The sequence below is a fragment of the Lactuca sativa genome, chromosome 4 (genome assembly GCF_002870075.4).
Source record: "Lactuca sativa cultivar Salinas chromosome 4, Lsat_Salinas_v11, whole genome shotgun sequence".
NCBI lineage: Eukaryota > Viridiplantae > Streptophyta > Magnoliopsida > Asterales > Asteraceae > Lactuca > Lactuca sativa.
In genome coordinates, this window is record NC_056626.2 from 182,771,711 (window position 1) to 182,843,799 (window position 72,089).

General features: G+C 42.4%; 4 protein-coding genes across 5 annotated transcripts; 2 read left to right on the plus strand and 2 right to left on the minus strand.

The window, feature by feature from the left end:
- Window positions 1-14,851: 14,851 nt before the first annotated feature.
- On the plus strand, window positions 14,852-16,113 carry LOC111900817 (photosynthetic NDH subunit of subcomplex B 3, chloroplastic). The gene is made up of 6 exons (XM_023896706.3): window positions 14,852-15,217; window positions 15,300-15,410; window positions 15,503-15,559; window positions 15,632-15,694; window positions 15,781-15,843; window positions 15,917-16,113. Exons 1-6 carry the CDS (start codon window positions 15,005-15,007, stop codon window positions 15,989-15,991), a joined length of 582 nt encoding a protein of 193 aa, XP_023752474.1. The 5' UTR covers window positions 14,852-15,004; the 3' UTR covers window positions 15,992-16,113.
- An 8,320-nt stretch (window positions 16,114-24,433) lies between these two features.
- LOC111900816 (probable 2-oxoglutarate-dependent dioxygenase AOP1) lies at window positions 24,434-25,783 on the plus strand. 2 transcript variants are annotated; one of them, XM_042901237.2, is made up of 3 exons: window positions 24,434-24,872; window positions 24,973-25,283; window positions 25,381-25,518. In XM_042901237.2, exons 1-3 carry the CDS (start codon window positions 24,508-24,510, stop codon window positions 25,473-25,475), a joined length of 771 nt encoding a protein of 256 aa, XP_042757171.1. In that variant the 5' UTR covers window positions 24,434-24,507; the 3' UTR covers window positions 25,476-25,518. The 2 variants fall into 2 exon arrangements, with proteins under 2 accessions (XP_042757171.1, XP_023752473.1); XM_023896705.3 differs by having other exon boundaries at window positions 24,438-24,872; window positions 24,973-25,297; window positions 25,381-25,783.
- Window positions 25,784-48,188: 22,405 nt separating this feature from the next.
- On the minus strand, window positions 48,189-49,892 carry LOC128133558 (uncharacterized). Its single transcript, XM_052771043.1, has 3 exons — window positions 49,209-49,892; window positions 48,624-49,064; window positions 48,189-48,542 (listed from the first exon to the last, which is right to left on the minus strand). Exons 1-3 carry the CDS (start codon window positions 49,890-49,892, stop codon window positions 48,189-48,191), a joined length of 1,479 nt encoding a protein of 492 aa, XP_052627003.1.
- A 1,506-nt stretch (window positions 49,893-51,398) lies between these two features.
- LOC111900826 (uncharacterized) lies at window positions 51,399-51,797 on the minus strand. The gene has a single exon (XM_023896714.1). The coding sequence runs from the start codon at window positions 51,795-51,797 to the stop codon at window positions 51,399-51,401; it is 399 nt and encodes a 132-aa protein (XP_023752482.1).
- Window positions 51,798-72,089: the final 20,292 nt, after the last annotated feature.

Here is a 72,089-nt window from a genome sequence, read left to right on the forward strand (position 1 = left end):
GCATAAAATGAGCATAGTTCGGGGTGAGTGGGTGAATGTTTATGAGGATTGTGAGTATTTGGAATATGGGGGGTTCTTAAGGAAAAATTTTAGACACAAATGCATGCGTTGCGGTCTTGGCGTAATGGCTGGGTTGGATTGGAGTTATTATACATAATTCTAATGTGTTAAAATTCAGTTTTGCTTGAGGGCAAGCAAAAGACAAGTGTGGGGTATTTTGATATGTGCATATTTAGTGTGTATTTAGTATAGTTTTTTATTCATATATTAGCTAAATTGTTGCATATTATGGACAAAAGGTACTTAAAAGTGTTAAATTGTGTTTTTCAGTCCAAAGATGAAGCTCGGAAGCGAAAGGAAGCAAGAGAAGCGGTTGAGAGCTCAAGAGTGGAAAGAAGAAAGAAAACAGCCAAAATAAGGCTTCTACTCGTCGAGTTATCTCTTGACTCGACGAGTCCGGTCGCGGATTCAGAGAGATAAGCATTCGGAAGTCAAGACAGTTATCAGGTTACGACTAATGTGAGAGGGACTCGACGAGTCGCCATATGACTCGACGAGTCGGTACGCATATATAAAGATAACTCTTTAATGCGAAAAAAGGAGAATTCTGGGAAGTTTGAGAGGTGCTAAGCTGCGAATAAGAAGCCAGAAGAACCCTAGAAGTCGACCAAAGAAGCTAGATCCAATTCCGGGAGTAATTAAGGCGTAATTTCATCATTCTACTTAATTCTCTTGTTTTGTCAATATGATTAAGCAACTTGAACTTATTTGTTTGCTGTTATTCACCTTAGTTATGAACTAATTTCTTTATACTTCTGTTTGGGGATACAAAGTTGACAATATGGTTTGATTGATTGGTAGGATTAATTCTAAGTTGGTGATTAATTGTTATTTTAGCTTGCTAAAGAACCTTGTGTATGAATGATAATTTATTTTCTGTTAATAGGAAGATAGTTGATTAGTATGAACATCTGTTAATTATCAACCTCGTATGATAAGTGACCACTAAATCATATGTCTAGGATTAATGAATATGAAACTAGGATTAATAAGTAAATTGAGTAAATTCATGTGCAAGCTTGTAAGATGACTATTGAACAAGAGGTTAATTAAAAATAACAATTTAATTAGCTATTGCAAGTCTAACTTAACCCGAATAATTAATCTAGTAAATATAATTAAGTTAAGCAATTGGCCACTGTTTGAATTAGTTTATTTGCTAAGGATTAGGGTAGTGAACACAACTTAATCACTTGAATCGGTAACCAACGAAAGAATTAATCCATTGCACTATTACCTTAAAAGCAACCATAAAGTTAACCGAGTTGAACTAAACAGAAGTTTCTTTCCCATTATTGAATCTAGTTAATTTGTTCTTTTCTAGCCTTACATTAGTTTTGTTTAATAAGTTTCTAGTCTTGTAAAACTAGAGAAAAACCCTTATTTGCTAAAGTAATTTAGATAGAATTAGTTTTTAATTTAATTTGCCGTTCCCTGTGTTCGATACCCTACTTGCTTGAACTATACCACAATTGATAGGTTCACTGCCTTTTGTGTGTTAATTGATAATTAAAGTAGGATTAAAACTAAGTGAGTTTTACACACATCAACTTTTCTTTAAAAAGTTACTCTAATTTGAAAATAAAGCATAAACAAATCGGTCTTTTCTGACCGAGAAAATGGGGATGTCACATTAATGCCCAAGGAAACCCTAGATAGCATTCTAGCATTCGTTCCCCACCTAGGGAGGTTCTAGAATTACTCAATGTTCAACCATTGAACATTGTCACCTTTAGTCCTTCTACAGGGATATGAGACTGAGTTACTGGTGGCTCTGCATGAAGCAGGATATCGCCTGGTTTCTGGAGAGGTGCTTGACCTGCAGGAAGGTCAAGACCGAACATCAGCGGCCTCATGTCAAGGTTCAGCCGCTACCCATTCATATGTGGAAGTGGGGAGAGATCACCATGGACTTCATCATAAAGTTACCAAGAATAGGGAGGGGTGTGGATGCCATATGGGTCATCGTGGACAAATTGACAAAGAGTGCCCATTTTATTCCGATCTCCGAGAGTATTTATGCTAAGAAATTAGCAGATATCTATGTGCGGGAGGTGGTGGACAGGCACGTAGTGCCAGTATTAGTGGTCTCGGACCGCGATGTTCGATTTACATCCAGGTTTTGGCGGAAATTCCACGAAGAGTTGGGAACGCAGTTACACTTTAGCACTGTATACTACCCCCAGACAGACGGACAAAATGAGCGGACGATCCCACGACATTTGGTATAAGTCCTTGGAGGGTTTCCAAGGCATCCTAGTATGTTTACATGTTTAGCTCGTATGATATTTATTTGGATAGTGAAGACCATGTGGGGGTTCCCATGGCTGGTAGTCAAGACCACATGGGGGTTCCAGTGGCAGTTAGTAAAGACCATGTGGGGGTTCCCATGGCATGTAGTCAAGACCACGTGGGGGTTCCAATGACAGTTAGTAAAGACCATGTGGGGGTTCCCGTGACAGGTAGTTAAGGCCATGTGGGAGTTCCAGTCACACTAGGTATAAGACCTTGGAGGGTTTCCAAATTTAATTTTATTCATGAGTAACCAACAGGTAGAGACTATTGAGACAATTGAGATTATTGAATTTTAAAAGATGTCTACATTATCATATAATTCAAAACAACCAATGTTTATACCAACTTATTATAAGATTTATTATATAATAGCTAAAACAAACGTCATTGATATATTTAAAAAACATATATTTGTAATGATTTCAAATATATTGTTGTATTCCGTGCAACGCGTGGATATTCGCCTAGTAATATAATAATGATATCATCTGCTCTTCAACCCATTAAACCATTGAAATTTTTTTTGCCTAGTCTACTTTACAAAATACCAAATGATACGATTAATAAAAAATGCTATTTTTTTAATAAAACAAAAAGATTGTTATTCTCATTAATAAAAAAACATCCTGGTATCTCCAACCCGGTAACACCCGGAATCCAGGAGGCCAAGTTAGGGAAGGAAAAAACTAAGTCAATGAATCAACTCGTCGAGTCCAAGGAAGAACTTGACGAGTCGGAGCAAGTTCCGTGTCATGGATTAAGTGGCCGACTCGGCGAGTCGGGGGACTGACTCGGCGAGTTTGGTCTGGGTTGGGAAACCCTAATTTCGGGACTTGGTGCCCTATTTAAGCATCATATTCTCATTCCCTCAGCCACATCTTTAGCCCCCATACCCCAAGCCGTCACCTACGAAACCCTAGTGCATCTTGTGAGTGTTTGAGCCACCTTGGTGTGTATTGTGTGCTCTTGAAGAGGAAGAAGAAGAAGAAGAAGAAGGAAGTTGGAGGTTCAAGAAGGAGGAAGTAGATCCAGATGATACACTCCATTTGTTGCATTTCCTGGTAATCAAGTCTTCATCTTGGCTTTTGGTTTATTAGATCTCCTTATAGCCCCCTTTTGGAAGGTTTTTGGTCCAAGAATGGTTGTCTTTGGGTTTTGGACGTCCCCCAAGCATGATCCTTTCAGATCTGGAAGTATTTGGGGGGTGGTTAAGGCATAAAGGTGCAAGCTTTATGCCATTAGGAAGTCTCATGCAAGCTTAAAGAGATTATTATGGCCTCTTGGAGCCCTAAAGGCCATGCAAGGAAGTAAAGTCCAAGACTTTACGTGGTTATTGGATGTCTGGAGTCTAGATCTTGACTTTCCTGTCTTGGTTTGGTGTAATAAGGGTTTTTGGACCATGGGGTTATGTCTTAATGAGCTAGGGTTTTGTCTAAACCCATTAAGAAGGACTTAGGATAGGTAAAGTTGGAAACTTTACCCTTAATAAGTCATTTCCAGAGTGTTTATGAAGTTTGGAGTTCAGATTAGAAGTATAGGGGCTTAATCCTTTAAGATAGTCCAACAGAACGAGGAACTCGGCGAGTCCAAGGAGGGACTCGACGAGTTTAAGTGAGTTGTCCTGTTTTCCGGTTATGGGTGAACTCGGCGAGTCATGGGAATGACTCGGCGAGTTGACTCGGTTTGTCACGAGTCTGGTTAGCTAGGGAACTCGGCGAGTCAGGGGCTGACTCGATGAGTTGGTTCGCGATTGAAGGATTCTAATCTTTTGAACTCGGCTGTAACGTCCCAAAATTCAAGACCAAAAATTTCTTTTTAATAAAACATTACTTTAAACAAAGACATCATTCCAAAACATAATCTGAGTATAAGTTTTCAAAACACTTGTTTATTATCAGAGTAAACATTCCCAGGATGACTAATCTATTGTGTGTGCCATGCGATCACCCCGAGCTCCTCCCTCCGCTACCGGAAGTACCTGAAAACAAAACTGAAAACCGTAAGCACGAAGCTTAGTGAGTTCCCTACCTTACCACATACCATGCATAACCACATACTGCACATACTGGGCCACGCCCGCTATCCGGGGCCTCGCCCCCTACTTCGGGCCTCGCCCGCTACAACGGCCCCGCAGCTCTAGGCCCCGCCTGGCTTCGAGCCCCGCTCAGATATATATCTGTTTCACTCAGGCCTCGCCTGTCATAGGGCCTCGCCCACCAACATATAACAGCACATAAACACATCACATAACATTACATAAACTAAACATATACTAACAACTCTTGCTCTAAGGCCTCGCCTATCTCTGGGCCCCGCCCGTGTCCTGCTACTGGTGAGTCATGGAACCTCGTCCATACTCCTGCTGATAGTGAGATACGGGCCCAACCCACCCTTACTCCTTTCCTAACTTGGGCCTCGCCCCTGCTCTGCTGCTACTGAGATGTGGAACACCATCCACACTCTGCTATTGGTGAGATACGGGACCTTGCCCTCACTCACCTCCCTACCAGGCACATACAAGTATCATACAGACAATAAGTATAAACTATCACATAAACCATTCCTTGGGCACCCGCCCTCTATCATTGGACCTCTTCCGAATATCATACTAGCATACTGTGCCTAGGGCTAACCCCCGGGTCTTCTACTCATAACTACATGGGCCGACATTGTGGCCGTAGACCCATTCATACAAAGGGAAACTCACCTGATACTGCTGAACTGCTGCTGCTAACCCCTTTGACTGCTACCTGACCACTGACTCCGAACTGCTGCTCCGCTAGCTCCCCGAGCTACCAATATCAACATAATACTTAGTCTAACTGACCTTCAAAGGTCAACCAAGTCAACTCTGGTCAAAGTCAACGTCCTGGTCAGAGTCAACCTTCCAGGTCAACCCTACTCGTCGAGTCACCCTACTGACTCGCCGAGTTCATAATTCCAGAGTCCTTCCACTCGCGACTCTACTCGCCGAGTCAGCCCCTGACTCGTCGAGTCTACTGATTCCCGATTCCTGCCCTGTCCAACTCAATGAGTCCTGGCTCGACCCGCTGACTCGAGACTTAACTCGAAGGGTTTGGGACCACGCAACCAAACTCGCCGAGTCTAAGAACAGACTCGCCGAGCACACGGCAATCTTCATCCAACTCGCCGAGTTGTTCATCCAACTCGTCAAGTTCATGCCTATCTTCATTCGACTCGACGAGCTGTTCATCTCACTCGTCGAGTTCCTCCTCATCTTCAAGCTACTCGCCGAGTCCAATAAGATCCACTTACATGCAGAGGACTTCCGAGTCATGCATGAACTCCAAATTGTAGATCTACCCTTCCCAAGCCTATTCCCCACGTAAAGTTGCAAACTTTACGTGTAGAGAGGGAGATCTAGGCAAAATGCACTAATAACTAGGGTTTAAGACCAAGAGGCTCCAAATTCCACCCAATGGTTGATACTTTACGGGATTCTAAACCACAACAAACATGGATCTGAGGTAGCAACCTCAGATCTGGACCTCAAGCTCAAGATTGATCTTAAACATGGCTTAAAAGCCCCAAAACTCAAAACCAAGGAAAATCTGGAGGAGAGAAACGACTTAATACCTTCAAATGCTTTGAAATGCTTCCCAAACTTCGGATCCAAGACCACTCCTTGATGCTTCAAAGATTCCCACTCCTTCTTCTTCCTTAAAACCACTCAAAAATGGCTAAAAGCTTGAATGAACACAATGGAGGCTTAGGGTGCGGCGTTCTGGGTGTGAGAGACAGTAAAGGAGCCCTAGGAAGAAGATTGAGACGTTTAAATAGGCTCCAAGCCCCAGATTTAGGGTTTTCCTCGCACAGACCAGACTCGCCGAGTCCACTTGGCCGACTCGCCGAGTTGGTCACTTACTCCTCAACCCGGATCCCGCTCCGACTCGCCGAGTCCTTCCTTGGACTCGCCGAGTCCCTCTTAAATTTAGGGTTTCCTTTACTTTCTTGGCTTTCAAAATCTTGGGTGTTACAACTCTCCCCCACTTAAACTGAACTTCGTCCTCGAAGTTTACCATGGCCCACCGCCTGCGATCTGCCTCCAATACCCAACACCAGCCGCCTACCTGCGCTGGTCTTCCACCTGGTCATTCTGACTAACATCAACCTCGCGGGTAAACCTCGGGTCAAACCTGACCCTGAACAACTTAGAAACATAACTTACTCAACCGATAATTCTTCTGGTGCTCACCGAGTACTGCACTGAACCCACAGAGGTTCTCCACTTCTTTCCTTACGTAATTTCCTTGCCTTCCCAAGGCAAAACCTCATAACCGACTTTCCCTCTGACACTGTGAAGGTCCTGTCCTTCACTAACTCCATCACCCCTCTATTCCCAGAACGGGTCATCACCGTCAGTACTCACTGACACTCCTTTCTGCTAACACTTGGTGTCGAGCACCCCTCGACTCAACTAACTGAATTCCACCATACACTGCATACTCGCACTACCACCGACTGGCAATTCTATTATTCCTCGTCTGACTCCCTGATAAACTGGGACCGCCCTGGTCCCTACCAGCCTATCAATGACTGGATTACCGGCTCCCACCGGTAGCTAGTCCCAACACCATCACTGGTCGCTCTCAGCGACTTCCAAAGAAACCTCGACCACCTATAACTGCTCAATCAATCCTGCCATCCAGGCACTACCAACCTGGGATCCCTGATCCCCCAACTTGACACTAAGGTCCCTACCAGGTCCCACCTGCGCTGCTAAAACTCACGGGCCTCGCCCACGGGTCCCACCCGCCTCTATCCTTCTAGCCTCACTAGTCTAGTCACTCTCGCTCGGGCCTCGCCCATTGGTCTCACCCAACCATACTACTGAGCAACCCTGCTCCCAGGTCTCACCTGCACTGCTAATCTCATACGGGCCTCGCCCACGGGTCTCACCCAACTATATCCTGGAGTGGCCTCTCCCAAGGTCTCACCTCTCTAGAGCTATACAGGCAACTCCCTATCATTCTCATCCACTACTCAATCTTGATCCCTACCTGATCACTAGGAGATAAGGGCCTCGCCCCAACTCCACTAACGGAGCTACTAAGGAATGCTACGGCTTACCCGTAGTCTTACATCACCAACCATTGCCGACTGCTAGTGAATGCTACGGCTGCCCCATAGTCTTACAACACTTCCTACCACTGACTGCTAATACGAAGGCACCCACGTGCCATCAGCTTCTCAAGATCCTTATTCCGACTCTCGTGAGTCCTTCAGGCGATCCACAACCTGAATTCTCAATCATAACTAACCATTACCATCACACGCGCTAGCTGATGTGGAGTTTCTCAAACTCCCAACCCTGAAATCCTCAATCCATCAAACGCTGAACTACTTCTCTTCCCTCTCGGAGGTCTCGTACTCATTCTGGGTCTGCGTGCTCCTCTCTGGGCAAACCCGGAGGATTCTCCCCCACTTCGATCCTGCTTACCCCCTTGCTGCTCAATACTCAAAGAGATCCCGATCTTTGCTACCATTCCATAACCCATCTACTAAGGAACCCAAGCCCGCCATAGCTAGGGATTTAGCCAATCCATCACAATCACTGCACCACTCTGAACTAGCGAAACGTACCAAATCCCTCCCAAGCATGCTATAGTTACTGCATCCTTCTAAACCTTCTTCAATAGAGCACATCCCCTAACTACCATACAAATATCCAAGGTATGCAGATGGCATATAACTCGATCACAATCAACCAATCAAAATAAAATACTTTCACCGCTAATGATGCAGAACTATAACGATGAAATCATGCACAAATAAAAGAACTGAAAATGGGAAATTGCATACCTGCAATGTCCGGCATTGCTCGCGTCTCCAAGGTCGTCATCTGAAAAGCCCTGCTCCCTGCCGCAGGTGCCTCTACCCGGCCCTGACGGCCATCTGTGATCCTCAAAGTTGCAGGGGCAGGTGCCATCACTCGTCCCGCCGAAGACAAACTGGGGCACTGGGCCTTCTTGTGGCCCCGCTGGTTGCAATGAAAACATATCAAGTCTGATCCCTGCGCGGCGGTAACAGTACAATCCCTGCTGAAATGACCAGCCCGACCGCACTTGAAACAGCCAGACTCACCACCGCTACCACTCCTACACGCGCCCCCGTGCGCCCTGCCACACTTTCCGCACCGACTGCGGTCCTGATGATCCCTCGATCTCGAATCCGATCCCTTGGGCCTTTTGCCCGAACCCGTAGCTACCTGAACCTCATCCGGCTTCCTCTTCCGGATCTGCTCCAAATCAATTTCCCTCTCTCGAGCCCGAGAAATCATATCTTCCAGCGTCTTACAGCTGGACCTGCTCACGAACTCCCTGATGTCATCCCTCAACATCTCATGGTACCGAGCCTTCTTCATCTCCTCATCCGCTACATACTGCGGTACAAGAAGAGCCCTCTCCCTGAACTTGGGGGTGATCTCCGCCACAGTCTCAGTAGTCTGCGTCAAATCCTGAAACTCTCGTGCCAACTGCTGCACTTCAATAATCGGCGAAAACTCCGCCCTGAACCTGGCCGAGAAATCGCTCCAAGTCATCGCGTCCAACGCGGCATCACCCCCCCCCCCCCCCCCAAAGCATGACCAATCTCCTCCCACCAATCCCTCGCTCTGTCCTTCAGAATACAGGAGGCGAGTCTAACCTTGTCCCCCTCGGGACACTTGCTCGTACGAAAAGCGTTGGCAACATCAGCCAACCATCTGCTGCTAGCAATGGGGTCCCTAGCCCCATGATAATCTGGTGCCCCGCAGGCTCTGAACTCTCAAAATGTCAAGGTACACGCTCCCATCAATGCCATCATCTCGGTACGGAAGGCTCCCAACCTCTCATCCAAAATCTACAGTATGCCCTCCTTGACCGTGCCAAAGATCACAGGAGTCTGAGCTAAAATACTGTGCGTCACCTCAGCTGATATCAACTCTCTCATCCGCTCCTCGAGCTGCTCGGTCCCTGAACCCGAGCCTGATCCTTCTCCGGCGCCTGATCCGCCCGCTGGTCTCTCTCGCAATGTCACCATGCTGAAAATATACCACAACCACTATCAGAATACTCATCACTGATGCGAGACCAAACACACCCCTTACTAGGTTCCCGGTCTTGTCTTAGCCCTTCCCGAATCAAGTACGGATCCTCTGCTTTCAGTAGTACGGTCCCATACTACCTTCCACATCTATCCGTACTTTCCTCGGGAATTGCTTTGACTCTACCAGGTCCCTTATCTACTAATACTGCTCCCAACACTATCTCATCCTAGGCTTACCCCTAGGGAAACCTCTGACTCAACTCAAACCAGTCCTCAGCTGTTGAAGGTCTCCTTGTGATGCCAATTAGCCATCACCTAGATACCATCACATGTGACGAGGCTCAGATAATCCTTCAAGTAAAAGACTCGTCCCTACAATGGTTGGACTCAGACAAGAGTTGCGCAATAGGGCCAAATCCAGCACTCTGAGATTATTCAACCCTGATCACATGTGACGTAACGTATCTATCTAATGGCTAACTCCCATCACTCAAAATCCCACAATGCACAAAGCAAGCAGCATTCGGACAAAGGGAAAGTCTAACCACAACATACTCAAGCAATCATATCCACATAGCAAGAATCTGAACTAGCATGCAACACAAACTCATAAACTCAGGCATAACCTAAACAGGCTATCCTACTACTGTTTGATCAGCACTATCATGCAGCTCAAAAGCACAAATAATAGGCACATAAGGCATCATCCCTAGATCCTTAGTCCTATCCTAGCATGCTGTTCCATCAACTGATAATCATAACATAAACTTGTATGGGTATTTTGGGGTACTTACTTGAGCTCGGTTGATTGCATGCACCACACCTCTTTTCTCTTTTCAAAGTTCTTTTCTTTCTGAATTCTTTTTGCTTTTCTAAAACTGTTTTTCGTTCTCAAAATTCTTTTTACAAAACTGTCTTTTCACTTTTGAAAACTTTTTATCCGACCCCTCAGTTTGAGTTCAGGCACACCCGAGAGTATGTCCGAATCCCTCAAACCAAGGCTCTGATACCAACTTGTAACGTCCCAAAATTCAAGACCAAAAATTTCTTTTTAATAAAACATTACTTTAAACAAAGACATCATTCCAAAACATAATCTGAGTATAAGTTTTCAAAACACTTGTTTATTATCAGAGTAAACATTCCCAAGCTGACTAATCTATTGTGTGTGCCATGCGATCACCCCGAGCTCCTCCCTCCGCTACCGGAAGTACCTGAAAACAAAACTGAAAACCGTAAGCACGAAGCTTAGTGAGTTCCCTACCTTACCACATACCATGCATAACCACATACTGCACATACTGGGCCACGCCCGCTATCCGGGGCCTCGCCCCCTACTTCGGGCCTCGCCCGCTACAACGGCCCCGCCGCTCTAGGCCCCGCCTGGCTTCGAGCCCCGCTCGGATACAGATCTGTTTCACTCAGGCCTCGCCTGTCACAGGGCCTCGCCCACCAACATATAACAACACATAAACACATCACATAACATTACATAAACTAAACATATACTAACAACTCTTGCTCTAAGGCCTCGCCTATCTCTGGGCCCCGCCCGTGTCCTGCTACTGGTGAGTCATGGAACCTCGTCCATACTCTTGCTGATAGTGAGATACGGGCCCAGCCCACCCTCACTCCTTTCCTAACTTGGGCCTCGCCCCTGCTCTGCTGCTACTGAGATGTGGAACACCATCCACACTCTGCTATTGGTGAGATACGAGACCTTGCCCTCACTCACCTCCCTACCAGGCACATACAAGTATCATACAGACAACAAGTATAAACTATCACATAAACCATTCCTTGGGCACCCGCCCTCTATCATTGGACCTCGTCCGAATATCATACTAGCATACTGTGTCTAGGGCTAACCCCCGAGTCTTCTACTCATAACTACATGGGCCGGCATTGTGGCCGTAGACCCATTCATACAAAGGGAAACTCACCTGATACTGCTGAACTGCTGCTGCTAACCCCTTTGACTGCTACCTGACCACTGACTCCGAACTGCTGCTCCGCTAGCTCCCCGAGCTACCAATATCAACATAATACTTAGTCTAACTGACCTTCAAAGGTCAACCAAGTCAACTCTGGTCAAAGTCAACGTCCTGGTCAGAGTCAACCTTCCAGGTCAACCCTACTCGTCGAGTCACCCTACTGACTCGTCGAGTTCATAATTCCAGAGTCCTTCCACTCGCGACTCTACTCGCCGAGTCAGCCCCTGACTCGTCGAGTCTACTGATTCTCGATTCCTGCCCTGTCCAACTCACTGAGTCCTGGCTCGACCCGCTGACTCGAGACTTAACTTGAAGGGTTTGGGACCACGCAACCTAACTCGCCGAGTCTAAGAACAGACTCGCCGAGCACACGACAATCTTCATCCAACTCGCCGAGTTGTTCATCCAACTCGCCGAGTTCATGCCTATCTTCATCCGACTCGACGAGCAGTTCATCCCACTCGTCGAGTTCCTCCTCATCTTCAAGCTACTCGCCGAGTCCACTCGAAGGACTCGCCGAGTCCAATAAGATCCACTTACATGCAGAGGACTTCCGAGTCATGCATGAACTCCAAACTATAGATCTACCCTTCCCAAGCCTATTCCCCACGTAAAGTTGCAAACTTTACGTGTAGAGAGGGAGATCTAGGCAAAATGCACTAATAACTAGGGTTTAAGACCAAGAGGCTCCAAATTCCACCCAATGGCTGATACTTTACGGGATTCTAAACCACAACAAACATGGATCTGAGGTAGCAACCTCAGATCTGGACCTCAAGCTCAAGATTGATCTTAAACATGGCTTAAAAGCCCCAAAACTCAAAACCAAGGAAAATCTGGAGGAGAGAAATGACTTAATACCTTCAAATGCTTTGAAATGCTTCCCAAACTTCGGATCCAAGACCACTTCTTGATGCTTCAAAGATTCCCACTCCTTCTTCTTCCTTAAAACCACTCAAAAATGGCTAAAAGCTTGAATGAACACAATGGAGGCTTAGGGTGCGGCGTTCTGGGTGTGAGAGACAGTAAAGGAGCCCTAGGAAGAAGATTGAGACGTTTAAATAGGCTCCAAGCCCCGGATTTAGGGTTTTCCTCGCACAGACCAGACTCGCCGAGTCCACTTGGCCGACTCGCCGAGTTGGTCACTTACTCCTCAACCCGGATCCCGCTCCGACTCGCCGAGTCCTTCCTTGGACTCGCCGAGTCCCTCTTAGATCTTGACTTCCCTGTCTTGGTTTGGTGTAATAAGGGTTTTTGGACCATGGGGTTATGTCTTAATGAGCTAGGGTTTTGTCTAAACCCATTAAGAAGGACTTAGGATAGGTAAAGCTGGAAACTTTACCCTTAATAAGTCATTTCCAGAGTGTTTATGAAGTTTGGAGTTCAGATTAGAAGTATAGGGGCTTAATCCTTTAAGATAGTCCAACAGAACGAGGAACTCGGCGAGTCCAAGGAGGGACTCGATGAGTTTAAGTGAGTTGTCCTGTTTTCCGGTTATGGGTGAACTCGGCGAGTCATGGGAATGACTCGGCGAGTTGACTCGGTTTGTCACGAGTCTGGTTAGCTAGGGAACTCGGCGAGTCAGGGGTTGACTCGATGAGTTGGTTCGCGATTGCAGGATTCTAAGCTTTTGAACTCGGCGAGTTGATGGAGCAACTCCGCGAGTCAAGTTAACTTGGAAGTGTTGACTTTGACCATAGATTATTGACTTTGACTTTGACCAAAGTTAACTTAGTTTGACTTCTTGAGGGCATTTTGGGACTAAGTGTTACGTTGGGATTGGTAGCTCGGGGAGCTAGGGGAGCAGCAGTTCGGGGAATTTTTGGATAGCAGCCGAAGGTTTCAACCAGTCTCCAGTTGTGCGATGTAAGTCTCCTCACTATGTGAATGGGTCTAAGGCCACAATGCCGACCCATGTAGTTTATGAGTAGGAAGAACCGGGGGTTAGCCCTAGGCAATGTATGTTAGTATGTGATTCCGGACTAAGGTCCGATGCCGAGCGAGTGCCCAAGGAATGTCTGTATGTTAGTTATACTTGTTGTCTTTGTGAAACTTGTATGTACCTGGTAGAGAGGTGAGTGTGGGTGAGCTCCTGTATCTCATCACTAGCTGAGTATGGATGGGGTTCCATATCAATATTAGCAGAGTAGGGTGAGGCCCATGATAGGAGAGAAGTGAGTGTGGGCGGGGGCCCGTATCTCACTAACAACAGAAGTGTGGACGGGGTGGGGCCCAAGATAGGCGAGGCCTTAGTACAGGAGTACAATAGAGAATGTTTTCTTTATGCGCTAGTATGTCATTTGATTGCATGTATGTGTATAGCGGGCAAGGCCCAGAGATAGGTGGTGCCTAAGAGAGACAAATCTGTATACCGAACGGGGCTCGATGCCAGGAGGGGCCTGATGCCGGGTAAGGCCTAATGCAGCGGGCAGGGGCCCAGTACGAGGTTATGTGTATATGATTATGCGTCTGTGGCATGCGGTAGGTTGAGGAACTCACTAAGCTTAGTGCTGGTTTTCACTCTTGGTTTCGGGTACTTCCGGTAGCGGAGGGAAGAGTTCGGGATGATCGCATGGCACACACCAAGAAGTTTTAGCCTGAGATGTTTTTACTTTGATAATTAGAACATGTTTTGAAATGATACTCTAATTTGATATATCTGTCTTTATACTTATAGTTTATTTAATTTTTTTTTTTTTTTAAATTTGGTCTTAATTTTTGGGATGTTGCAAACCCACTCTCATTCTTCATTTTTTCCTCCATTTCTTCCACATTCCTCTCCAACCCTATTGCATTTATTCCCCCATTTTGGGGGAAATGAATAGTATAACACCAAATATGGTGTTATACTATTCATTTCCCCCAAAATGAGGATGAACTTTAAGTTGTCGGTTTTACTCCCCCGTTTTATAAATTTATACATTTTTGGTTTTTTTATATACTAATTATTATTTAAATGTAATATTTAATACTTATAATACTGTGTTATATATTAAATTATATTAATTAATTATAAATATAAAGTTTGTTTTTTGTTTAACAAATTCATATTAAAATTTAAATACATATTTGAAATTTTAAAACACAATAACATATTTTACAAAAGCTTATAATTATATATTATAAATATAATCTTACTTATTTAATATTATTGTAATGAAAAAAAATATAAATTATATATTTGTTAAAACCAAATTAATAGAAGGGGTGTGTTTGACAATTTCTATAAGTTAGAAGAATGAAATATATTTTTTAGGGTTAAAAATAGGGTAAAAAATAAATAGGATTGGAGATGAATCCTCTTATAAATTCCCGAATCCCGATAAGTTCTTGTCAATCCGTTAGTTCTTCCCCGTTCCCCCTTGCCCCTTTGTGCGTGCGTGCATTTGAAGAAAAGGAAGGGGTAAAAATGGTAAACAAAAAGATTAGGGGCTTATAAAGGAACAAAATAGTGAAACACCACTGGTTGCAACCTCCATATCAGCAACCGCAGATAAGATCGATCATATCCACACACACATGAACCTAGAATGGTGGGTGTAACACCAATCATAAGTGCTTAATTAGCTAGAAACTATATCAATCAATCATCTGAAATTAGCTTCAAAATGGGCACAATTCAGCCCATGAATGCATATGGCATCTCTTCATTCTCACACTCTCTCTGCTCCAATTTCAAGAACACCATTAACACCAGTTTCGCCATTCAAAGACCCTCCACCAAGTGCCAAAGTCACTCAAAGTCAAAAATCCGAGCCATGGCAACCTCTGAAGCTCCATCATCACAAGAACCCCCTTGTGTCAATTTCGCTTTCGTTAGTGTAAGTCATCAACATTAACCACATTGCAGATTACTAGTTCATCATCGAATGAATATCTTTGTGTTTACTTCAAAAATGGCAGTCGGTGTTGCTACCAGATGGAACCCCCGACGTACATTTTAGAAGCGCGACTGGTGGACAGAAACTTAGGGACATAATGCTAGATTCACATATCGAGTTGTATGGACCATATGTAACTATCTCTACTCTTCAATCCATTATCCTTTTCTTGAATCTTTAACTGTTTTTGAACATATAAGCTGCTTTCTGTTTTTGGTGATTCAGTCTAGACCTTTGCTAAACTGTGCTGGAGGAGGAACATGTGGTACTTGCATGGTGGAGGTAAGTTGATCACCATCTGCATGAAATGAGTTTAAACGTGTTTAATGTGTCGATTTGTGGGTGGATTCTCAGGTTATTGAAGGGAAGGAGTTGCTTACACCACGAACAGACAAAGAGAAGGAGAAGCTTAATCGGGTATGTTAAATTAACCCCATTATCGATCAAGATTAGTTCATGATGGATTTCGTAATCTTAATGCATGATGAATTGATGAATTGTAGAATCCGAAGAACTGGAGGCTCGCTTGTCAAACAACTGTGGGGAAACCGGATTCAACAGGCCTGGTTAGTAATTGTTGATGTATTTGGAAATTTATGATCTTAATGGCTGAGGGAAACTTGGTTGATGCAAATGCAGGTTGTGATACAGCAATTACCAGAATGGAAAGGACATGAATGGACACTCGGAAAGGAGCCTCCTCCAGAATCTTGAATTTTGATCCTAATTTTCTTTACGATGTTGTAAATGATGAGCACGATGATGGTAATAGTGTTATAATGTTGACACATTCTTGAAAAATATATTTATAGAATCAGTTCATTTAGTTCATAGAATTTTGTTGGTTTTTTTCTTTGTTTTTACATGTGAGGGATGCGTATCAAATATTCCCAATACAAGGTTTTCTTCTTTAGGGTTTTGACCGGTAAAGTGCTAAGTAATATAAAGCACACACACTGATTTATCTCGTTCACAAGATTAAGGTATTTATTCTATATCCACAAATGAAATAAAAAAGCTTCTTAATTTTGTAATAATGTTTACAATTACATCGAGATTTATAGTCAACTATTTGATTTTGACAATAAAACTATTAGGTATACAATTTGGACTCTAAAATTGCACGAGTTAGGTCCAAAAGAAATTACTTCTTTGGCATTGACTCCTGCCCCAGGACTAGGGATAGAGTTAAAATTTAAGAATAACAGGATGGAGTCACGATTTAAGAATAAGAAGTGCTGAGAGCCTCACATCCTAATAGTATATTAAGACATAATATTATACCCAAATAAAGTAATAGAGGCTAAAAATTTAAAAGAGAAGTTAACAAAGAAAAATTCATTTAAATAAAAGTTAGAGTAAATTACACGATTCGTCTATAACGTAAGTGTCAAATTGCACATTGAGTCCCTATTTTCAAAAATTAACTCGGAAAGTCCCTCATTTGTTTAAATTTCGCACGCTTCATCCCTAATTTCATTAGCTAGACATAAAAAGACGATTTTGCCCTTATCTTTATCTTTTTGATTTATTTTTATTTGTTAGTTATATTTAATTAATTAAATATTTATTTGTTTATTTAAAGTAATGTACCCCACCACATATACCCTCTTTATCTCTTTATCTCTTCATTCAAGCACGAATCAATTAGAAGTCTGTGTTCTCCTCTTTGTCGCCGGTGACTGTGAATCTCATTTTTCCGACTTAATGAGAAAAAGGAGATAGATGAGAATGAGGAAGGAGCACCATGAATCTCATTTTTCTTGCTTAGGTGTTGCAATACATACAATGGAGGAGGAGATGCATCTAGTGACCTCCACTCTCTAGCCAGCCATTGACCTCCATCTCCGACTACCTACCATCACCTCCAACCACCTACCAGCGCTCACGTCTACTAAACATCAAAGAAGATGAAGGGTTCCGACCAGTTTTAGCTTCCACAACCCTTTGCCTCCAACAACCACCACCATTTGCCTTCAACAGCCACCTGTAAAGAGCCCCAAACCAAACCAAAATAAAAAAAGAAACTTGAAATTGGTTCTAGAAAATAAAATCGAAACTGGTTTAGAAACTAAAATCGAAATCAAAATCCTACGTATGGTGGTTGTCTTCTTCTCCGGAAATCACTTCCATAAAAAACAAAGGAGCTTTCAAAGAAATTAACGAGAACAGGAGACTCAGTGCAAAAAAACTCCACCCGAACCTATCTTGTTCCACTCTTCCTTCGTCTTCTCCGACCACTCTACGAGTTGCAGGTATGGTGGTGGCATCGTTTTAGCTACGTCGTTGGAGGCGTTCAGATCTGATACATGGAGGTGAAGATTTGAAGAGATGATGAAGACCTCAGATCTGATACAGGGTTGTGGATGCAAGTGATAAAAGAAAGGGGGAGGAGAAAGATAAAGGGAAATGGAATAATATCAGTTTCGTGATGGTTGTTTCCGGCAGGAGAAGCGATGTGCAGGTGGAGTGAAGCGCTGGCGGTGGTGGCTCCAACAACCCATTTCTCTCTAGCTCCAGCAACCCATGTGAAGAAGATGAACCGACTGGGATTGAATGGTGTGGGTAGGATTAGGGTAGATGGTAAGTGTTTGGGGGGTGGTGGGCTCATTTTTTGTTTTCTGGATTTTTTATTTTTCTTTCAAAATTTTAATAACAAACAAATCATAAATATATCACAAAAAATAAAAAGGGTAAAATAGACATTTTATGTCCGTCAGGGACGATCCGAGTTAAAAAAAATACATTGCATGGATAGTCCGAGTTAATTTTTGAAAATAGGGACTCAACGTGCAATTTAACACTTGGACAAAGGGACGAATCGTGTAATTTACTCTAAAAGTTACATCAATCATTATAAGAATCAATATTCAAAAGTTTTCAACCTTCCATAAACACATATTTTAATAACAAAAAAGAAATCAATGTTCTGATAAAAAAGAAATAAAAATAGGATGCTATAATACACAAATAAAACTAGAATTGAGCAACGGAACCGGGTACCTACTTTTGAAATTGTGGGTTCCAAAATTGGAACCCACAAAACCAGTTTCATTTCGGTTCTCAAAGTTTGGAATCGATTTTCCGGTCCCGATTATTATATTTTGGTGTTGCTACCCGTTGGGTAGTCGGTTCCAATTCCTGTATAGGATACTTGGAACCAGTGGGTACCCGCTGTTTTTTTTAGTAAAAATATGTTTTTAATTATACATATCGATAGTAATTATAAATAGGGAAAATGACTTACGAATGTAACTATCTTTTCGTCTTGTTCACGTTTAGGTAACTTTATTTTTTTTGTACACATTTGACAATTTAACTTGTTAATTGTGTTCACATATTATCATTGTCACCTGCTGTACCAGGTGACAATGGTAATATATGAACACATTTAACAAGTTAAATGGTCAAATATGTACAAAAAATAAAGTTGCCTAAATGTGAACAATTTTTTTTCTTACAAATTTCTTAAGATTTTTTTTTAGTTTCTTACAATATTTTTATGATATTTTTTCCTATAGAGTTTTCTAATACAATGTTTTAAACTTTACTTACATTTTTTTTAAACTTTTTTTTAAACTTTCATATAATTTGAATACAAGTACTTTTAAACCAAATATTTTATAAATGTTTTAATTTTTTTCTTACAAGTATTTAACTTTTTATTTTTTATTCTTTTACATTTCCATATATACAATTTTTTTTATAACTTCATACATTTATTTATAAACTTTCTTTTACAATATTTTTAAAGTGTTTCACAGATTTTGTATGACAATTTAATATTTTTATAACATTTTAAAATATTTCCGTTAAATACTAGTTTAAAACGTTGTATTAAAAAAAATTAAAACTTTATAAACTTCTAATTAAAAAATATTAAAAAGTTGGAATAATTTTAAAACATTTACATTATATAGATTTTTTGTTTTTTTATTTGCTAAGTAATATTTTATTTTTATTTAAAAAAAAAGACACTTCATACTTATTGTTACATAGTTAATTTATTTAATTTTATTGTTAGATACTATTTACTTAAAAATTTTATATATGCTAAAATACAAAAGAAAAAAATTATAAGAGGCTATATAAATTATTTCACAAAACAAAAATATACTTATTACTTAAAAAGTAAAATTTAAAATTGATCAATATTAAATTAATATTTAGGAAATTATGGATATTTTAAAAATAATGTTTGAAAAAAATAATAACAAACAAATATGAAAAATAAAATCGTTATTAAAAGTGGCGAAAATAACTTATCTGGGTAATTAATTTTTCATTTTGTTCACACTTAGTCAATTTTTTTTTTTTTGTACACATTTGTGACAACCCGAATATTTCATATATGTAATTCTATAGTCAAACCCTTCGTTTGAAAGTCAAATTCATTTCCGCCACCTTTTAGCAAATTTAAAAATTCGCCTTAGCATTCCGAGCTTTTCACACTTAACGATCAAGTCTTAGAAAGTAACCACTAAAGCCCTTAGCACCAAAAATCATGTCATAAACCTCATAAGATAGAGTTCTCAGGCGATAAACTCGGGCGGTAAACTCCGGGGTAGTAAACTCACCCTATATAAGGGTGAGTGAACCTCATTCAAACTCTTTCCACTCTCTCTACCCTCTCTCTACAAAGCCGATTTTGATCCAAAAACGCCCCTTTCAAGCTCCAAACTAGTAAGTGATCTATCCTAACTTGTTGTTTAGCTTGTTTAACATGCAAATTTGCGTTTAAAACATCCAAAAGCCTCAAAATCATGTGTTTACAGCCCAAGAACTTTCTTGGACCGCAAACACCCATAAATGGGGTTTTGAAGCCCCAAAATCCTTCCAAATCACTCCTAGTGCTTAGCTATGACTTAAGGGCTTGCATGTACGAGTTTAGAACACCAAATCTTGTCATTTGAGGAGTAAACATGAGTTTACAGCCCAAGAACATTCTGGGACCGTAAACCCCTCTTCATAGGCTGTGAACACCATTTAAGGTGTTAAATTTCCCTTAAACACCTCCTATGGATTGAGGTAATGTCTAGAACCAACTACCATCGAAGTAGGACCCTTAAACACCAAGGAAACCATGAACTTAGGAGATTACGGCCGTAAACCCCCAAGGATTAGTCCATGGGCCGTAAACTCCCTTAAGGAGGTCAAATGATGCCCTAACTTCCCCATATGGCTTGGAATAATGCATAGAACCTTGTATTCTTTCATTTAAGACCTTAAATCATGAAGTAAGGGGACAAGTAAGAGTTCACGGCCGTAAACTCTATGTTTACAGCCGTAAACTCCCATAAATGGTCTATTGGGGACTTAGTCACTTCCTATGCCCTAGAATTGAACCTAGCCTAATTCCACAAGTGTTGTAAGACCTTTAAACATCCAAGAACACACCACCCACGAGTTTACGGCCGTAAAATCATGGGGATATGGTCATTGGGCCGAAATCTCCTCTAAGAGTTTACTCTTGAAAAGTAAACTCCCTAACTAGGCCATACACCCCCTTGTTGCAACCCAATAGCCTCCTAGCACTTGACCGAAGTGTTTTTCCGCACATTAGGATGCTTATACGTGTTTAATTAGTGTTATAATCACTAATTATATGTAAACATATGTCTTCATATGTTATTAGGTCATTAAGTGTGTTCAAGTCTTTACTTGACACCCAACACTCAACCGACACCTCCATCCGATCCACTGGCAGCAGGTGAGTTTATACCCCTGAAATAACCTTTTAATTGATTTTAACTGCTTTTATAGGGGGGGGGGAATACAAGTAGAACTGTACAGTTATTAGATAAATCACATGTGATTAATAACTGTATAGCAAAATAGATTTTGCATGTTAAACTGTTTTATCCAGATTAAGATTTCCAAATCATGTTTTCGAGTCTTGTTAAAGTATAAATATCCCTTTTTAGATCATTAAAGGTTATCCAAAGTTTTTCAAAGTTTGTTTACTAAAGAGACATCCAGTCGTAATTTCTTTTTTATAGGTTTTCCAAAGGTTTTCTTCACTTAAACTGTTTTATAAAACTCATTTTCAAAGCTGTTTATGAAAATTTTTTCAAAGGATTTCCAATGGTTTTCAAAACTTGTTTTACAAAATGACACTAAGTCGTAAATTTCTTAAGTGTAAAGGTTTTTCCAAAAGTTTTACCAAAGTTTTCTTCTATGCTTTTATTTCGTTAAATGCATGCCTATATTTGTATAGTTATATAAATAATGTTTAAAGGACTTAGGAACGCTAGTTCGCCCCATTTCCTTTTCCTCGTTGGGATGTGGTCTAGTGGGTATCGGTTATCTGTCCGAAGGTCATTTAAACATTAATTATATATCATGTATACATGTATGGACATAAAAGCCCTCTATTTCTCTCTCTCTCTCAGCCCATTCATCGCCTTGAGTAGTATAGGCATCCTTCTATTATTCATGTTTCTAGAACCCTAGTAATCATTATAGGAATAGTTAGGAGACTCTATCTCTCTCTCTCTCTCTCTCTCTATCTCTATCTCTCTCTCTTTTACTTTAGAATGTGACACACTATTTCCCTCTACGACGCTTCATTGCGCCAACGCCGTGTAACCAGAGTCTCCGGGAAGGAGAGCGAACATTATGTGTATAGATCTATACGAGACTGACACTCCCACACCCAGACTACTAGCTACAATCCGCGCCGGTAAGGCCCATGGGTGACATAATGCCACTACCTCTACGCGTGACCTGGAGGGTCATCGGATACTCTATCGTCGATCAGCATGGTTACATACGAGTTCACATTCACCCTTTGTTTTAGACTTTGCTAGCTGTATCGTTCATTCGATGCTGTCTGGAGTATGTATTTCCTTGTTTTAGACTTTGCTAGCTGTATCGTTCATTCGATACTGTCTGGAGTCTGTATTTCCTTGCTTTAGACTTTGCTAGATGTATCGTTCATTCGATACTGTCTGGAGTCTGTGCTTCCTTTTGTTAGACTGAGCCAGGCGTATCATTCATTCGATACTTTCCTGGAGTCTATGATTTCTTTTGCTTTAGTCAGCAGTATTACTGTTGAGGTATATGTTATTTTTCCCCTAGTATTTTTACTTGTGGTTTTTCTCATAATTTCTTTAAAGTCAATATTGTATTTTGGTAATGATAGTATTTTGGGGAAAATTACTACTTAAAACATAAATCTGTCGGGTCTTGGTAGAAGACTGCTTTTATTTAGAAAATATAAGGTTTTCTGGAAGGAACGCCAATATACTATAGATTCTAGATTACCGTCTTTCATAAAGTTGCTTTGAACAAAAATGTGTATTTATACAAATGACACTAAATACTTATGGACTCACCAGCATTATAAATTGCTGATACTCGCTTTCAAAATAACTTGTATTCTCAGGTCATCGATAGACAGGTACATCCAGAGAGCTTTTGTGAAGACAGCCTAGTACCGAGCTGCATCTATGTTATGTTTTGTAATTACTTTGATATTACTATGACATGTAACCTATGTGAAATTATTACTATTAATGCAATGGTTGTTGTACTTTGATTACTATACTGCATATGTTGTGATACTTGACATGACGTCATCCACCCCAGAACGTTTCCACCATTCCGGTTTTGGGGTGTGACAACATTTAACTATTTAACTTGTTAATTTGTTCACAAATTATCATTATCACCTGCTATAGCCGGTGACAATAGTAATATATGAACACATATAACAAGTTAAATGGTCAAATGTGTACAAAAATAAAAAAGTTATCTACATGTGAACAAAGCGATAGAGATGATTACCTTGGTAAGTTATTTTCCCTTAAAAATAATATAACTTTTAAGTAATTAAAAAATTAGTTATATATTTTTTTCTAAATAACTTTGTTGTGCTCTAAAGGAAATTAACTAGAAATTGGTATTATATTACAAGAAATGGATTTGGTTATAATGTATATGTTGAGTTGTTAAATTTTGTTTAGAGACTATTCATAACTTAGGTTTAAAAAAAAAGGAAAACGAAATATATAAACAAATGTTTGAATGGAAAATCAAGCAGAGAGAATTAGTGGTTAAAGCCTCAAAGGTAAAGGTGTTCATTTGGATTTGATAGATATGTTCGATTCGATCGGATCAAGTGGATCCAAATTGATTTCGATTTTCAAACATGGATCCAAATTGATTTCGGTTTTCAAACATGGATCCAAATAGTCTTAGACAACTACTAAGAAAAATATATTATAACTTAAGATTCCACAGGCAAAAAAACTTTTTGAGTAGAAATATAATACATAATAAAGTATTACTATATTGGATGAAACGTTATAATTAAAAAAAATATTTAGTAAATTTATAAATGATTAAAGAGATATATTAAAAATAAATTATATAAATAAATAAAGAAATTATTATTCGATTATTGTTTTATAAATCAAAATCAACCCGAAATCCAAAATAATAATTCGGTTTTGCCCAAAACCAATCTAAAAATCTGAACCAAACAACCTGATTCAAATTATCCAATTAAAAAATTTGGTTTTATCCAAATAATAAACAAACCTACTCAAAATCAAAAGATATACAAACCCCAAACACATGGTTAATAACAATTTTGCATATCTGTTGCCATCCACTTCCACTTCATCGTATCTCCATATATCTCCGTCCGACCAAAAATTCACGTCATTGCCTTTCTTACTAAATTTATAAATAACCATTGGTAAAATATAAAAAAACCGGGTATCCAGAACCGGAACCAGTTCCAAGTTGTTCGGAGTTCCAGGACTGGTTACAAAGTCCAAATAACCGGTGTGGGCGGTTCCAGTTCCGATTAAGAATTGCCGGTTTCAATTTCTAACAAATTAATTTGGATACCTACCTATGCTTACCTCTAATTACAACTAAGGTCAAGTTTTGCCATCTCAAGTTTCGTTGGGACAATTATTTGACTATATGCATGATAACTCGCATTAACATTCAAAACTTTCGTCCGATTGGAACCGCCCCACATTTGAAAATAACTCCACCAAACCCAAGCATTAATAGTATCCACAAAAAATTGTGCATTCATTTAAAATGAAAATAGGTAGGATCGCGACATTACGTGCATATTAAAAAGTCTAATAATACCTTAATATGAGGAATATGACATATACAAAAAATCTGTATTCCAACCATATAAAGTAATAAGATTTGGAGACGGAAAATACATCCTATTATAGACACAATCCAACGTCGATGAAATAATGGCAGCGCCCAAGCTTTCCGTTATCGACTTCTCTTTGAAAAGCTTAAACTCTACACCAAGTTCTTGGATCACAACATGCAGTCATGTTATGCGTGCTCTTGAAGAGCACGGTGTTTTCATTGCCATGTACGACGGTGTACCGCAGGAGCTTGACGACATGATTTTCCATGCATCACGAGATCTATTTGATCTTCCTACCGAAGTCAAAGTCCTAAACACTTCAGATGCACCATATCATGCTTACATTGGGCAAATTCCCGCTATGCCTATGTACGAAAGCTTAGGTATTGAGAATGCAACAACCAAAGAAGCAGTTGAAATATTCACAAAACTCATGTGGCCTTCTGGAAATAAAAGTTTCTGGTAATTAAGGTTTCTTATCTTACGTCTTAAAGCTAATGAATAGAAGATCACTACGTGTCTTTATATCTTTGTTTGATACTTTGATTCACGGTTTTTTCAGTACAAGTGCATCGATGTTCTCCAAGGCTGTAGCAGAACTGGATCAGATAGTTTTGCGGATGGTAGCAAAAAGCTATGGAATAGAAGAACACTACGAGTCGCTCCTTGAGTCAACAAATCATGTTCTGCGATTCATGAAGTACTTATGCCCTAAAGAGAACGAGGAAAATCCTCTAGTCCTTCGTCCTCACACTGATAAGAGTCTCATGACAATTCTTCATCAAGAACAAGTAAAGGGTCTACAGATACAAACTAAGGACGGACATTGGATCGACGTTGATCCTGCACCCTCATCGTTCATAGTCATGGCAGGTGATGCTTGCATGGTAGGTAGCGATCGATATACTAACCAGTCTCACTGTTAATATTATGCATATGTATGAAATTTAAGGTGTTTTCATTCTCTTAGGCATGGACAAATGGAAGAATCGAAGCACCATGTCACAGGGTGATTTTGCAGGGAAACCAAGAGCGATTTTCATTGGGGCTATTTTCGTTTATTAGGGATATGAAGATAGAGATACCTCAGAAACTCATTGATGAAGACCACCCTCAACGGTTTAAGGACTTTGATCACTACAAGTACCTTCATTACTATCACTACACCGATGAAGGGAAGAGGTCCACGTGCCCCATCAAATCCTACTGCGGAATTTGATCAGCTGTATATTGTTCAAAATAAATTAAGGTGCCAACATATATAGCACCACATGTATGTTTGATCATATATGTACGTCTTGTTCAAATTGTTTCTTGTTTCTTTGTTCAAGTACTAATTACTAAATATATACATATAAGTAAGTTGTATTGTAGTTTTAAGAACGCTTTCCCAAATCGAAGACATTGGAATCTCGCGTCCATGCAGGAACTTGAGGGGGTTTGCGTCATGCAAATACTATGTTCCTCGTTTTACATAATTAGTGTTTAGGTAACTTCAGTAGTCTTGATTTACTTTCTAGGTGTGTGAATCCTTTATCCTCCTATACGAACATATGTATCAATATATATACCTCAGATGTCACAACTCAAAACTCCAATCCTATAAAGTTTGTAATTAAGAGCTTCCGTAATACAACATAAGCCTATTTTACCTACATGACAAATTATTTATTTATCTATTCTTAAAAAGATGTCTGGATATATATATGTTTATATACTACAAGTGATTATGCGACCTTTTAATTACATGGGTTCCTAGTCCCTTATGGGGTTTGTAGTCGAGTTTGAGATTACTTTGTAAAACATGTCCTACAATTCAACCAATTTAATACTGTAAATTCAATAAATTTAACTGTTTAGTTAATTTCATTCCTCTTTTTTATATCTATCTATCTATTATAATAAAACAGAGTAGTTATTATGGACACAAGTTATTAATTATTCCGAAGCTCCTTACTTTTGTTTTTTTTTCCACCAATTGCATTTACATCAAAATTTACAATTATACCATTTTCGGTTTATCTCGATTACGGCCACCTGCTCCAATTTCGCCTTCTCGCTTTTGGAAACAAAATTACCAATTCAAATTTTAAAATACCCAAATTCTTAGCTTCATTCCTCCTTTAGAATCGATTAAACCCTAAAATGAAACTACCAACCCTCTTCTTCTCCTCTCGTCTTCTTTTCCTCTTTATTTGTAGAAAACCATAAACTTTACGTATTTTCATTTCCTTTAAATGCTTTTAAAATCTTTGTTTTCTTGAACTATCATGCATTCTAAGATGTCTATGAAGAAATTCATTCAAGGTTAATACAATCGCAAACAAGTACAAGCACGTTTAAAGAGATCTATAGGATATGATACATAGGCTATCATTACTATATATATATATATATATATATATATATATATATATATATATATATATATATATATATATATATATATATATATATATATATATATATATATATATATATATATATATATATATATATATATATATATATATATATATATATATATATATATTAAAGCACGTAAAGGTTTCAACAGGAACTTTCCATGTTTATATTTTTTACATTATATTTTTATTTTTTCATAATTTTGTTACTAAAGTTTTAACAAACTTTTCATTTTTATAATTTTGCCACTTTATTTTTACTTCTTCATATTTTTGCCACTAAACTTTCACTTTTACTTCTTTAAAACTCTTTTTCTTTATTTTTTTATAATTTTACCATTTTATTTTTACTTTTTTATAATTTTGCCACTAAAGTTTCAACAAACTTTTTCTCTTTATAGTTTTTGTACTTTACTTTTACTAATTTTGCCACTAAAATTTCAACAAACTTTTCCTCTTTATAATTTCGACACTTTATTTTTTATTTATTTATATTTTTGCCACTAAACTTTCACCCGTGCAACGCACGGACCTTTTCCTAGTTGACATTAATTATTGAGCTAGACATACAAATTAGTGATAAAAATGTTTTATTTTTTATTGGAGAGAGGGGGGGAGGGTTCATACATCAAAAAAAAATTCAACAAAAAAATAAGGGTTTTTATTTCAATCGATCTTTTAAAAAAGATAACAAACACACACTTTTCCAACTTGATCAATTTATTTTCTATGAACTAGTTTATTATAGATACTAGTTTATAACCCATGGGAACCACGGTTATAAAATTAATTAAACTTTTATAGTAAAAACTCAAAACTATTAATCAATTATTTTAAATAAATTATTAATTAAGAGATGTTTTTATTAGTTATATGAAATTATAATTGTTGATTCAAATAAATATGTAAAATTAATATTTAATATATATTAGACATTTTTTATTTGTGAATTAATAAAAACAATAATATAAAATTTAAATTTAAAATTTAAAATAGAGACTAAATACATTGACAAGTACCATCACATTAATGATGATGTCTAATAAATTTAAAATAGAGAACTAATAGATTGACAAGTGTCAACACATTAATTGTGACAACCCGATATTTCGAGACAATATGATGGATCACAAGTCAAATTTAGATCAAAATTTAACATTCCTAAAATCCTATTTGGGTTAAATAAAGTAGTAGGAATCGTATCAAGGTTATCGTACATATAAAGAACCCTAAAATCCGAGTTATAACGAAGAAGTTATAACCAACCGAAGATTCTCAGCAAAACCGGCAACACCGATTAAACGAAAAACGCGAAGTTTCAATACAATAGTTTTTAGCCTTAAGTATCTAAATGAAAGTTGTAGATAACATTAAACCGTAAATGTACTTAAAAAGAACGTCCAAATCTGACTTCGTATGAGGAAATTATGATTTTTCTAAGTTACGGATATAGCAGTAGACAGCTAAAAACTCGAAATAGAGATCGAGAGACTTTTTTCCGACACAAACTAAATGAGAATAGAAGGTCTCAACAATAGTAGCGCAACGGTAAAAAGTCTGACGAAAACGGACGTCGGATGAAGAAGTTATGGATTTATGACGGAGTTTTCGTGTCCCGACCTACTAAAAATAATATAAAGATAATATATCAATAATATACTAAAAATAAAGTCAAAATTAGCCAACGGAGTCTAAACGAGAGTTGTAGGACATAATCTCACCTACGCGTGCATATAAAGAATGTTGAAAACGGAGCTCGGATGCGAAAGTTATGAATTTTTGAAGTCCGGACACGAATCCCGACTCTGTGTCAGAACTCACGACGTGAGCCCCTTGAATGACTCTTCCAGAGCCACTTGACGTGTGACGCATGCCATGACGATTTGGGACGAAACTCACGACGTGAATTATGAAAACTCACGACGTGAGACCCAAAATTCACCCTATAAATAGGAATCGAGGGCAGCCGGCTTTGGTTGTTCATGTCTATCATTTATCCTACTTCTACACACTATTAAGCCCCTCTAAACTACCCCGAAGCCCCGGTAACACCTCCAACACACGACGCAAGTCCCGAAGTCCCGAGTTTTCCGAGAAATCGACTTCTTTCCAATCGAAGTTCTGCTCGACTTTCGTCTCACCTTCTTCAATCTATCAAGTGAGTTCATACCCTTATAATCCACACTTTTAAATGTTTTATAAATTCTTTTATATGCTTTTAAGGGGGGAAATACAAGTAAAACACACGATTATTATCGTGTGTTATATAAAGCTTCATTATATGCTTTTTATCAACGGAATCATATGTGATTTATAACTATTATAGAGAAAATTTTGTATGTAAAATATATCACGATAACATCATATCTTTTGAAATGAAAAATGTTGTTATATATGTATAAATCAAACACTCTGCTTATACTGTATGTATATGTGTCCATCTTAGGCACTACAAAAATTATACTTTTCATAACAAGTGAGCATTTCACTAGGGATTACTATACAAACGAGACACACTTTTAGAAAACTATAATAGGTATAGTTTTATGAGAACATCACGAACTTTTACATACTAGAAATACTATTTCAAGGAGATACATTCATATACAAGAACAAACGAACATTTTCATATGTACTTCAAATAGTTTTCACAAACGTTTTTACATGTTAAAACACTTTTAGAAACTGTCTTACAAACTGTAGGTTTCCTTTTTGAATCTGTTATAGTTGTGCTTCAAACAAAGGTTTTCTCACACTTAAACTGTCTTGTCAAACGGTTTTCGAATCGTTTTATAAACTAACATCAAGTCATAAATTCTTATTTATTAAACTTTTCAAAGGTTTTACAAAACTTCTTTTATGCTTTTATATTATAAATTGCATGCCTCTATATGTATAGTTATATAAGAAATGTTTAAAAGACTTAGGAAGGCTATCCACCCTGTTTCCTTTTCCTCGATTTGGATGTGGTCTGGTGGGATATCGGGTACCCGTCCGAAGGTCGTTTAAATATTAGTTATATATCATGTGTACATATATAGTCATAAATGTACCATCAGTTAATTCAGTTCCGACGCTCTTGGGTAGCAAGGGTGTATAAACCTACTTGGACACTCATCAATTACATTCTAGTAAACTATTATAGGAATAGTTTAGGGGATACAAAACATTATCCCTATTACAAGAAATTACACCAGAGTTAGTTCATTCATGAGTCTAGACTACAATGCTATATGAAGGGATACTCTTACAAAGATTCCTCTTACATGGACACACTTATATGGATACTCTTACAGAGATTCCGCTTACATGAATACGTTTACATAGATACGCTTAGATGAGTACGTTTACGTAGATAATATATGATGAGTTAGTATTATATATTATATGTGTAGATACTGTTATATAGTTCTCCTTCGTATCTTTACCTTGTGATACAATCACATCATCGATGAGATAGATTGGACTTTATATCCTAGTACCAAAGGATACTTTGTGGGACTAACCATTCCTATCACCACTGTTAGCTACAGAGGTAAATGAACATCTACAGATGTTTTTGGTTGATACCATTACAGGTATACTTAAGGGACTAACTATTCCTAAACCCGACTGTTAGCAACAGAGGTAAATGCACATCTACGGATGTCTACGGTTGAACCATTTACGACGAGTTTCCACGCCGTGTGTATCTTAGTACCAAAGGATACAACATAAGTTATTATATTATTATTATTATTTTGTTTTATAATAATAGTTAAACAGGGAAAAACCGTCACATTTTCAAGTGATGCGTACTTTCAAAACAGTCAGGTCTTGGTTAAAGACTACTTTCAAAACATTCGGGTCTTGGTAGAAGACTAACTTTTTATACTAGTAGGAAATATGGGATTTTCTAGGGTTTTCATACTTATACTAAATGTTTCATCAAACATTCACCAGTCTTTCATAATAACTTTTCAAAGCAATAACATTAAAATACTTATGTATTCACCAGCTTTATTGCTGATACTCACTTTCAAAATAACTTGTATTCTCAGGTTACAAATAGACAAGTACCGATGCAAGGTTTAGAGAAGACGGAGCAGTCAAGACTCGTCTTTTAATTTGAGTATTCGTTATGTTGTTTTATACTATGAAAGAACACATTTGTAAGCTGAATTATTCTATTAATGCAATGGATGATGTTGTTGCTTGTTTACTACTTTACATTGTTGTGATACATACATGACGTCCTCCGCCCCAGAACGTTTCCGCCGTTCTCGGTTTTGGGGTGTGACAGATTGGTATCAGAGCATTGTTTATAGTGAATTGAGTATTTCAACCCATAAAAGATATACTAACTATAAATATAATGGGATTAAAAATACTCTGACTTAGAGTTTATACTTCTAAATAATAAAATATTTAAGTAAGTATACGTGCCTGCATTCATACTAAAATCGGTGTCACAATGACAAGAACAAAAGTATTACGATTGTTGAATATCACAACTAAGCTTAGGGATGTATAGTCAGTCTTGGGAGTGACATAGCCTGATCAACTATGCTGGTCCGGGGAATGATTAGCATATGCCCAAGAATGTTTGTGATGTAGCAACAATTCTATAAACTTACCAACATTACCAAAATGAGAACATTATAACAGAACCTAAGTCTAAAATACCATAGGGGTGTTTTGTGTTACCATAATTACTTACTTGAGAACTAAAAAGGATCTTCATTACTAAGTTGATAGTTGCTAAGTGGATACACTAAGGCTATTTGTAACTAGGATGTTATAGACTTAGAATCGGTGAAGTTTTTGCTTTACCCTTATTCCTTGTGAATTTGGAGTTAAGGTCACTTATTCGAAAGCCTATTCTGTGTTGATTACATATGACTGGTATGCACTTTACAAATAACGATGTAACTAATGAAGATTTTCTAATAATTATCTAGATAGTTCATCTAATAATTATTTCCTTACCCCAATTCTCGCGTAGATAACATAACTGAACTCCATCCCCACGGCAACCCGTACCTTCCGAACAAAGGCAATGTTGGATGGTTTGAAGAAGAACTAGAGAGTGATCATCCAAACCCTCTGAATGATCACCATGTTGAAGACCTTTTGGATGTTGATAACTCCGAACCCGAGGTTGAGAACCTACCCCAGGCAGCTCCCATTCCAATTCCTAACCCCCGTCCGGCTTTTCATGGCCCGACGCCCCCTTGGGTAGAATGTTTGGAGATAGGGAGCGAAGAGCAAGATCAACCTATGTCATTTGATGGGGACCGAAGTTTCTACGACACAAGTAAAGGAAGCTCAGCAGACAAAATTCTTCCAATTCTGGCCCGTAGAGTTGCCCGAAATGAAATTCAGGGCAGGACGGCTCTCCAACGTATCTAAGAGGTTAATGCCAATGCCAGAATGCATACCATTCGCACCAATCACCTTGATCACAAGTGAGAGATCCGAGAGAAACCATGAGACCCTGCTGCAAGCACTAGCTGAAACCCGAGCCGAAGTCATAGAGCTCCAAGTACACCAGAAGGTGTACGAAAGATACCTGCTTGATATAGAACATCAACTAGCCGAACTAAGGGTTCACCATAAGGGTGATCGTCGCCAGTAGTAAATGCTTTACTTTATTTTCCTTGTAAAAAGGGATCATTTTCTGTCTATGCCTGATGTGGCATTTTCTATGAAACTATCTTGTACTGTAAGTACATTTGGTTAGGTCTTTATGATGTCAAGAACTATCTCCTATGGATATGATGTAAGACCTTTTACAAGGTCATTTTCCCGAACTTTTACGTCATGAATATCAAAGATATTGACAGTCGGCTAACTTTTGTGTCATTCTTTATTCAAGTACTCTTATCATACTTTCATTGGAGTCTATTTGAAACATGCTTTAGTCAAGTCATTGGACCATAGTAATTTAGCTCCGGAAACATTTCCAAGTCTCTTTTAGTGGTTGGATCATGTTATTCACCAACCAGCGATTCCTCGGCTTGAACGAAAAGAGTCTTGAGACCATTCTACGAACTTACTTCCACTCATTACTAGGACTGCATCATAGGGATGTAGGTCAACCCTTCATAAACACACTTCCACTTAGTGCTAGGATTGCATCATAGGGATGTAGGTCAAACTTTCGAGAACATAGTCTTACTCTTTACTTGAACAATCGAAGTACATCTAGAGTCAACCAGAATCGATCACAAAATATTTATCTTTCGTGTTACAGAATCATGTCGTCATCTGGAAACAATCAGCCGAGCAACGAAACCCCTATCCTCCATATCGACGCCGCTACATTACAAGCTGTAGTAGCAGCTGCTGTGACAACTTTCCTTACACACATCAACTCAGGCAACACAAGCAAGACCGACAAAGGAGTCGAGAGTTCCGATGGTAGTACCAAACCGGGAAACCAACAAATGGCAACAGTCATAGACTTGCGAAGCCATAAGACCGAAAGGAAGAGACGATATCGTCAATCCCTAAAGGAGCGTAAGAGACCCCAAAGACTTGCCATGCCACAGAAACAAGTGTCAACTCCTACAGAACGCTTTAGGAAGCAATTTCCAAGGTGGTGTAATGAGGAAGGCACTCGTGTCCACATAACACTGGCTAAACATCTCCCTCCCGCCACCAAGGCTAGCACTAGCCAGTCATGCCACCAATGCGGGGAGATAGGGCACCTCAAGAAGGATTGCCCTATAACAAAGAACTCTGGCATAGACGGTAGGATTCTCAGGATCACAGTTGTAGGAGAACCTACTCCGAACCCACGTTAATGTAATTTAGGCGTTTCGTTGTAACAGACTTATAAACCATCCAAAACTAGTGCAACCAGATTCTTATCTTTTGCGGGATCCCGTCGGTATAGGGATGCTCGTGCTGCGTATACTTGCCTTTTGTAGTATACCGTATTCGCAGCAATAGTCTTGTAGTAGTCTAAAGTACTGTAACTCTGTTGATGGTTTCACGGTTGTGTTTTGTCTGTAAACATCTTATGTTCAAATCTAATGTCTTTAAGTTTCCTTATGATTCCGACATTATCATACGACTTGATTCAATTTGATTCTCACAAAAACAGCTTCATACGTACATCTCTTTCTTCGAAATCGCCTTTCCAGCGAAGCCGTCATATCAGAACACCAAGTACTCATGAATGGAGTACCTCATAGTTCTTTTCCTTTCCGAAGAAATCCCTGAAGTGCCACTCGTACAGTACGTCAAGTTCAAATCCAAAGATCCATACGGTTGATCTGTCGCTGATGAATGTATACATAGGGGTGATATATAATCAAGGTTCTACAGGTTTAGAATTGACGATTCCACTTTAACTTCTTTTTCCTCGATGGGATGTGAGCTTAAAGAAGAATCAGTTATTCGACTACCTTTTCAATCTTAATTATATACGACTCGTATACACGAGATTGTGATCGTTGAACCATGTATGAATTCTAATATGAACTTCAGGACGGAGACTGCCCAAGACTACGAGTGATCGTGCTGCTATGCGAATAAACTTAGAAGCCAAACACATGCCCTTCCTGTCGATTGGGACAAGAGAGACAGATAGAACAAAAGTACCTATCCTTTTTCCTTAATTCATGAGTAATCATACTTTCTTTTAGATCTTCACGACATCTAATCAACCACAAGGTTCTGACGTCATAATCAGTATGAATTGGCTGTGTTCTTATGCAAGAGGAAAGGTCACTGCCTATACCTCAAGACAACTTAAGACACAGGAAGTTAACTATACAACACATGATCTTGAGTCAGGAGCAGCGGTAATTGCTTTGAAGATCTGGAGACACTACTTGTAGGGTACAAGATGTACTATTCTCATAGTCCACAAAAAACATTCAAAATACGTTCGACCAAGAAGAGTTATCACGCCAGTGAAGTCAAACGAAAGAAGCAAAGTTGTATCCCGATAGTGAAAGGTTTGCTGGAATGCCAAGCGAGAAACCGAGTTCACTTAAGAACACTAGAAGCAAATAAAACTTCTAACCGTAGCATGATTATCAATTCTGTTTAAACTCAAATTTCAGGACGAAATTCCCTCTAACGGGGGGATGATGTGACAACCCGATATTTCGAGACAATATGATGGATCACAAGTCAAATTTAGATCAAAATTTAACTTTCCTAAAATCTTATTTGGGTTAAATAAAGTAGTAGGAATCGTATCAAAGTTTTCGTACATATAAAGAACCCTAAAATCCGAGTTATAACGAAGAAGTTATGACCAACCGAAGATTCTCGGCAAAACCGACAACACCGATTAAATGAAAAACCCGAAGTTTCAATAAAATAGTTTTTAGCCTTAAGTATCTTAATGAAAGTTGTAGATAACATTAAACCGTAAATGTACATAAAAAGAACGTCCAAATCTGACTTCGTATGAGGAAGTTATGATTTTTCTAAGTTACGGATATAGTAGTAGACAGCTAAAAACTCGAAATAGAGATCGAGAGACTTTTTGCCGACACAAACTAAATGAGAATAGAAGGTCTCAACAATAGTAGCGCAACGGTAAAAAGTCTGACGAAAACGGACGTCGGATGAAGAAGTTATGGATTTATGACGGAGTTTTCGTGTCCCGACCAACTAAAAATAATATAAAGATAATATATCAATAATATACTAAAAATAAAGTCAAAATTAGCCAACAAAGTCTAAACGAGAGTTGTAGAACATAATCTCACCCACGCGTGCATATAAAGAACGTCGAAAACGGAGCTCGGATGCGAAAGTTATGAATTTCTGAAGTCCGGACACGAATCCCGACTCTGTGTCAGAACGTCGAAAACGGAGCTCGTATGCGAAAGTTACACATTTTTGAAGTTTTTGGCACACACTTCGAGGCTTATCCGAAGGAGTACGCCCATCGTACGTAGTGCACGCACTCGGATCGACCACGTCGTCCCTACACCCTCTACGACATCCCATCTGAAGACAGGGTCCAGAGACGTCATCGCTGACGTACGCCCCGTGTACGAAGAGTACGTCGAGCGTACTTCGGAGTATGCCCAGCATACGAGGCCTGGCAGCCCACCTATAAATACCTTGCGAGACCTCCGACTTTCCTTGCTCATTTCTCTCTTCTCTCTCACATTTAATCCCCGTTTAGCCTCTCTAGACGACCTTGACACCCCGATTTCATATCCCAGCCCCGACGAAGGTCCGAAGCCCCGAGATTCCCAAGAATCTCGCCACTTTCCAGTCGAAGTGCCGCCCGAGAAAAAGTTTGTTTTCTTCGAATCGTCACACTTTCCAAGTGGGTTCATACCCCTACTTTCTTTTCACTTCTTTTCATATTTCAAGGGGGGATACAAGTGTAATACGAGAAAAACTCATCGTTTTATACAGATTCAAATACACCTGTAACGCCGTAAATTTCAAAACAATTTTTCGCATTTTATAAAAACATAATTCATTCATTATTTATAAAAACATCATTGTTTAAAACTCAATTCATGACATATATCAATCCCAAGATCTCATAACATAAAAATCCCGTGTGTGTATTGATCAAGTCGGCGCCTTCCCGCGATCCTCACTAGTACCTGAAACACATAACACAAAACACTGTAAGCACAAAGCTTAGTGAGTTCCCCAAAATACCATATATAACACATATTAGCCACTCGAGGCTATAACTCTGTGGGTCTGTGCACCCAAACTCTGTGAACCCTCAGGTTCTATCTCTGTGAACCTTCAGGTTCTAACTCTGTAAACATGCACAACATAAATCACATAGAATAATGCAGTGCAACACATAACACATATATAGCATACAAACACTGTATCACATTACTTTGATTACCTACTCAAGGTAAAGTATAGTGAGAAGACTCACCTCGGATATCTCAGTAAATCTCTGACTCGATAAACTCTGGTCTAGCCCCTGCCTAACCACATGAAATAAATACTCTAATTAATACAACCCTCAGGGCTAGGCTAATCTCTCTCTCTCTCTCTACATCCTTTAGGAAGGGTAAAAGACTATCCTACCCTTCCGATGACTCTAAGGTCCAAACATTGACTAACCCTAAAAGTCAACGAAGTCAACGGTCAACCTTGACCAAACTCGCCGAGTGCACAACAGTGACTCGGCGAGTCCACACGTTTTCTTCACTCTCATAGTCATCATTCGACTTACTGAGTCAATCCTCAACTCTGCAAATCATCACTGATCACAATCTATGAAATGTCCCGACCCAACTCGCCGAGTCCGGCTCCTGACTCGGCGAGTACCATCGTGCACTCTGTCATCTAGATTCCCTCTGACTCACCGAGTCACTTCCCCAACTCAGTGAGTCACCAACTGTGTGATTATCAGGAAAACCCTTGTCCTACTCGTCGAGTCGGCTATTGGACTCGGCGATTTCATGCGATGCTCAAGCTGAACTGAGCTCCTGAGGTCAGATCCGCTCCTCTAAACCGTAGATCCAGCTTCCCAAAGCATTATAATCACGTAAAGCTAACATCTTGGTGCTCATGCAAGGGCTCAAAGGCCTTATTTGTAGATATGACCTCTAAAATGACATCCTAAGCTCATAACCCCCATTAACACTCATAAAGCTCAAGGGAAAAGGGTCTCTGGACCTCTTTGGGTCCAGATCTATAGCACCAACATGAGAGGGGACCAATTACTCCATATAACCATCCTCTAAAGGGGCTAAAAAGCCCTAACTCTAAGAATTACACCATAAACTGAAGAAGGGTCGAATGAATACCTCAAAATGAAGTCTCTGAGCCCTGGAATCATTGGATTAGCACCCTTTTCAGCCTCCTCTTGTCTTGGTCCTCTTCTATTTGCAAAAACACTAACAACGATCAAGAAATGACTCTTTTCCTCTCACAAACGCTCTAGCTCACTTAGGGTTTCTCTCTGGGTTCTGGTAGCCGCAAATGACGGCCATAAGGCCCCTTAAATAGGCCCCAAACCCGAGGAATTAGGGTTTCATTAAACAGCGTGGACGCGTCGAGTCCTTGGGGTGGCTCGCCGAGTCCATCCATCCACCCGGATAATGATTCGCGTCTCTACTCGGCGAGTCTACGCATCAACTCGCCGAGTTCTTCCACAAAACTTGAAAGTCAACGAATAAATATAATGCCTGAAATTCCGGATGTTACAATTCTCCCCCACTTGAAACAGTCTTTGCCCTCGAAGACTCATCCCTGAAATAGCTTCGGATGCTGCTCACGCATCTCCCGCTTTGGCTCCCAAGTCAACTCGGATCCTCTCCGATGTTGCCACTGAACCTGCACCAGAGGCACCTCCTTGTTCCTCAGAACCTTGATCTTCCGATCCACAATCGCAACTGGTCTCTCCATGTAGTTCAGGCTCGCATCCACCTGAATGTCCTCTAACGGAACTACCGCCGACTCGTCGGCTATACACTTCCTCAACTGAGACACGTGGAAGGTATTATGAATCCGCTCCAACTCCGCAGGTAGCTCCAAGCGATACGCTACCCTGCCCACCCTCGCGATCACTCTGAATGGCCCAATATATTGGGGACCTAGCTTGCTCCTCTTCCTGAATCGAATCACTCCTTTCTAAGGAGATACCTTCAGGAGAACATAATCACCGACCTGGAACTCAAGCTCGGATCGTCGCCTATCCGCATAACTCTTCTGGCGACTCTGAGCGGTCAACAATCTCTGCCTGACCTGCTGTATCTGCTCTGCCGTCTGAAGCACAATCTCCGTGCTACCCATCACTCGTTGCCTCACCTCTCCCTAACAAATGGGAGTCCGACACCTCCTCCCATACAACAACTCAAAGGGAGGCATTCCAATGTTGTTGTAGGAAAACTCCGCTAAGGGAAAATACGTGTCCCAACTTCCGCCAAAATCCAACACACATGCTTGGAGCATGTCCTCGAGCATCTGAATCGTCCACTCGCTCTGACCGTCAGTCTGCGGGTGGTATGAAGTAATAAAATGCAGCCTCGTACCCAACTCCTCATGAAATTTCTTCCAAAATCTGGAAGTGAAACACAGGTCTCGATCTGACACAATCGAGATCGGCACCCCATGCCGCGATACCACCTCTCTCACATATATCTCTGCTAACTTCTCCGCAGAAGAACTCTCATTAATGGCGAGAAAGTGAGCGCTCTTTGTCAAGCGGTCTACTATCACCCAAATCGCATCGACACCCCTCGCCGTTCTCGGCAATTTGGTGATAAAATCCATGGATATCTGCTCCCATTTCCACTCTGGGACTTCCAGTGGCTGCAACTTACCATGCGGTCTCTGATGTTCGGCTTTAACCCTACGACAGGTTAGGCACCTCTCAACAAACCACGCTACATCTCTCTTCATACAGGGCCACCAATACTCCCTTTTAAGATCCAGAAACATCTTAGTGGCCCCGGGATGGATCGAGAATCTCGATCTATGCGCCTCCTCCATCAAGATGGTATGCGTTCCTCCAACAAACGGTACCCAAATCCGGCCCTGGAAGGTCATAAGCCCTCTGCTATCGGTCACGAACTCTGACACCTGTCCGATAACTCGCTCTCTCTTACGGTTCTCCGGTCTCACTGCCTCAGCCTGAGCCCCTCTGATGGTGTCCAACACTGGAGTCATCACCGTCAATCTCATACAAATATCCCGAATCGGGGCGCTCTCTGCCCTACGACCCAGGGCATCGGCTACCACATTAGCCTTGCCCGGGTGGTACAGGATCTCGCAATCATAATCCTTTACTACATCCAACCATCTCCTCTAACGCATGTTCAGGTTTGACTGATCCATAAAATACTTCAAACTCTTGTGGTCCGTGTATATCGTACACCGAACCCCATACAGATAATGGCGCAAAATCTTGAGGGCGAACACCACAACCCCCAACTCTAGATCGTGGGTGGGATACCTTGCCTCATGGGGCTTCAGCTGCCTCGATGCATACGCGATCACATGCCCCCTCTGCATCAACACCGCGCCCAACCCAAATATTGATGCATCACAATACACCACGAAGTCCTCCATTCCCTCTGGAAGAGCCAACACCGGGGCTTCGCACAATCTCTAGCGAAGAGTCTCAAATGAGGCCTGCTGCTCTGGGCCCCAGCTGAACACCACACCCTTCCGGGTCAACCTGGTGAGAGGAACAACAATTTTGGAGAAATCCCTGATGAACCTCCGATAATAGCCGGCCAACCCTAGAAAACTCCTGATCTCAGAAGGAGATTTCGGCACCTCCCAACTCATCACCGCCTCGATCTTGGCCGGATCGACCAAAATCCCCTTTTGGTTAACGAGGTGACCAAGGAACTGCACCTCTCGTAACCAAAAATCACACTTGGAGAATTTGGCGTAAAGCCTCTCCGATCTTAGCATACTGAGGATTTCTCGCAAATGCTCCTCATGCTGCTCCCTGGATCTCGAATACACCAAAATGTCTTCAATGAACACAATCACTGATCGATCTAGCATTGGTCTACATACCCTATTCATGAGATCCATGAACGCTGCAGGCGTATTGGTGAGCCCGAATGGCATCACCACGAACTCGTAATGCCCATAACGAGTCCTGAATGCGGTCTTCTGGACATCTTCCTTGCGCACCCTCATATGATGATATCCAGATCTCAGATCAATCTTGGAAAACCAAGACGCTCCCTGCAGCTAATCAAACAAATCGTCGATCCTCGGCAAAGGATAACGGTTCTTGACTGTTAACTTGTTCAGCTCTCGATAATCTATGCACATTCGGTGCGAACCATCCTTTTTCTTCATAAAAAGGATCGGTGCTCCCCACGGCGAGCTGCTTAGCCGTATAAACCCCTTCCCCAGCAGCTCCTGAAGTTGTGAGGATAACTCCTGCATCTCTGGAGGTGCAAGGCGATAGGGCGCCTTGGCAATAGGTGCTGCCCCTGGAATCAAATCAATGCGAAACTCAACCTGCCTCTCTGGAGGCACACCCGGTAACTCCTCGGGAAAGACATCTGGGAATTCACGCACTATCGGAACCTCCTCAACCGTACTCGGTCTCTCTGCACCAACTCTCGTATCCATCACATACGCTACAAAACCACTACAGCCCTGCTGTAGACTCTGCCTTGCTCTATCAGCCGAACAAAACGCTGAATTGGGACGGGTACCCTCGCCGTACACCGTAAGAACTCCCCCACTTAGGTCTCGTATAGTCACTAGCTGCCGCTTGCAATCGATAATTGCTCCAAATCTGCTCAACCAATCCGTGCCTACGATGACACAGACGTCCCCCATCGCAATCGGGACCAAATCAATAGGAAACTCTACACCGAAAATCTCGAGTACACATCCTTGAATCACCTCCGTGGCATACACTACTCTCTTGTCGGCGATGGAGACTCTCAGAGGTCGACTCAATGCCTCTCGACTAATACTGATGTGCCGACTAAAAGCCAACGATATAAAAGATCGACTCGCACCCGAGTCAAATAACACCAAAGCAGGTACAAAACTCACAAGAAAAGTACCTACGTATATCATAATATAAGCACAAAATCTCAAACATTAAAATAAATACATGAAAGAATACATACCAGCCACGACATCGGGCGCTGCGCAGACCTCTTCCGCAGTCAACTGGAAAGCTCTCCCCTGATCCTTCGGCGTCTCGGTCTTCACCGGCCGACTATCAGAAGCTCTAATAGCAGCAGGGGCAGACCCCTGAGAAGCTCCCTGTGCTGACCATCGCAGTAGCGGACACTCGGCCTTCCGGTGTCCGGTCTGGTTGTAGTGAAAACACACTACAAACCCCTTGGGCAGTCCTTGGCCATATGCCCCTCCTTTCCACACTTGTAGCAAGATCCAGCTCTACAAACTCCATCATGACCCTTGCCGTACTTTCCACAAGTGCTGCCCTTCTGGCTCCCTACTCTGGAATCAGCGGGCTTGGCCCGCTTGGCTGCCGACTGGGACTGTGCTGGTCGTCGATCCCTCCCCTGAGACTCCACCTCCTCCCTAGCCTGAGTCTCTAGCTCGATCTCCCTCTTCCGGGCATTTTCCTGAAGCTCGGCAAATGTCCAGTACGAGGAGTTCGCCACGAAATCCCGAATATCTCTCCTCAAAATACTCAAATAACGTCTCATACGTGCCTGCTCAGTAGACACGTGTTCAGGGCAGAACATCGCCCTCTCATGAAACATGGCGGTGAACTGATCCCGTTCCACCGAGGGAACGTACTCATCACGAAACATGGCGGTGAACCTCTCCTAGGTCACCGCAGCAAGCTCTGCTGGAGAATAGTGTGCTGTCGCGAACTTCCACCAGTCCTTCGCCCTCAGGTGAAGCTGGTTCAGTGCAAACCGAACCCTCAAGTGCTCCGGGCACGAGCATGTATAGAAACACCCCTCAATGTCAGATACCCATCTTATCGCTGCAATCGGATCCTGCGTCCCATCAAACTCTGGTGGCTTTGTGTTGCTGAACTCCTTGAACAACAACGAGTCACCCCCCTGCGGCCTAGCAGCAGTGATGGCTGCGGTGGCCGCTGCAACAGCAGCCTCAGAAAGAGCAGCCTAATGCTCGTCAAAAGTCTCAATCAGCGTGGTCTTAATAGACCCGAACATCTCTGGTATTTCTGCCATGATGGCCGCAGCCACCTCCTCATGGATGATCCGACGGATCTCCTCATCACTAGTCTCGCTGCTCTCTGGCGCATGACGTGTCCTCACCATGATCTACCTCTGAAATACAACATACGATATATTAGAAACTCACTCGAGCATACTCGCACTCGATAACTCATCCCTCCTTGATCCCTGGCATCCCGAAGGTTCTTACTTGAACTGTACACCGCCCCGGTGTTTTCAGTAGTACGGGCCCAATACTACCGTCCACACCGCATCAGTATACACCCCAAGTCCTCCTCCTAGGACCCCAAGTCCCAAGTACTCTATTATGCATAATCCACTCTCTAACAGATCTCTCATAAGCTCCTCACTGCTACCTACTCACTCTTAAGCATCTCATAGCAGCTCACCTCCCCCTAGGCTAAGGCATCACAAATCAGGCCACTCTAGTCCTATTACGAATACCTAGCCCACTCTAGCACGAGAATACATCATATCAATCTCATAAGCATATAACCTAAGGGTATTTTGGGAAATCACCATTCGGGCGCTGACTGATCGTACACACGACTCTGCTCTGCGTTTTCCAAAAATCTTTTACTCTTTTTAGAAAACTTGGTTCTCTTTTGAAAATATTTCTCAAATCCTCAGTTTGAGTTCAAATACGCCCGAAGGTGTACTCGAATCCCTCAAACCAAGGCTCTGATACCAACTTGTAACGCCATAAATTTCAAAACAATTTTTCGCATTTTATAAAAACATAATTCATTCATTATTTATAAAAACATCATTGTTTAAAACTCAATTCATGACATATATCAATCCCAAGATCTCATAACATAAAAATCCCATGTGTGTACTGATCAAGTCGGCGCTTTCCCGCGATCCTCACTAGTACCTGAAACACATAACACGAAATACTGTAGGCACAAAGCTTAGTGAGTTCCCCAAAATACCATATATAACATGATGGAACCTTGCTCTTGATGAGACCTCGCTTCTGACTCTGGGATGGGACCTTCTTGGTTGCTTGGTTGTAACTGCAAGATCACAAAGAACAAGGGCCGTCAGCCGCTTCTCGGGAGGAGTTCCCGGGAGAACGCTCCGACGGTCAAGTTAGGATGGCTTTAGGGTTTGTGTTTGTTCTTTCTAGATCGGTTGGGGAGCGTACCTCACTAGTATGAGAATGCGTCCTTTTATACCTAGCGCCCCTGTCTGGTCCGTACCAGACATGATCGCTTTTTTGGGGAGACAAGATCAGAGGAGCTGATTGGAGGGTCATGCGCCTTCAACTGTCAGAGCGCTCTCATTGGCTTTGACGGTAATGCTCTGATCCCACTGTTTGTCTCCTGGCCGTACTTTTGTCTTGGAGCGAAGAGCGTCACTTGGCGGGCGCGAGCCTTTCGCCTGGGCGTTCCGCTCCCGGGGGCGCCAGCGGGCGCTGAGCCTGCTGGGCTGGATCTGGCTGGTGTGCCCGGTTCTAGGGCTTGGATGCAACTCTGCTGTGATGCCCTAGGCACGCCATCAAGTCCCCCAGTCTAGTAGCCGTAGCGTTGCAACGCTAGTTACGACGTTCTGGACTTAACTGAATGACGCGTGCTCGTTTTTCTTTATCCGCCGCTCCGTTTTTAATGGTGACGTGACTGTTGGCAGTTACATCATCACATCAGTCATTTAAATGTCCCACCTCTTCTTCTTCTTTAAGAGGGTCTTTGTACAGTTTCTTTTGCTTCCTCTGTTCTTCTTTTCTCTTCATGTTCATTCTTCTTTCCCTCTCATGGCTAATCTTCCTGGGATCGTCCCTTCTTCTGCCGAGTACCGAAAATTGGAGGTCATGTATGGCTTATCCTCCTTAGAAGGTGTGGAATTTCCCTCTGCTGGCTCTAGTATCTCTTCTCCCCCTGGAAAAATTGGGGTTTTCCTAAAAACCCTAGATGCTGGCATACGATTGCCTCTGACAGATTTCTAAGAGGAGGTTCTTCAGAAGGATGGCTGTAGTCTTCAGATGTTGACCCCTAACGTTGTCAACAAAGTGGTTGCCTTCGAGATGATCTGTAGAGCCAATGGGTATGTTCCCGACTATTTCGTTTTCAAGTTCTTTTTCCGGTTCTGCCTTACCGTTGATAAGTGTACTTTTTCGGCCCGACGAGGGGGGCATGACCTAGTTCTTGATGGGCGTACCCCCAAGAATTGGCAAGACAAGTGGTTGTGGGTGAATCAGAAACTGGTTGGGAGTGGTCGTTACCGTGCCAATACTTTCGCCGATATTGTCCCCAAGCTCTTTCCTCACAATCAAGAAGCCGCCGATTACCTGAAAAGTGTGCAAGTAACCGCTGAAGATTACTCCGAAGCGATCCTGTCCGGGGTAGGGATGAGCCCCTCCTGGAGGCGGTGTGGCAAGATGGCGGTGTTCTACTCCGTCGTTGATGGTGAGTGTCGCATTCGCCCTATTTCTCTCTTTATTTTACTTTTGGTGTTTCTTTTAACCGACTCCATGTGACTTGCATTTCATTCTACTTTTCTTTAGGTGTTGAGTCTTCCTTATCCATGGATGAGGTATTGCGTAAACGCTATCGAGTCAAAATGGATTTTCGTGAGGTGGATCTGTTCGAGCGTCTTCCCCCTCCTCGTCGGGCAGATCGTCTCAACACCCCTACTCCTCCTGTCCCTCCAGCGGGCTCGTCGGTTCCTGGGGGAGATCCGTTGTTTGCCCGCCCAATTTCCTCTGTTATGCCCAATTTCCTCTGTTATGCAAAGAGGGTATTATTGCTGACGTTCAGCGGATGCAGGCGAAACGGAAGGCTATGCAGGCGATGGGTGAGCCGGTGACTGGCGCTCCTCCCGCCCCCAAGAGGGTGCATACTAGGCGCAACTTTTCTCGCCTACTGAGCTCGATGAGTTCCACGCCAGTGAACTCCACCTCTGCTGGCGTGGTTGTGATTCCCGATGATGACGTGCAACAGTCTGAGGGAGTCAATAGGGCGACTGAACAGCCCAATCTTTCAGATTTTTCTTCAATCCCTTCTCCAAGTGCTCCGTTTGTCCCCTCCAAGCTTTCTTCCCCAAAAGGCTTCAGCCCCCCCGGGCCAGTTACAGTTTCCACAGATGGTGGCCCCGGTGATGGTGCTTCTGGGTCGGCAGTTTTTGTGCCATCTTGGGATCTTCGCAACGATTCTCGTCTTTCTGTTCATGCCAATGGCTTGGAGTTCTCGCGCCATGCCTTCCCTCTGGCTGCAGTGGGGGATATGGATGCGATGGGTATCCCTTCCCTTTCTCACAACATGGCTTATGCTGCGGCGCAAGCGATGTTCTATCTTGTTGCAGGTTCCCAGCGCATCCATAGCGTTAGTGAGATGGAGGCTGCTCATGCCACCTGCGGGTCGCGTGTGGCAAGCCTGGAGCACCGTCTGGGTGAGCTTGGCGACAATCTGTGCTCAGCTGAAAAGAAATGTGAATTGCTGGCGTCTGAGAAGAATGTTCTTGATAAGGCTAGGGCTGCATTAGAGGCCAAGGTTGATTCTCTCACTCAAATGGATGAAGGCTTAATGATCCAGGTTGAAAGTCTCGAGCGTGACGTCGTTGACTGTGACAAGCTTGTGTCGTCGCTGCAAGTAGTTGTGTGCGCTGTTCATCGAGATTTGGATTGGCTGCTGCAAATTGGTGTTGTGTGTATCGTTGATTAGCTGATAGAGCATCCTGACTTTACCAATGCTATCAGTCTTATCCCCCATGCTGCATATGTGGCCGGAGTTGAATCTGTCCAGAAAACTTTAAGTGGTGGTGAAAGTGGGGAGGCGGGTGCTAGTTCGCTGTCTGTCGGGCCTGTGGTTAGCGTAAGTGATGCTCTCTTATCCTTTGCTAGTATGGATCACGCAGGTCTGTTGGGTCTGGGTGAGATGGGTATTGATGGTTTGCAAGAGTTGTGTTCTTTTGGTTCAGAGGGCACTCCTGAGAATGCTGCGGGTCGTGAAATGGTGCTTGTGAATGAAATTGGTGTAGGAGGGAATGGTAAAGATTGTGGTGCTAGTTGTGATGGTCGAGTAGGTGTTGGAGATGGTGATGGTCAAGCTGGTGCTGGAGGTGGTGATGGTCGAGCAGGCATTGGAGGTGGCGATGTTGATGAGGTGGCAGATGATAGGGATATTTCTGATGGGTTGGCTGGGAAAGTGAGTGCGGATGATGTTGTGGAGGGGGCTGTGGTTGGTTATAAGTCTGTTGGTGATGGTTCGAAGCCGTAATATTTCCTTGTTTTGTTTAGTCTATGTGTTTTGCTTTGCAATGGTTGAATTTCCGAAAACAATGTTTTTTCTTTTATATGTATGTGTTTGATATGCACTAAGCATTATCTATTATCTCCTTTTGTGTTTTGTGCTTGGCTTATTCGTTAATTGCCTATTGCTCAAGGTGTGCCAAATATTTTGCCTTGTTTGTTATTATTGACACGCTAAGTGTTCACATTGAGTGCGCTTAGCACTCATCATTCAATCGTTGGAGATTATTACACTAAGTATGAGAAATCAGCAATTGCATTACTATTTAACCGCGGGTTTTTTAAATACACTGAGTATTAAGCTCATGTCACTTATGCATGAAATTTTATATATGTCGAGTACTAAACTCATGCCTTTAAACATGGGAATACACTGAGTATCAATTCTCGTGTCACTTAGCATGGATAAATGTACTCTAAATACTTCTAAGGTGCAATATACTCAATGGGATATCAACCAACTAGAGTTACATCTTTCCTCTTCCTTAGAAAAAATATTTCTTTAGGTTCCTAGCATTCTATGTTCTTGGAATGGGTCTTCCTTCCATCGTCTCTAACACATATGCCCCGTTCCTGTTTGCCTCTGTGACCCTGTATGGGCCTTCCCACGTTGGGCCGGCTTTCCCTGGGGCTGTGCTCGACTAGCCTCATTTTTCCTCAAAACATACTCTCCCACTTTGAAGGCCTTCTCCTTTACCCTTTGGTTGTAATACCTTTCTGTTGCATGTTTATACGCAGCTTGGCGTACTCCCGACTCTTCACATTTCTCCTTTAGGATATCTAAGTTTATCCTCAGGCCTTGTACGTTGCTTTCCTCATCTTGGTTGGCCACCCTTAGCGTATTCACTGCCACTTCCACGGGGAGCATGGCTTCAGTCCCATATGTCAAGCTGAAAGGGGTTTCCCTTGTGCTTTTCCGTGGTGTAGTCCTGTATGACCATAGCACCATTGGTATCTCCTCTGCCCAATTCCCTTTTGCTTTGCCCAACCTCTTTTTGATCCCATTGACAATGGTTCGGTTGGACACCTCCGTTTGACCGTTCGCTTGAGGGTGTGCCACCGATGTGAAGCGTTGGCTTATCCCTTTGGCAGTGCACCATTCTCTGAACGGGTTCTCAGCAAATTGCAAACCATTGTCACTGATGAGAACCTTAGGTGTTCCAAATCTTGTCATGATGTTTTTCCACACAAATTTTATCATGTGCTTCCTAGATTTGCATGCCAATGGTTCAGCTTCAATCCACTTTGTGAAGTAATCCACGGCTACCACCATATACTTCAGCTTCCCTGGTGCTTCTGGGAATGGACCCACTATGTCTATGCCCCACTGATAGAAAGGCCACGGGCTGGATATGTTGCTTAGCGGCGCCGGGGGTTCCGCCTGGACTGGGGCGTAAGATTGACACTCCCCACATTTCTTGGTTACTTCTACTGCGTCTTGATGTATCGTTGGCCAGTATACCCCCATTTGTAGCACCTTTCCTGTCAAAGCCCTTGCTCCTTCATGTGCGCCTACCTACCCTGAGTGTGCTTCCTGCAATATCTCTCTCCCCTTGGCTTGATCTAAACATTTTAGCCATGGAGACGTGAACCCCTTCTTGTACAACTCCCCGTTCACCATTGCGTATGAGGGCGCCTTTATACGTATTTTTCTGGCTTCGTCATGGTCGTCCGGCAACACCCCTCTCTGGAGGTATTCCCGGAACGGCGTCATCCATGTGGGTCCAGCGGGGGTTAGGATGTTCACCTGCTGTTCATCAATGCTTCTCTCCCGGAGCACCTCCACTGAAACTTTCTTTGACAGGTGGTCGAAACAAGTGGACGCTAGCTTGCTCAAAGCGTCTGCCCTTTTATTCTCACTTCTGGGTATCTACTTGATTGTAAATTGGCCGAATGATCCTACCAGTTGCTTTACCATCTTTACATACCTTCCCATTCTTTGGTATCTTACCTCAAAACTCCCATTGACTTGGTTCGCTGCTAACCTTGAGTCGGTTAGCGCTGTTACAGCTTTCGCACCCATCTGTTTGGCGAGTCGCAATCCTGCGAGCAGTGCCTCATACTCCGCCTCGTTGTTCGATGTATGGAAGTCGAAACGGAGGGCGTAGGTTACCTCTTCTCCTTCTGGACTAGTCAGGATCAGCCCCGCCCCTGAGCCTTCCCTGCTGGACGCTCCGTCCGTGTACAGGGTCCATGAACCGTCGTCGGTAGGGGCCTCTTCAACTACCCACACCTTTTCTTTCGCCGGATTCCCTCCGTCAGGAATTTCTAGTAAGAAATCAGCCAACTCATGCCCTTTGATACTTGTTTTTGGGCGGTAGTTTATGTCGTGCTCTCCCAGTTCAATTGCCCACTTGGCCAGCCGACCCAACGTCTCTGGCTTAAGCAAGATCTGTTTAATGGGGTAGCTTGTGAGTACCTCGATTTAATGTGCATGGAAGTATCGCCTTAATCGTCTCGCAGCGTAGATGAGTGCCAACACCAATTTTTCCAGCGTGGGATAGTTGATTTCTGGTCCTTGCAGTGCTCTGCTAACAAAGTATATCGGTCTCTGCTCTCCTTCCCTTTGCACAGCCAATACCGATGATATCGCTTCACCTGACGTCGATAGATACACTCGTAATGTTTCTCTCGGGATGGGGGTTGCCAGGGTCGGCAGCTTGTGCAGTGCCTCCTTGATTCTCTGGAGTGCCTTCTCAGCTTCATTCGTCCATTGGGAATTGTTTTTCTCGATGCATCCCTTTAAGGTGTGGAACAGTGGCATAGCCTTGTCGACAGATTTTGAGATGAACCTACTTAGAGTTGTGAGCTTCCCGTTCAGACCTTGTGCATCTCTAAGAGAGTTTGGGGTTGCCGTCTTGATGAACTCGTCGACCTTGGTCGGGCTAGGCTGGACGCCTTGTCTAGTAACATAGTAGCCCAAGAATTGCCCCTCTTCCACTCCAAACGTGCATTTGGCTGGGTTTAGTTTCATCTTGGTTACCTCTAATGTTTTGAAAGTCTCTTCGATGTCTTGCAGCATCTTTTCTTCATTTGGGCTCTTGATCACCATATCATCTACATATACCTCAATATTACTTCCAATTTGCTTGGCGAATATCGAGTCAACTAGCCGTTGGTATGTCGCCTCTGCGTTCTTTAACCCGAAAGGCATCTTGGTGTAGCAGAACGTGCCATGGTCTGTATAGAAGGCTGTTTTCTCTTCGTCTTCTTTGCTCATCAATATCTAGTGATACCCTTTGTATGCGTCCAAGAAGCATTTTAACTTGTATCCCTGTAGCGACTCTACCTTTTGATCGATTTCCGGGAGTGGGTAGCAATCTTTAGGGCATGCCTTGTTTAGATCAGAAAAGTTGATGAACATGCGCCACGACCCATCCTGCTTACGGACCATAACTGGGTTTACAATCCATGTTGGGAACGTCGCCTCCCTTACTATTCCGGCCTCCGTCAGCTTAGACACTTCTACATTGATCGCCCTGTTACGGTCTCCTCCTTGTACCCTTTTCTTCTGCTTAACCTCTTTTACCCCCGGTTTGATCATCAGCTTATGTTCGATGACCTTCCTTTCTACCCTCACCATATCCGTGGGGGTCCAAGCAAATACATGTTTGTAGCGTTTTAGCAGGTCGACCAGTGCTCTTCTTGTGGGGCTTGGGAGGTCGCTTCCAACATCGATCGGCTGATCAGGATATCCCTCATTGATTACCTCCTTCCCTTTTTCTGGATTGCCCCTGGGCCTCTTGGGCCCTTTGGTTATTTCTGCTGGCTTCATAACCATATAGCACCACAATTCTCTGGGCGGAGTGGCCAAAATCGTGGCTTCGCCCTTTGGTGTGTCGAATTTCATGATCCCATGCATGGTTGAAGGTACGGCCCCTAGCTTCAAGAGGGAGGTTCTTCCCAAGATGATGTTGTGTTCTGCCGAGTGTCGAATGACCACAAAGTCTATCAGGGCGGTCTTCTTCCGCTGCTTGTCGTGGCTAGTGATTGTTAAGGGGAGGTGGATCATGCCCAACGGCCACAGGCTGTTGCCGGTGAATCCCACCAGCCTACCCGTCGTAGGTCGCAAATTGTCTTTCCAGCGATCCGGGAGAAGCCGGAAGCAATGCTCATAGATGATGTCTGCTGAGCTCCCGATGTCGACATAGACCCTATGGATAGTCACGTCTTTGATGGATGCCTGTATTATCAGAGGGTTGTCGCCCTTCCAACCGTCTGTCCGAGGATCCTATATGGAGAACGTGAGCGCGCGTGCTGACGGTTTAACAATGATTTGCTCTCCTCGCTGTTCCTCCCTGCTTCTTTTGATGCGTATCATGAATATCTCCTTGGGCTGAACTCCTTCGCGGGATGGACCCTTGGCGTTCTCAGCATCGAATTTGGCGCATAGGCTTCGCGCCACCTCCACCAGGTCTCCTTTAAGTTGTTTCTCCTCCATCTCCTTCTTTAGCACCGAACAGCTAGCTATATCATGCGTTTTGCTTTTGTGGTACTCACAGTACCGACTCTTAGACGAATTGGCTGGCTGCTGTTTCTCAGACACTGCATATACTTCTGGGCGGCGACCCCGTCTGTCGTCTTTAATAAATGGTCGAAAACATGGTGATGGTCTTCTTGCTTGGCCATAGTGTCTTCCTCCCCCCCGGAAGTCCACGTGGGTCGAGTGGTGATGTCTAGTTGCCATAGCCTTCAAGTAGGCCTGCTTGGCTGCCTCACCCTCTTCCTACCATAGGTACTGCTCCACTCTTTCTTTCAACTCAGCTCGTGTTAGAGGCTTTTTTCCCATGAGTTTTTGCGAGAGGGGCCCAGGCAAGAGTCCCCATGTGAAAGCACCAGCGATGAGCCCTTCGTCATGCCCCGGTACATCCAACGTAGTGTTTATGAACCTTGTAAAGTATTCTCGAACAGTCTCCCCCTCCCTTTGTTTGCAACCTATAATTGAATGAGAATCGCCTTTGTATTTACGTAGCTGCATGAATTTGGTGAGGAAGAGGTATTTGAGCTGAGCGAAGTTTGAAATGCTGCCCGGTTGTAGCGTTTTGAACCATGTGCCGGCGTTGCCATCGAGCGTCGTCGGGAAGTATGTGCACCAAAACTTCTCGTTAAGTTTTAACGACGTCATCGTCCATTTTTACATATCAATGTGGCTATCTGGGTTGGTGGTTCCATTGTACTTTTTAAGCGTCGGGAGCTTCGCAGTGTTTGGTATTTCGTAATCCAGCAGCTCTTTAATGAACGGAGATGTTACACTCCGGGAAAAACCATCCTATTTTGGAGCAGTTGACGTCCCTTGCTGGTATTGCAAACTCATTCCATGCTGTAAGGGCGTAAGGTAGCTTGGACTTGGTCCATAAAAGGGGTATGGTTGGAATGGTAACTGGAGGGGATGGCTAGTGGAGAAAGGGTGCATGGATGTAACAGGGTTGATCATTATCGGCTGTTGTAAATTGTTGTTCGGGGGAATAGTCGGTCCAGTCCATGCTCCGACTGTTGGGTATACGGGTGGTGAGTTGTTCATCATGATTTGCGCCAATGGTGGTAATAGCGTTGCGGAATTCTGTCCACCAGTCATCTGGAACGATGTAGGTGTTACAAACGATGGTGAAAGGTTGAAAATATGGCTTGATGGAGGTGCAGTTGAGTGGACTGTCTGCGTCTGTTGCAGCGGCGGCGCAAAGAACGGTGGCGTCTGAAGCTGTGTGGGCGAAAGTAGCTCCACCGGAGCTACTCTTTGATGAGAAGACAACGGTTGTGAAATATTTCCGGCGGCTGCTGTAGAACTTCCTTCGCCCAAAACTGGCCTATTGGTCGTTGTAGGCGGTGACGTTTCATCCAACGTCGCCATGGGACGTATGGGACTAACTGGTCGTCCCTTGCTACCGTTGGACGCCATTGATGCTTGATTTCGTGCTTTTGTTTGTGTTCTTCGTCTCACAAACGGATGGCGCCAAATGATGGAACCTTTCTCTTGATGAGACCTCGCTTCTGACTCTGGGATGGGACCTTCTTGGTTGCTTGGTTGTAACTTCAAGATCACAAAGAACAAGGGTCGTCAGCCGCTTCCCGGGAGGAGTTCCCGGGAGAACGCTCCGACGGTCAAGTTAGGATGGCTTTAGGGTTTGTGTTTGTTCTTTCTAGATCGGTTGGGGAGCTTACCTCGCTAGTATGAGAATGCGTCCTTTTATACCTAGCGCCCCTGTCTGGTCCGTACCAGATAGGATCGCTTTTTTGGGGAGAGAGGATCAGAGGAGCTGATTGGAGGGTCATGCGCCTTCAACTGTCAGAGCGCTCTCATTGGCTTTGACGGTAATGCTCTGATCCCACTGTTTGTCTCCTGGCTGTACTTTTGTCTTGGAGCGAAGAGCGTCACTTGGCGGGCGCGAGCCTTTCGCCTGGGCGTTTCGCTCCCGGGGGCGCCAACGGGCGCTGAGCCTGCTGGGCTGGATCTGGCTGGTGTGCCCGGTTCTAGGGCTTGGATGCAACTCTGCTGTGCTGCCCTAGACACGCCATTAAAACACATATTAGCCACTCGAGGCTATAACTCTGTGGGTCCGTGAACCCAAACTCTGTGAACCCTCAGGTTCTATCTCTGTGAACCTTCAGGTTCAAACTCTGTAAACATGCACAACATAAATCACATAGAATAGTGCAGTGCAACACATAACACATATATAGCATACAAACACTATATCACATAACTCTGATTACCTACTCAAGGTAAAGTATAGTGAGAAGACTCACCTCGGATATCTCAGTAAATCTCTGACTCGGTAAACTCTGGTCTAGCCCCTGCCTAATCACATGAAATAAATACTCTAATTAATACAACCCTCAGGGCTAGGCTAATCTCCCTCTGTCTCTCTCTCTCTATACATCCTCTAGGAAGGGTAAAAGACTATCCTACCCTTCCGATGACTCTAAGGTCCAAACATTGACGAACCCTAAAAGTCAACGAAGTCAACAGTCAACCTTGACCAAACTCGCCGAGTGCACAACTATGACTCGGCGAGTCCACATGTTTTCTTCACTCTCCTAGTCCTCATTTGACTTACTGTGTCAATCCTCAACTCTGCAAATCATCACTGATCACAATCTGTGAAATGTCCCGACCCAACTCGCCGAGTCCGGCTCCTGACTCGGCGAGTACTATCGTGCACTCTGTCCTCTAGATTCCCTCTGACTCACTGAGTCACTTCCCCAACTCAGTGAGTCACCAACTGTGTGATTATCGGGAAAACCCTTGTCCTACTCGTCGAGTCGGCTATTGGACTCGGCGAGTTCATGCCATGCTCAAGCTAAACTGACCTCCTGAGGTCAGATCCGCTCCTCTAAACCATAGATCCAGCTTCCCAAAGCATTATAATCACGTAAAGCTAACATCTTGGTGCTCATGCAAAGGCTCAAAGGCCTTATTTGAAGATATGACCTCTAAAATGACATCCTAAGCTCATAACCCCCATTAACACTCATAAAGCTCAAGGGAAAAGGGTCTCTGGACCTCTTTGGGTCCAGATCTACAACACCAACACGATAGGGGACCAATTACTCCATATAACCATCCTCTAAAGGGGCTAAAAAGCCCTAACTCTAAGAATTACACCATAAACTGAAGAAGGGTCGAATGAATACCTCAAAATGAAGTCTCTGAGCCCTGGAATCACTGGATTAGCACCCTCTTCAGCCTCCTCTTGTCTTGGTCCTCTTCTATTTGCAAAAACACTGACAATGATCAAGAAATGACTCCTTTCCTCTCACAAACGCTCTAGCTCACTTAGGGTTTCTCTCTGGGGTCTGGTAGCCGAAAATGACGGCCATAAGGCCCCTTAAATAGGCCCCAAACCCGAGGAATTAGGGTTTCATTAAACAACGTGGACTCGCCGAGTCCAGCCATCCACCCGGATAATGATTCGCGTCTCTACTCGGCGAGTCTACGCATCAACTCGCCGAGTTCTTCCACAAAACTTGAGATTCAACGAATAAATATAATACCTGAAATTCCGGATGTTACAACACCACCTACACTTTACAAATGTTAAACAACTTCGATATCAACGTATAAACTATATACAAAGTTAGTATTTCATCGAGTTTTTATCACCAAATGGTACACACTTTCGGAAAATTATAATGGGTATAGTTTACAAGCTATTCATTACATCTTTACGTAAACATTGTGAAAATGAAATACTTTCATCTACATGAAATATAGACTTTTCTTTCATAAATCTATTAATACTAAGTGTTGTGAGACACTCAACTTCAACGTACAATCAAGTATGCATTTCAAGCCCTGTATTATAAACCATAATCTCTTGGAGGGAGAGCGTGATACTTGTGTATAGATCTATACGGGACTGACAATCCCGCACCTAAACTGTTAGCTACAGTTAGACCGGCAGGTCTGGGGTGACAAACGTCATAAGACTACAACGCCTGAAGGACGTTGTTATAGGCAGTCTGGGTCAATAGGATGGTTATAAAACTTAGATGGAAGTATTAAATAAGTTTGATTTATGAGACTCTTGAATGCATTCAGTAAATACATTACTTTGATTATAATTTCACTTTCATAATTTGAGCATGAAAGATACTATTGCACTCCAGCCTTTGGAACTTTTTCAAACTATGAGAAGAAAATATTGGATTTTCTGGAAAACACGTTCAGTTATTTTTACTAAAAGACATACAAATTTCAGTACAAAAACGCTTATGAACTCACCAACTTAATTGTTGACACTTTTCAGAACTACTTGTATTTCTTAGGGAATCAGTAATACAAATAACCATCAGCTATTGGAGAAGGAACGCTAAGGCGTCTTTTATCAAAACATTTTAAATCATCATATTTGTAATATTCTTTTGAAACATGTATTACGCAACAATGTAAGTTTTTGTTATATATATGATGGTTGTGTTTACTATCTTTACAATATTCAACTGTAATGATAGTACGTGAAGTCACCCACCCCCGAATGTTTCCACCATTCTGGTTTGGGGGTGTGACAGATTGGTATCAGAGCATTGTTTATAGTGAACTAACTATATCGAACCACATAAAATATACAAACTATAAATGCAAAGGGACCAAAAATCCTCTGACAAAACGTTTTCATAAACGATACTTTTAATAAATTAAAGTGATATACATTTTTCTAATTAAAAGTATAAGTACACGCATGCATCGGTCTTGTATCATAGCAAAATTTTATAAAAGTATTAAGGCAAGTTGCGACACTACAACTAAGCCTCGGGATATGTAATCAAATCGAGAATAAATATAGCATGATCAACTATATTTATCCTGGACTTGACCAACGTATGTCAAGGAATGGTCGTAGTGAGTAACAAGTCAAAAACTTACCAAAGAAATTACTAGAATCAAACTTACAAATTTGAAATACTATAGGTGTATTTTATAGAACCATAAGAGCTACAAAAATTGTGCAAACCACAATACTTAGTTAAAATTAGAAAATCGTCAAATAAATATTTTCTTATCAAAAATTACTTTTTTTTTCTCCCAAGTTTTCTTACCTCTACTTCTCGACCAGACAAAATGGCAGGATTTCACATTCCCGGGGACCCCTACTATCCCAAGCAAGGAAATGGAGGCTGGATTGAGGACGACCCAAAAGAGGATTTCGAAGAGGAAATTCATGAAGAAGAACCAGAAGAGTAACCCGAAGAGGATCCTGAGGAAGACCCAGACGAAGAATCAGAAGAGTAAGGAGATGGTGGGAGCACAAACTCGGAGCCTGAGGTCTACAACCCTCCCTGAGGAGCAGCAATTCCCCGATGAGACTTTCAGGGCCCGACGCCCCGTTGGGCTATGGATCTGAAGCAATGGAGCAGGGAACAAGGGCAACTCCCACCCTATGGCATGGCGCGAAGCTTTTATAACCTCCGCAACAGGGGTTCGATTGACAGGGCGCTCCCTGTCATGGTACGTCGCATTGCCAACCAGGCGAGCAAGCAAGAGCAAATGCCAGCCAACTCTTGGACATTGGGGCCACCGCTGTTGTCACTGCGGTACGTCTTCGTCGTCTAGATGAAGAACACGATCGGACAATAGAGCACACCTTTTCCCTTCAGAAAGACATTACTGCTGCTAGAGCCGAAGTAAGGGAGTTCCATGAGCAACAAGCCGCAATGGACAGGCGTATCATCGAGGCTGAACGTCAGGTAGCCCGAGCTAAGACTTCCACAACTACCTACCATGTTCCGCAGCGCCCTACCCACTCGGAGTAGAACGCATACTTCTGACGCTATAATTATATCTATCGGCTAAGTGTCGGTTTTACCTATTCTTGTATAAATGTAAACCCGACGGATTGTGAGTACACAATTCGGAGGCCGGAATGCTATCAAATTTTCCCATTTTCATTGATGTACTCTAGACCTATAAATAGGTCTGGAAATGGAGCGGGTTTTGACCCTAATCCGATCCAAACCCTTAAGAATTATATGGGTTCGGAGCATAGTTTTTGATTCTTTTACCCGTTAACGACCCATACCCGCTAACCCTTTTATTAAAATGGTCGGGTATGGATCATCACTGATCCGCTCCGTTTATAACCCGCCCCATATAAATTTTGAATTATTGGTTTATATTTTATATTGCTTAAAGTTTAATTTTAATTCCAATCAAAAGTTTAATGGGAAAATGCCAAAGTCCAAACTGTTTATACATAAGAATCAAGGAGTCGACTTCTAGACTTTCAGTCTTCTACTAAGAACTATGATGTCATTTCATTTATATTTCATCAAGAAATCATCATATTTCATTCATAAATCAATAAATTCATTCATCAACTGAAAAAAAGTTTGGCATTGCTATTTTCTATCACTACAATTGACAGTAAAAAATAAATCAGAAGTTACTACAATAGTGATTTTTAATTCCAATCGGAAGTCCTCAAGTACATAATGTGTTTTCTAAATCAACATTTGTTTTATTTAAGAAATATTATTTTATGAATTAATTAAAATGTGTTTGATAATTCAAAAAGCCTATGGGTTATGGGGCGGGTTTGGATATCCGTTGATTCGGTGGATAAGGATATGGATTTGATTACTCAAAACCCTGCGGGTTACGGAGCGGGTTTGGATTGGATTTTGAAATTTGTTAAAAGGGTTTGGATCAAGGTCGATTCGCTCCAAACCCGCCCCATTGCCATGTCTATCTATAAAATGTCAAATTTTCCTGATCATTGTATCATATACTAATATCAATGAAATTGACACGCATTTATTACTTCCTTGAGTATCCCATTAATCATACGCTTGTTTTCTTTTGGAAGTTTCTGTTAACATACAAAACCCAGAAATGTTCAGAACTACAATTTATAAACCTTCCTTAATCATTTCAAATGACTTATCAAGTATGCGTCTCTTAACTTGTGGCAGAATCATGCCACCAAGAAGGAATCCCCGATGTTTCAATACAAACGAAGCACCAGCACCACCTCCACCATCCCCTCCATTGATGGATACTGCCACTTTTCAGGTTGCTGTAACAGTCGCCGTAACCACAACAATGGCACAAATGAGTAACAACGGATCAGGAGGAGGGATAAACAGCTCTACAAATGGCCAAAACCAAGGCCGTTCTGGGCAATGTACCTATAAAGACTTCTCCAACAGAAAACCCATCCCCTTTAATGGAACTGGGGGAGTGATGGATCTATCCCAATGGATAGAGAAAATGGAAGCTGTGTTTGAGATATGCTCATGCCCCGAAGAAAGCAAAGTAAAATTTGCTTCCGAGCGAGCCCTAACGTGGTGGAATGGCCATGTCAAGTCACTAACTCTGGTGGTGGCAAACTCCATGGGTTGGGAGAACCTGAAACGGCTGCTACTACGAGAGTACTGCCCAAGGGTTGGAAAGCCAGAAGGTCATACATCACAAGCTATACAAATAGATTAAGATGAAGGTTTTACTTGTACAACATGGTCCCAAATGGCTTAGAAAAATCCTAGAAGGTCCTATAGTGAGTTTGGAACAATTTGGCATACATTTTTGGGGAGTTTACGGCCCAAGAACATCCTTGGCCGTAAACTCTTCATTTGGTGTCAAAATGAAGTGTTTAATGGTACAACACACTTCCATAGGCCTTAGATAAATTCCTTTCATGCATTAGAGTAGTTTAGGGGCTTGTTTGACACAAAAGTTTGGGTGTTTACGGCCCAAGCTTAGCCTTGGCCGTAAACTCCACTTTTTATGTTCAAATGATGATGTTTAATGCACTCAAGCCTTCCTTGGAGTCAAGTCCAATTTACCAAACATCCTAGAAGTGTTTTTGGGGCTTAAAAACATAGATTTATGGGGTGTTTGAGGTGTTTACGGCCTAAGCACATGCTTGGGCCGTAAACTCCTTTTTAAGTATCAATTTCTAGTGTTTTAATGTCCAAACTCTTCTAGTTATAAGCCTTAATTAGTATACTAACTCACAAGAAGGAAAAACTTGGTCTTTGGCTTGGTTTTGGGGGTTTACGGCCTAAGGAGCTTCTTAGGCCGTAAACTCCTCTTTGAACCTTGATTCCTATGATTTTGGCCCTAAAATTCAATGAAGTATGACTAGAATAAGATAGAGGGTGAGTACTTACGTTTGGAGGTCGGAAATTAGCGGAATCGGGGCCGATTTCGAGTCTAGAGAGAGAAAGTAGAGAGAGAGAGTGGGTGTGTAGTAAATGAGTGTTCAAATGTTGTGCACACCCATTGCATATGTCTCGGGAATCGCACCCGATACACGGCTACCCGATGTTTAAAGTTAACTGGGTTAAAACTTTTTACCCGGGTGAAGTGGTTGAAAAGGTAATACAACTCTATTAGGTTAAACGGGGTTAATACATACGAGGTATATTTCTTATAATAATATCAAGCCATGTTTAAATTTAGACATTCAGATATTGACGATTTCAAATATTTCATAAAGTAACGTATAGTGGCACGTTCCGTTAGTGAAAATGGGATTTTTAACGGAATTAGATTTAGGGTTGTCACATCATCCCCCCGTTAGGGGAATTTCGTCCCGAAATTTAGAATACAAACATATACGATCTTACAATACTACTAAGCTAAGAGATGAGGGTATTTGAGTTTCATTTGGTCTTCGCGCTCCCAAGTGAATTCCGGTCCTCGCTTGGCGTTCCACCGAACCTTCACAATTGGGATGCGGATTTGTTTCGTCCGCTTTACTTCACGATCCAAAACCTCAGCAGGTTCTTCCACGAAGTTGAGGCTCTCATTGATCTCGATCTCGTCGAGGGGAATCACGAGAGTCTCGTCAGACAGACATTTCTTCAAGTTTGAGACGTGGAAGGTAGGATGTATGTTACTTAGCTCGCGGGGTAAGTTTAGTTTGTAAGCTACAGGGCCGATTCTAGCAATAATCTCAAAAGGCCCTATGTACCTTGGGTTTAACTTTCCACGCTTCCCGAAGCGTATCGTGCCTTTCCAGGGCGAGACCTTCAGAAGGACCCGGTCTCCGACCTGAAATTCCAAGGGTTTCCTTCGTTTGTCGGCGTAGTTCTTCTGTCGATCCCTAGCGGCTTTTAGTCGTTCACGTATCTGTACAATCTTCTCAGTCGTCTCTCGAATGATCTCTGGACCGGTGAGGGCGCTATCAGGAACTCGTCCTTTAGCTAACTGGGTGTCTCCCACCTCGGCCCAGCACAAAGGGGATCTGCACTTTCGGCCGTAGAGAGCTTCGAATGGAGCTGCCTTGATGCTCGTGTGATAACTATTGTTGTAGGAAAACTCCACAAGAGGTAAGTGTGTATCCCACGATTTCCCGAATTCGATCACACAAGCCCGCAACATGTCTTCTAATGTTTGGATCATCCTCTCACTTTGTCCGTCAGTCTGCGGATGGTAGGCTGTACTCATGTCCAGCCTTGTCCATAGTGCCTTTTGTAATGATTGCCAAAATCTAGAGGTGAATCTACTATCTCTGTCTGATATAATAGATATAGGGACGCCATGCAATCGCACTATTTCCTTTATATAAGTCCTAGTGAGCTTTTCCATCTTGTCCGTCTCCTTGATGGGTAGGAAGTGGGCGGATTTGGTCAACCTGTCAACGATGACCCAAATGGTATCTAATCCACCTGCTGTCTTGGGCAGTTTGGTGATGAAGTCCATTGTGATTCGCTCCCACTTCCATTCTGGTATTTCCGGTTGTTGGAGGAGTCCTGATGGCTTTTGACATTCTACTTTGACCTTCGCGCAAGTAAGGCACTTACCTACAAAGGTAGCGATCTCTGCTTTCATGTTCGGCCACCAGTATAGCTTTTTGAGATCCAGATACATCTTATCTGAACCCGGGTGGACGGAGTAACGAGTGTTGTGTGCTTCCCTCATAACCAAATCTCTGAAACCTCCATGGCGTGGAGTCCATATTCGGTCCATAAAGTAATAGGCTTCGTCACCCTTAACCTCCAGATTTTTATCCATTCCACGCAAGAATTCTCCCGTCACGTTTCCAGGCTTTAAAGCTTCCAGCTGAGCCTCTTTGATCTGCGTGGATAGATGTGAATGTATAGTCATTGTCAACGACTTGGTTCTTCGTCCGGAGTATTCTTTTCTACTCAGGGCGTCTGCTACTACGTTGGCTTTCCCCGGATGATATCTAATTTCACAGTCGTAATCGTTAAGTAACTCGACCCATCGGCGCTGTCTCATATAGAGTTCTTTTTGGTTTAGTATATGTTGGAGGCTTTTATGATCAGTGTACACCACGCTCTTCGTCCCATACAAGTAGTGTCTCCAGATTTTTAATGCGAAGACGACCGCTCCTAACTCGAGGTCGTGAGTAGTGTAGTTCACTTCGTGGTTCTTTAGCTGTCTCGAGGCATAGGCGATAACCTTGCCTCGTTGCATCAAGACACAACCGAGCCCCTGATTGGATGCATCACAGTATACGACGAAATCTTCTGTCCCCTCGGGAAGGGATAATACTGGTGCGGTGCATAAGGCTCGCTTCAGGGTCTGAAATGCCCTCTCCTGTTTCTCTCCCCAGTCGAATGATACACCCTTCTGTGTTAGCATGGTGAGAGGTTTCGCAATCCGAGAGAAGTTTTGGATGAACCGTCGGTAGTAGCCAGCGAGGCCTAGAAATTGACGAATTTCCGTAGGCGTCTTTGGTGCTGACCAGTTCTCAATAGTTTTGATTTTGGAGGGGTCCACGTGGATTCCGTCTTCACTGACCACGTGCCCTAAGAATTCAACTCTTCGGATCCAAAACTCGCACTTAGAAAACTTCGCATACAACTTCTCGGATTGCAGGGTTTCCAGGACTAGTCGTAAATGATTTCTGTGCTCTTCCTCGCTTCGAGAGTAGACGAGAATGTCGTCAATAAAGACGATGACGAACTGATCTAGATATGGACGACATAACCTATTCATCAAATCCATGAATACCGCGGGGGCGTTAGTCAGTCCAAAGGGCATCACTACGAACTCAAAATGCCCGTAGCGGGTTCGGAAAGCTGTCTTTGGAACATCTTCCTCGAGCACCCGTAACTGATGGTACCCCGATCTAAGATCAATCTTGGAGAAGTAACTTGCTCCTTGGAGTTGATCGAATAGGTCGTCGATACGAGGAAGAGGATAGCGATTTTTGATCGTGAGTTTATTGAGTTCCCTATAATCGATGCACATCCGAAACGACCCATCCTTTTTCTTCACGAACAAGACCGGAGCTCCCCAAGGTGAGAAGCTCGGTCTTATAAAACCCTTGCTAAGCAGTTCGTTGAGTTGACCGGATAGTTCCTGCATTTCGGCGGGCGCTAGGCGGTAGGGCGACTTAGCTACGGGGGTAGCTCCTGGAATTAGGTCGATTCTGAATTCAACCTGTCGTTTAGGAGGTAGGCCTGAGAGATCCTCCGGAAAGACATCAGGAAAATCGCATACTACTGGAATGTCTTTTGGATCTTTCGATTTCTGGTTAGTGTCGACGACGTGAGCAAGAAAGGCGCGATATTCCTTGCGCAAGTATTTCTGAGCCTAAATACTAGAGATGATACGAAGGTTTGTACTTGGCTTATCTCCGTATATCACTAGGGTCTCTCGATTCGGAAAGTTCAGGCGAATGGCTTTCTTGGAACATAGGATGTCGGCGTAGTGAAGGCTTAGCCAATCCATACCAACAATGACATCAAAATTTTTGATTGAAACTGGTATAAGATCGATTAAAAAGGGGTGATCATCTAACGTGAGAGTACAACCTATATAGATTTCATTAAAGCTTTCTGTCTTCCCATTATCCATTTCTACAACGAATGTTTCTTTTAGTGGTTGAGGGGTTTGTTGGAGTAGGTGTTTAAAGTTTTGATTTATGAAGCTTCTTTCTGCACCACTATCGAATAAGACACAGGCATAAGAGTTGTTGAGAAGAAACGTACCCGTGACCACTGTGGGATCGGCTACTGCTTCATTGTGGCCGATAGCAAGTAACCTTCCAGTTCCCCCAGCATTTGCAGTCTTCGGACAGTTCTTCTTAAAATGGCCCGCTTCGCCGCAGCCATAACACGCCGGGGTCACTCCCGTACCAGGAACCTGTGTAATAGGTTTGGGAGGGGCCTTGCAAAATCGGACAGTATGGCCCTTCCGTCCGCAGTTGGAGCACTGCAATTCACGACATGGACCGTTGTGGTGAAAAGGGCACTTGGGACACTTAGGCAAATTCCCACTGTAAGCTTTCGGTGGGGCTGGAGCAGCTGGTGTGGCCGGGATGGTGGCAGCATGAACCGCTACAATTTGCTGGTCCTTGGAGGTGGTTTGAGTCTTCTTGCCCTTTTTCTTATCCCACCGTTTCCTTTTTCTGTCAGATGATCCGGAAGGTGCAGTGGTTGTTGTGGTTGTTGTTGCTGGAGTGGAGGAGATTTCGTGGTTGATCAGACTCTGGGCCAATTCCTTGGCGCTGTCAAAAGTGGTAGGGCGTGAAGCCAGAACATTTCCTCGATACGGGGGCACTAAACCCCAGATGTACCGTTCAATTTTCTTGTTTTCGGACGGTATCATATTAGGACACATAGCTGCCAAATCGCAAAACCTGGCAGTGTAAGCTGCTATGTCAGTCCCCTTCATTTTGAGGTTCCAGAGTTCTTCCTCAAGCTTCTGAACTTCGCCCCTAGGGCAATACTCTCCTCTCATGAGGTCCTTTAGAGTGTCCCAGCCCATGGCATTGGCTGTGACCAAGGAGAGTGCACTGACATGGCCGTTCCACCATGACAAGGCCCTGTTAGTGAGGGTAGCAGTAGCAAACTTGATTTTGCTCTCTTCGGGACAAGAGCACATTTCGAATACAGCTTCGGTCCTTTCGAACCATTGGGACAATGCCAGAATTCCTCCGGTACCATCGAAGAAAGCAGGTTTACAATTCATGAAGTCCTTATAAGTGCATCCCTGCACTCGTTGGTGGACTTCACCAAATCTAGAATTCCCACCGCTCGCATCACCCGAGTTCATTTGGGCCATGGCTGCTGTTACAGCTGCAGTCACAGCCGCTTGAAACAACACCGGATCGAACTGCGGAGGAGGAGGTGGTGGAGGAGGGGTTTGAGTTTCAGGTCTTCCTCTGCTGGGACGCTTTCGTGGAGGCATCCTTCACTGGAAGATCATAGAATTAATAGCAATAGTAAGAGCCTATTGCGAATATGAATAGAGTGTCTCATGGATTAAATCAACATACCCCAAGATCAGGGTAAGAGTTATAGCAATAGAGAGATCAACTGCCAATATACTGGTATTAATGATGCAACACAAGTTCATGAAAATTGACCTAGCAGTAGGTCTTACATCACACCATAGAGAAAATGTTGGCAGTTTAGAGGTTCAGCTAGAGTACTTTTGAACTAGGAATGTTTACAGACAAAAGACCTACGGAACATAGAGATAAAAGGCTAGTCCTTTAAACAAAAGAGTGAGGTAACTAGATGTCTTCTACTGGCGACGGCTGCTTGTCGGGCGAACCCTCAGATCCTCTAGTTGACGCATAACTTCTTGAAGGTGTCGATCATGAGTCCTTTGGCGTGCTCGGAGTTCCCTAACTTCAGCTCGGGATGCTGCCAGCTGATGCTGCAGAGCCTCGTTGGTCCTCCTTGTCCTGTCCATGGCTTCTTCGAGTTGGCGGATGCGAACAGTGTTGAGGTTTGAGTTGGCATCCACTTCTACCACTCGACCAATGACAGCTTGACTTTGCTCAACATTCCTGGCAATTCTTCGGATCATGATGGGCAGAACCCGATCTGCTGATCCTCCTTCGCTTATGTTGTAGAAGCTTCGGTCTCCATTGTAAGGCAAGGGCTGACCCTGCTCCTCGCTCCATCGATGCAAGGACATTGCCCACATAGGAGTGGGGCCCTGAAATGCGGGTCGGGGGTTAGGGTTCGGGACATTAGGAGGTTGGTTGTTGACTTCTGGCTCGGAGCTCGAGCTATCCGAGAAGCCTTCAGCATGATGATCATCCAAAGGAATAGGGTGATCGTCGTCTGACTCCTCTTCGAGCCATCCTCCATTGCCCTGGTTCGGAAAGTACGGGTCACCAGGTAGGTGGAAGCCAGCCATGCTATCTACGCGAGAAAGGGGGAAAGAAGATTAATAGACGTACTATCCTAAGATACTTATAGAAGGAATCATTACCAGTTGACCCAATACTTGCATAGTGCATACCGATTTCATGTAACCGAAGCAAGATAGTCCTTCGAATAAACCACCCTAACTTCAGACCCCCAATCAAACAAGAACAGGGAATGAAGCAAAGGCTGCAGATTCTGAGTCTATAGCGCCCTAATCACATGTAATCGTGGTGTATCCACTTAGCAACTATTGTACTACTAGTAACGACCCTTGTTGTTAACACATACGTATAATCTAGAGATACAGAATACTCCTATAGTATTCTTATGGCAGCGTTATTGTGGCATTGTTGGTAAGTCTTAGACTTGTTGCAACATCACAACCAAACTTAGGCACATGCTAGTCACTCCCAGGAAAACGTAGTTGATCAGGCTACATCATCCTGAATGTGACTATATGTCTCTAAACCCAATTGTGCTGCCCAACAGTCTTAATACTTTTGTTTTGTTCTAGGACGATACTGATTCCTGTGTTTCATAGTGATGTGTGTATATATATATACTTAGTTGGATCTTTTAGACACTTAACAGTATATATTTTTAGTCAGAGTGTTTTAGTCCCGAAGTGTTTATAGTTCGTATATCTTTTATAGGTTGATATACTTGATTCACTATAAACAATGCTCTGATACCAATCTGTCACACCCCAAAACCGATAACGGCGGAATACGTTTCGGGGTGGATGACGTAGCGAACAGTATCGTCACAATTGCATAATAGTAGAAACAAGAAACATACAACCATAATATTACATAGTGAGTTTAATTACAAGCATGTTTTGTAATGTTTAACAATCACCCAAAAATAAATCAAAAATAAGATATGGGTCTTGTGTGCTCCACCTTCTCCAAAAATGCTGCGTCTGCACCTGTCTATCTTTGACCTGAAGATACAAGTTATTTTGAAAACAATTATCAGCATAAAGCTGGTGAGTTCATAAGAGTTTAGTGTGAGTTTTTGTATACAAAGCATTAGTGTTAAAAATGTATCATTACGTTCATAAGTAGTAGAAACTTAGAAAATCCCATATTTTCCAGGAAAAACATTGTAAGTGACAATCTGTGAAAAGTATGCATTCTTTATTTCTATGAAAACAGTGTATTGTAAAAATACATTGGCAAATCCCCAAATAACAAGCGTGATAGGATAAGTTAAACCCGTGATCAATGATAGAGGTGCGAGCTTCCTTTAGAGATAGATACTTACTTACTTCGGGATGTAGTTTAACATTTAGTGTAGTATTTTAGAGTAGTTGTAGGGTATTCCTTGTATATTACCAATAGTGAGGATAATAGAGGATCCCATGACCTTCCTGGTCATGCATAGTGTAGTGAAGTAGTGGCATCCCTGGGCCTGTACGGCACGGACTGAGTTAACAGTCGGGATGTAATAGCGTCTGCCCCGTATAGATCTATACATGTAGAGTCGTCTCCCTGCTGGAAAACTCCGGGCGTAGTGGATAGCGAATAGAGTATCTCGTAGTGAGTTAGTGTATTATTGTTTGTTTAGTGTTTTCTCTGTTGTTATAGTGTAGTAATCTTTTAGTGTTGATCATAGCGTATTCTCTTACTAGTGTATCGTCTAGTGATAGTGACTATTATAGAGTAGATAGTAAATACTTTAACGAGTAGTAGCGGTAGCGACCCTAACCATACCTATTATGGTTATCTTAGTGGGGATGTTTCTTAGCACGTTAGTGACTTTAGCATTAAGTGAAAGCAGTAATATTCGTATCCCATACTGATATACATATTTTATATAAGTAAGAAATCAACGACAGTCGGACGGATAACTACTACCCTAAGCCCACAATCAAACAAGAACAGGAAATAAGGCGAGATATCGGTCCTAAGTCCTCCAAGTCTTATTTATATAAATATATCAGAGTGGTTACATTTTATAAGCAAATTGATTAAATAAAAGTATTTTTCCAAAAGAACATTTAAATTCTGGTTCACTGTTTAAAAATAGTTTGAAAAGGGTAAAACCCGTTTTTAAGGCATAGGGACAAATCACATGTGATTTGAACTAAGGGTAGTGAATCACATGTGATTAATCTTTGTAACTCGGAAATCGTTCTGTAAAACTTTACATAAGCATTTATAAGCAACTTGTATCTCCCCCCTAAAACATGTAAAACATTTGAAAGGTTCATTAAGGGGTATGAACTCACCTGAAATCGCGGAAATCGGGTGAATCGGGTAAATCGGGTAAAAGTGTCGATTGAGCGTTTGGTACCAAATAACCACTTGAGCACCTTTTAGGACCCTAATGTCATATGAAATATGTATTTTACAAGAAGTTAATCATCTTATGCTTTTCATTATAGTATTTGGACATTCTAGTGTCGTTTTCGGGGTTTTAAGGCCTAGAAAGGGTTCCCGGGAGTGGTACGAGGCCATGGGTGATTTACGGGAGGGTCCTTGAGTTCACTATATTAGAGTTTATGGCCTAAAAGCCATTCTTTGGGAGTTTACGGCCGTAAGCCCCCTAAGCTTGGCCGTAAACTCTTGTGACACTCCAAAATGTGTGTTTAGGGCCTTATCTCACTTCCTTGATTTAGTGGTGTGTGTTTTGGACCAAAAGAGAAGGATTAACATCATAAATTGTGACATTTTTGGGGAGTTTACGGCCAAGACTTGTTCTTGGGCCGTAAACTCCTATAAATCCTTCAAGATGAAGGTTTTACTTGTACAACATGGTCCCAAATGGCTTAGAAAAATCCTAGAAGGTCCTATAGTGAGTTTGGAACAATTTGGCATACATTTTTGGGGAGTTTACGGCCCAAGAACATCCTTGGCCGTAAACTCTTCATTTGGTGTCAAAATGAAGTGTTTAATGGTACAACACACTTCCATAGGCCTTAGATAAATTCCTTTCATGCATTAGAGTAGTTTAGGGGCTTGTTTGACACAAAAGTTTGGGTGTTTACGGCCCAAGCTTAGCCTTGGCCGTAAACTCCACTTTTTATGTTCAAATGATGATGTTTAATGCACTCAAGCCTTCCTTGGAGTCAAGTCCAATTTACCAAACATCCTAGAAGTGTTTTTGGGGCTTAAAAACATAGATTTATGGGGTGTTTGAGGTGTTTACGGCCTAAGCACATGCTTGGGCCGTAAACTCCTTTTTAAGTAACAATTTCTAGTGTTTTAATGTCCAAACTCTTCTAGTTATAAGCCTTAATTAGTATACTAACTCACAAGAAGGAAAAACTTGGTCTTTGGCTTGGTTTTGGGGGTTTACGGCCTAAGGAGCTTCTTAGGCCGTAAACTCCTCTTTGAACCTTGATTCCTATGATTTTGGCCCTAAAATTCAATGAAGTATGACTAGAATAAGATAGAGGGTGAGTACTTACGTTTGGAGGTCGGAAATTAGCGGAATCGGGGCCGATTTCGAGTCTAGAGAGAGAAAGTAGAGAGAGAGAGTGGGTGTGTAGTAAATGAGTGTTCAAATGTTGTGCACACCCATTGCATATGTCTCGGGAATCGCACCCGATACACGGCTACCCGATGTTTAAAGTTAACTGGGTTAAAACTTTTTACCCGGGTGAAGTGGTTGAAAAGGTAATACAACTCTATTAGGTTAAACGGGGTTAACACATACGAGGTATATTTCTTATAATAATATCAAGCCATGTTTAAATTTAGACATTCGGATATTGACGATTTCAAATATTTCATAAAGTAACGTATAGTGGCACGTTCCGTTAGTGAAAATGGGATTTTTAACGGAATTAGATTTGGGGTTGTCACATCACGGCCCAAGAGTGTTCTTGGGCCGTAAACACATGATTTTGTACCTATTTTATGTTTTAAACTCGAATTTGCAGGCTAGATAAGTTATACAACGAGTTAGGATAGTTTACCTACTCGTTTGGGGCTCGAAACGGACGATTTTTGGCTCGAATTTAAGTTGTATAGAGAGAGAGTGGGGAGAGTGTAAAAAGTCTCTAATGGACTCCACTCACTCTTATATAGGGGTTGGAGTTGGGGCTCAGTGGAAATCTACCCGATACTGCTGTTAAACGGGGCTTTTTGGTCGCACCCGATTAAACGGTCAAATTTTGACTTGGTTGCAACCACACATTTTGAAGGGTATTTTGTGGGTGTTTCTAATTTGTTTCAACCCTTACCAAGTCATTATAAAAGTCTTAAATTAATTAACCTCTTCCAAAAGGTTAATGGACAGTTAAATAAGCGAGGCTTATTAACGGAAAAGGTTAAAAATGACGGAATAGATTTCGGGTTGTCACACGCCAAGTCGAGTTCAGGATCGACTTGATTCCCGGAGCTACCCCAGTAGCAAAATCGCCATACCGTCTAGCCCCAGCCGAGATACAGGAACTGTCCAGTCAAATAAACGAGCTACTGAGCAAAGGCTTCATTAGACCGAGCTTCTCACCATGGGGAGCACCGGTCCTGTTCGTAAAGAAGAAGGACAGATCTTTTCGCATGTGCATCGATTACCAGGAACTGAACAAACTCACGATCAAGAACCGATATCCCTTACCGCGCATAGACGATCTATTCGACCAACTACAAGGAGCAAGCTACTTATCAAAGATCGATCTAAGATCTGGGTATCACCAGCTGCGAGTCCTGGAAGGAGACATTCCCGAAACGACATTCCGAACTCGCTATGGTCACTACGAGTTTGTAGTGATGCCCTTTGGATTGACAAATGCACCAGTAGTGTTCATGGAATTGATGAACCGAGTATGTCGTCCCTTCCTGGATAAATTTGTGATCGTGTTCATAGATGATATACTCATCTATTCAAGGAGCAAGGAAGAACATAGCCAACACCTCCGACAAGTTTTGGAAACATTAAGGATAGAGAAGCTATACGCAAAATTCTCAAAGTGCGAATTTTGGATTCGGGAAGTAGATTTCCTAGGTCACGTGGTCAGCAATGAGGGGATACACGTGGACCCATCCAAAATCAAGGTAATCGAGAATTAGACAACTCCAAGGACTCCAACGGAAATCCGACAATTCTTGGGCCTCGCTGGGTATTACCGAAGGTTCATACAAAACTTCTCAAAGATTGTTAAGCCGCTTACCACCCTGACTCAGAAGAGTGTAATCTTCTATTGGGGAGAAAAACAAGACATCGCATTCCAAACACTAAAGCGAGCCCTATGTAGTGCACCTATTTTAACCTTACCAGAAGGAACATAATACTTTGTGGTCTACTGTGATGCGTCAAACAAGGACTTGGATGCGTTCTAATGCAGCGAGGGAAGGTCATTGCCTACGCCTCAAGACAACTGTAGACACACGAGGTAAACTACACGATGCACGATCACGAGCTAGGAGTAGTCGTTTTCGCCCTAAAGATCTGGAGGCACTATCTCTACGACACAAAATGTACAATCTTCACCAATCATAAAAGCCTCCAACATATCCTCAACCAGAAAGAACTCAACATGAGAAAAATACGGTGGGTAGAACTACTAAACGATTATGAATGCGAAATTCGTTATCATCCCGGAAAAGCTAATGTGGTAGCTGATGCACTCAGCCAAAAGGAATACTCGGGCCGCCGAGTGAAATCTTTAACTATGACTATCCACTCACACTTGTCCATGCAAATCAAGGAAGCTCAAATAAAAGCCTTGAATTCCGAAAATGTGGTAGGGGAAGCCTTAAGGGGAATGGATAAGAATCTTGAAGTCAAGGATGATGGATTTCGTTACTTCATGAATCGGATCTGGACGCCGAAGTTTGGCGGATTCAGAGAAGTTGTCATGGACTAAGCCCAAAAGACACGATACTCCATACATCTCGGTTAAGATAAGATGTATTTGGACCTCAAGAAACTGTATTGGTGGCTGAACATGAAAGCCGAAATTGCTACCTATGTAGGCAAATGTCTGACCTACACCAAAGTCAAAGTGGAATACCAAAAGCCCTCGGGATTGTTACAACAACCAGAAATACCCGAATGGAAGTGGGAGTGGATAACCATGGACTTCATAACCAAGTTACCCAAGACGACAAGCGGACTCGACACCATCTAGGTGATCGTCGACAGGTTAACTAAATTCGCGCATTTCCTACCAATCAAAGAAATGGATAAACTAGAGAAGCTAACTAGAACATACATCAGGGATATTGTACGACTTCATAGTGTGCCAATATCCATTATCTCGGACCGAGATAGTAGATTCACCTCGAGATTCTGGCAGTCGCTACAAAGATCTCTAGGAACGAGGTTGGACATGAGTATCGCTTATCGCCCACAGACCGACGGCCAGAGTGAGAGAACCATACAAACCTTAGAAGATATGCTGAGAGCTTGTGTGATCGATTTTGGTAAGGCGTAGGACACCCATTTACCATTGGTCGAGTTCTCGTACAACAATAGCTACCACACTAGCATCAAGGTTTCCCCATTCGAAGCCCCCTACGACCGAAAGTGCAGATCACCCATGTGCTGGGTTGAAGTGGGTGACACACAACTAGCAAGAGGACAGGCAACGAACAACACTCTCACTGGGCCAGAAATCATAAGAGAAACTACGGAGAAGATTGTTCAAATCCGGGAGCGACTGAAGGCTTCAAGAGACAGACAAAAGAGTTATGCAGATAAAAGACGGAAACCCTTGGAGTTCCAGGTTGGGGACCGGGTACTACTAAAAGTCTCGCGCTGGAAGGGATTAATACATTTCGAAAAGCGTGGGAAGCTAAACCCAAGGTACATCGGACCATTCGAGATCCTTGCCAGGATCGGCCCAGTGGCTTACAAACTTCGATTACCGCAGTAACTCAAC

Bases quoted from the DNA above. Each gene is read 5' to 3' on its own strand.
- LOC111900817 (XM_023896706.3), top strand. From the start codon at position 15,005: ATGGGCACAATTCAGCCCATGAATGCATATGGCATCTCTTCATTCTCA. The intron at 15,560-15,631 runs GTAAGTTGATCA...GTGGATTCTCAG, and splicing joins GTGGTACTTGCATGGTGGAG to GTTATTGAAGGGAAGGAGTT. The intron at 15,695-15,780 runs GTATGTTAAATT...GATGAATTGTAG, and splicing joins AGAAGGAGAAGCTTAATCGG to AATCCGAAGAACTGGAGGCT.
- LOC111900816 (XM_023896705.3), top strand. From the start codon at position 24,508: ATGGCAGCGCCCAAGCTTTCCGTTATCGACTTCTCTTTGAAAAGCTTA. The intron at 24,873-24,972 runs GTAATTAAGGTT...CGGTTTTTTCAG, and splicing joins TCTGGAAATAAAAGTTTCTG to TACAAGTGCATCGATGTTCT. The intron at 25,298-25,380 runs GTAGGTAGCGAT...TCATTCTCTTAG, and splicing joins TGGCAGGTGATGCTTGCATG to GCATGGACAAATGGAAGAAT.
- LOC128133558 (XM_052771043.1), bottom strand. From the start codon at position 49,892: ATGAGCAAAGAAGACGAAGAGAAAACAGCCTTCTATACAGACCATGGC. The intron at 49,065-49,208 runs GTTAGCAGAGCA...CCCATTAAACAG, and splicing joins AGCAGAGACCGATATACTTT to ATCTTGCTTAAGCCAGAGAC. The intron at 48,543-48,623 runs GTAAGATACCAA...ACAATCAAGTAG, and splicing joins AAGTCAATGGGAGTTTTGAG to ATACCCAGAAGTGAGAATAA.
- LOC111900826 (XM_023896714.1), bottom strand. From the start codon at position 51,797: ATGACGTCGTTAAAACTTAACGAGAAGTTTTGGTGCACATACTTCCCG.